Raw genomic sequence first — 72,089 nt, 5'->3', positions numbered from 1 at the left:
AGAACGCAACTTGACGCACAAACCACGTCCATTTAGCAAAACCATAGCTGTAGCTTCCCGTGAGGGCCTTCGACCTCCCCAGCCATGAACTTTTGATCCAGTGTACAGTACCCCACATGAATTCCCTCCTGTGGAGTAGACCCAATCAAAAAGTGGTCAGTTATCCCCATAACATATTTGCCACTATTGTATCAATGTGCTCACTTTGTCTAGCCAGTCAGCGGTATAGTACACTATTGCGGTAAATAAGGATCAGGATAAACAAATAAGCCGAATAGATGTTTATTCAGGGAGAAATAACTTACAACCTAGACAGATGAACACCAGGAAATTCAACCCGATCCTCTCCTAGACAGGAGTGATGCATAAGCTTCAATGCTGATGCAAAGAACAGCTGAAGGAGACTACAGATGACAATTCTCCTCCTGCACACTGTCTTCTGGCACTCCGAGGACCAGCTTCCCATGTAGCTACACTGTTTTCTCTGTGTCCTGGGACTAGAGCTTGTAGTGTCTTCAGCATAGGGTCTTACCATCTAGTTCTGGTGGGCAATGAACAGCAGTGACAATGGTCATGTATTATAAATTACATATATGCACATTCGTATTTAGCTGCTATGAGTTTAAATTCAGTAATTACTCCTGAGGATATATATGACTTTGCAATTGTGCTTTCCTTTTGACTTAAAATAAATAAATAAATAACTACAGACTCACAGAGAGTTGTGCAAATAATTTAGGCTCCAATGTGTCCTTCTCCCAGTGATGATATCCTACATAACTATACAATCTCAAAACCGGAAATTGGCACTGATAGGTTAACTAAACTACAGTTACTCATCCCTTCAGCTTTAACATTCCAATTCACTACGTGTGTGCAGTTGAGACTTTAATGGAAGTCTATTAAACGTACAAACATGACTGAAGCTTACAGGAAGGAAACAGATGCTGTCGCCAAGAGAAGCTGGTGTGGCCAGGGATGCCATAGCTGGTGTCAGAAACCTGGCGTTAATGGAGGGAGTGGAGAAATCCATTACTTCACCTCATTTTGCCCTTTAGTGTTCTGTAAACACTTGTTAAGGCTCAGAGCAGCAGGCAGAGTAGATCTGGGAAGGCAGAGAACTTAGCTAGCACCAAGGTTAACGTCTACTTCAGCCAAACTGTTCCATTTTGCCAAAAGAGCCTAAAGTCACTGTGTTGAAAGTTAATCTGGCCTGGGTTTATATGTTTTCTTGAAATCTGTTCTTTGCATCAGCATTGAAGCTTATGCATCACTCCTGTGACAGCTACTATTAATTCCCCCCCCCTCTCTCAAAAGGAACACTGCCATAGAAATGATTCCTAGCAGAAGGCTCGACTTTCACATTCTCACTCCGCTACTCATGCATTTTCTGCGTGTTAGTCAACCTGGCCTGCTACTGATAATGCAATTCAGCTGTTCCCGAGGGAAATCAGATAATGCTAATTTATTCAAGTAATAGCACAGGGAGACAGCCAGCTCAAAAGAGTCAATGCCCTCTGTTCAAAAAGTCAGTGGATTGCAACTGAATTTCAGAGAATCCAGGCTATGGCAAAACCGTCCCCGAGTACACTGTAGCCTTTAAGTATGACTTAACATGTCAAGCATACATCTGGTTATTTAGAATGTTTGGTCTCCTTCCTGCCTGTACCCAAGTGTTTAGATCAGCAACACTCTAGGGCCTTGAGCTAAGCAAGCCCAGGGACTTTTATATGAAATTTGGCCTTAAACTGAGCATGCTCAGCAATGCACCTCTTAAATGGCAAGCTTGGGGATGCACCAGTCTCCACAGTGCATCCCTATAGAGTGTGCTTAGGCTCCCTGAATAGAATCCCATGCTTCCTTTGTTCACAAAGGGCCTGCTTCCAGAAAAACCCCCGGGAGGTTTCCTCACCTTTTTATCTCCTGGTTGTGCTCACTGGCTTTGCCCTCACCAAATGTTAAACCCATCGTGTTCGGTTACAACTTAAACCTGTGCAGAAGACAAGAATGGCTGTTAGAGTAGCTGAGACCGGAGGAGAGATCCTTCAGTTTCTTAGTTTATTGTCAAACTTTTAGAGTTATGGGCACAAGAAAGCGCTTAGGAGGTCTCAAATGATGTGATGTGTGGGGGTAGAATGGACAGATGTGAGGGGATGTACTAGCAGTAACTATTTGAGCTTAGGGATTTTTCTGGAGAAGTTTGTATTTTTTCCCATAACATCCGATTCTTTGCTTCCTAGGTAAGGAAACCCTGTTAAGAGAGATCACGTGCTTGTGACTATGATAGTGTGATAATAATGATGTTCAGAGAACTAGAGATTGCTACTATGCTCAGCAGAGTTCTTTCCCATTTCGCCTTGCACAAAACACACGGATTAAGGAAATAATGACTGTCTAGGGAAAAAGCAAGCTCGGTCTTGTTTTATAGTGAAAGTTTTTGGTTATGGAAAACAGAACCAAAACAAGACAATGATGATGGCTTACTTACCTTCTAGGTTCTGTCCTAAGCAGTCCTAAGCATTAGTTATCATGTTAAATTCTCATAGTTCCTACATATGCTGTATCTTATTGTTATGGTCAGAATGTAAATTGTCTCCTACAAGTTTCATCTATTGAACATTTGATTCCCACTGGTGGTGCCATTTTTTTTTTCTTCTTCTTCTTCTTTTTTCTTTTCTTTTCCTTGAACCTTTTTTGAGAGGTGGGGCCTAGCTAGAGGAAGAGTAAAGCTTTGAGAGTTATTTCCTGGCCTGGGCCCTTTCTGCACTCTGGTCTACTCAGATGTGGGCAAACAGTGGCCTCACACCATGATGGACTGAATCCCCTCAAACCATGAGCTAAAGTAAATCCTCCTGCTCTTTAATTGTTTCTGTCAAGGATTTGGTCAAAGTGATGATAAAAAATAACCAACACACCCACAGTGCAGACTTTCTGCACATTTTGACATTTCTGAAACTAGGGTGCATCCCTGCACTTCATGGCAGCCACAAAGTACAGAGAGAGACAGGAGTGGATCAGAGTAAGATAAATTCTTACCCATCCCCTTCCCCTTACCATGGCCTACTTACTCCAATCCATCCAGGTCTCATCTTCATGGCTGGACTGCTTACCTCCCAATATTCTATTCAAATTTCAAATCCATCAATGAACCGAATCCTTGATTTAGTCTTATCCCTCATGATCTAACCCTCTCTGCATGCATTCTCAGAGACTCACCTGGAGGTTGATTTTCTAGTCTACGAGGTGTCTCTAGAGTTAACCAAGTTGACAGCCAAGATTAATCATCACATAAGGCTCAGATTGGGACCATATGGTGTTCCCAATGAGAAGATGTCAACAGATGAAACTAAGCATGCCCAGAAGTAGATCTGAGGAAGAATGTCTTTTCAAAATGCCTCCCAACTCCAACTGATAAGCATGTTGATCCATTATAGCAGTAGCAACACCCAAATGTGTGAAAGCAAACAGAGCTGTCTTGTAACATTTCTTTCCGACCCAAAACACAGATTTATATTTGCTTGTCAGGAGCACATGTGTGGTGGCTTTGCTGATGACTGACTACAAACCCAAAGTAGAGCTTTCATTCCTGTCCGACGGTGGTGTGATATGATGCTACCACCTTCGGAGGATATTTCCCTATGTACTCAAAACCTGTTCTGCAACCAAACCGTGTGCACAATTATGAAGGCACTCATGGCTGGGAACTGAAAGAAAGGTTGTAAGAAATATATGAAGTCCTTTAGCAAGAGACTCGTGACATACAAACTAAGCATCTACCACCAAGCACCAGGGGTGACGGTATCAAAGAGTCATCAGAAATGGAGTCCTCCAAAGACACAATCCTGAGATCCTGGGAATCAAAGAGGAATGCTACCATTTATTTCATTAGTATTTAAGAAACACAAAGTGGTCTATTCACTAGCATTTTATATAGTAATGTAATAGTAATAAAATGTATTTTCAAACTTAAAAATGATCGAGACAGACAAGTTCCTTAATATTCTTTCCCATGTGATGGATTTTATTTTTCTTCTACCCTTTTATCCCCTGTGTATAGAAGTCTCTGTTAGATCTCTTTCATGCATAGTTATTATCTTAATATCATACGAAGTAGAGAGGAATATCTTGCAATGAAAAATGTATATAGCTAAATAAAATGTATTAATATTCCCATTTTACAGATTAGGGAATTGAAACACACAGAATTAGTTTACTTGACCAAGTTCCCCATTAAGCATCAAGCTGTGGTCTGTGTTCCCCATAGGCATCATGCTGTGGTGTGGTTGGAACCAAAGACTAGGTTCCCCATAAGGACACACTGAGAAAGCCTAAATGACATCTGCCTACTAGGGACCATCACTCATAAACAGAACTGTCAGAAGCAGGATTGGGCAGAGGAAGAAGACAAGCTGTCGTAGCATGCTAGAACCTCAGCCAACCTGGCAAGGGATGGTGCTTGTCAGAGCCCCTTTAAGAACTGTAGAAGCACAGGATACTGGCTGCCTGGGGATGGTGTCCTTGTAGGCAAAGTGGCTCTCTGTGGTTGAGTCAGACCTAGAGCTTGGACAGCAGGAGTTGCCAGATGATACATTTCTAGTGGTCAGACACCAAGTTATCTCCCGAGGGCGGGGAAACACAGTGTAATACAACGCATGTTTAAAAAAAAAAAAATGGATGGATGATTCAACTCAAGTAGTCTGGTTTCAGAGCTTACACTTTTGTGTGTATGTGGTTTTTTAATGTTTTTTAAAAGTATGTGTTAATTATACAAAGTAATGGGTTTCATTCTGACGTTGTGGAACATGTGTATAATGTATTTTGATTGCATTCACCCACGGCATCCTCTCTTGTCCTCTTCTGCCTCCTGCTAATCCCCTCCGTCTTTTCCCACCCGTTCCTCATCCCACCTGACCCTTGTCTCGACCTAGAAAAGCCCATCAGGGTTACTTCCAGAAATACGGATGATTTAGAAGTGGCTGCATCGTTGAGGATGATGCTGCTCCCTCTACTACCAGTAGCCATTGGCTGTTTGTAAATCTCCAGTTGGGATAGAACCTTAGGAGTCCCTCTATGATGGATTGTCGGTGCGCTCAGTGTTGTGTAATCTTGTGAAGGTAACCACAGCTGCTGGGAGTTCAAGAGGCATCGGGAGCAGGCCCTTCAGTGCCAGGCTGGAAACGGACACAGGGCCATTCTTTCTCCCTCGGGGTCTCACTTTTCTGTAGCACAGACCGACATTCCTCACTATTGATGATGGTTGTGGGGGTCTAAGTGACCCACAAAACTGAATTCCCGCTTTGCTATTTCCTTGACCTGGCTCTTTTTTTAAAAATTTTATTTTCAAGAGAGTTTTCAGATTGACTCATCAGTGGATCGTGGATGTATGACTTGACATGAACATCGCTTAAGAAGAAGTGTCATAATACCTCAGAGCCTGAGTGAGTGGGCATTCATGTTGTGAGTGCCCACTGTCCTCGGGGTAAAGAGACTCACGGAGATAGCAGGCCAAACTCCCAGCAAAGCTTTCCACCCTTAGAGAAAAGCTTTATGGTTTTCTCAAAATGACATTAAATGCGATCTTGTTCCAACCTTGTAGTTTTAATGTGTGGGTTGGTTTGGATCTGGTAGTTGTTGAACAGTCTGTAGTCATGAGGTGTTTAGGTCATGTTTAGGTTCAAGTACTTGATCTTTAAATAACTTTACAGTAGAGACAAATTTTCTGCACTGGGGGCTTCTTTCCTTGGAGAAGGCCGCACTCACTCAAGTTAAAGAGATGTCATGGGCCAAGAACCATGGGCGTAACAACACATGCTCAGGGCCAACACCCGCTCCTGTAGTGTGGTCAGTCGTGGCCTCTGATTTGTGCAGGTCCTTTGCTTCGTAAATGTTTCGTTGTGAGTTCAGATGGAAAGTTGTGGGGCAATGTCCTGTTTCTTAATTCATCGCCAACTTGTAGGGCACGCGGTTCGGAGCAATCCCCTGCTGTCACCTGCTTTCAACACACAGCGTTAGTGGTGCAAGGTCAGGGGTCCCCTACCCCCAGCATCCTTTTTCAGCAGTCCGCGCTGCAGATCCAGAAGAGTAGCTGCCAGCTTCTCCTGGCCAAGAGTGTCATTCCCAAGGCCACAGCCTCACTGGAAGAGCCTACGCCTTACATCTGTGAGTTCGCTGCGCAGATTTCAACCTGTTTCCTTTTATGTGCGTTTGTTCGTTTTTCAAGTCGGGGTCTCCTACAGCCTAGTTTGGCCTTGGAGTGACGGTATTGTCTAGGATTCTCCTGCGCCTAGCTCTCAAGAGCCAGGATTAACAGGATTATGCCATCACGCCCGGTATCGTGGGTGCTGGGGATAGAATTCAGGGTTTCATAAATGCCAGGCAAGCATTCACCATATCACTTTATATCAGCTCCTCATTTGTGGTGCCAACAGCCTGCTCTTTCATTTTCTTCAGAATCACGCGGACACACCTCCAGGCTGTGGTCCACAAATTCACGGGAGCTATAAGCCCTCAGCACAGAAGGGATCTCGCCCCCTGAGGGGTGTGCGAAAGGAAAAAGTAAGATAACTAAACTCACGGGTGGAATGGATGATGGGGAGAAGGAAGAGAAGGAACCAGGATTCAAACCCAAAGCAAGGCTTTCTGAGTAGAAGAGCATCTTTCCTAAACTTGAGGCAGGGCCTCATCTGAGTGAACAAAGGACATGAACGAAAGATGTCTTACCTGTGTGTAAGAATGACACTGACTGAGAATAAACTACTCCCATTCAAAACCCACTTGAGAAAGATCTTGTCTCTTCACTGTTATATTGTGTCCTTTATCAGTCTGTAAGAGCATGGACCTTGGTGTGGACCCTGGACGCCTGGCTTATTCACTACAGCGTGTCTGCATTTTTCTGCTCAAGTTAATTTGCATGGCAATGGGTTTCATTATGACATCTCCATGCATATGTACAGCATGCTTTGATCGGATCCCCCGTCCTGTTTTGCTTTCGTCGGTTCTGAAGAGGATGACAGTGTTGCAAAAGAGGTTTCCAGAAATGAGCATTGACCAACAGTCTCATGAAACACTTCAGCATCTTAGGCAGAGTCACATCTGTGGGAAAGTCCGTTTTTACTATGAGCTGATGAGCAGATATGCCATGATGTCTCTGGGTGAGGATTGTTTAAAACAACATTCTCTTTCACTGAGAACTTTTGATCTGTTTGTCTGCTGGGACAACCAGAACATGTTCAATTTCAGGCATCTTACAATATGCAAAAACACTTAAAATTTTTTCATTTATTGAAGTTTTTTAAAATGAAAATAAAATAATATTATTTCCAGAACTGGCAAGGGTGAAATTTAACCAAAATAACACAGTAAAATCCATAGACTTTGAAAACATAGCCTCAGAAAATCTGGTAAAAATGGATAAATGCCTAACACATAACCTACCAAAATCGAATCAAGAAGATTTAATTAAACAGATCCACAACAATTATTGAGACTAAAGCAGTTCTACAATAAAAGTTCTAACCACAAAAAATAAAGAGAAAAAAGTAAGGAAGAAAGAATGAATGAATCCTAAGACTGATTTAAGAACCATATTTTTTATTCAGCCCATTTTCTTCTCTCCAAAGAGAGGTCTTCCATGTAAAATGTAAGGCGGCCAAGTCTGGAAAATGTCCAAATAAGACAAGGATGCAGATGGCTCCTAGGACCTGGAGATCTATCCTATCCAGTAGCCAAAGAAATTTCTTCACTAAAAGAAAACTCCGGTCTTTATTTCCCAGCACTGTGGGCATGCGTGCTGGCGAGTATCAAGTTCTTGAATGCTAATAACTGATGTACCTGCATGTGGCTATAGGAAGACAGCAGATCTAGAACAGGATAGGGTGGCACTCCCTGAACACACAACTGCTTTCATTAGCCTCATTTCCCTTTTTAACAGTTACTCAGGTCTTTCTTCTTTCAAATAGCATCATGTGCCCTGCCGTGTATCCAGTGAGGAGGACTCAAAGGCTGGCTACTAAAAGAATTACTGTTTGACCAGAGTCTACATCAAAGTGTAGCTTCAAAAGAAATGAAAGCAGGGATTGAAAAGCATGTGTGCGAACCCATGTTCTTAACATCCCTGTCCTTCTCCATCCCCTCCTCCTCCTTCTCATCATCATCACTTTCCAGTGCTTGGATCCAAGGTCTAAAACTCTAGGCAAGTGCTCTTCCACTGATCCGTACTCCCTGGCCAGAGCAACATAATTCATGATAGCTAAAGGGCAGAAGCAACCCAAGGTAGGAAACCATAAGGGAAATCGGGTGTCAGTATACAATTGACTGCTATTCAGATTTAAAGGGAACAGGATTTAGATGTATGCTACAAGATGAATGAACATGGAAGGCATTATGCCAAGTAGAGTAAGCCAGTCACAAAAGGAGAGAGATCTATAGCAATAAAATATGATGGTGGTTGCTGAGGCCTTGGAAAGATGAGAATAGGGAGTTTGTGCTCAATGGGTACAGAGTTTTAGTCGGGAAGATGAAAGTTCTACAATTTCACAACCATTGGGGCTTACATGACAATGTGAATGTACTTGATGCCACTCAACTGTGCATCTTCAAATGGCTGCAGTATAAAGTTTATGTTGTTCCTATTTCATCACAGTTAAGCACACACACACACACACACACACACACACACACACACACACACACACACGTTGTCTTCAAGGAGTTCTAAAATCAGCATGGAAGAGAATGAAAGTTCATGATGACTACCTGGTATACAGAGTTGCCACTTACACAAAGGCTGTAGAGGTGCCCTGTGCAGCTCAGATGGCTGGACCTTCCATCTTTATGCACAAATAGGTCTATGAGCCCATCAGACACAGGAGAAGTGTCTCAGACTCATCTGACCAACTGCCTACTTGACAACTTTGCTATAAATGGAATTCTTAGGCTGAGGAGGTAGCTCAGTTGGTACAGGGGATGCCTAGCATGCCTTGCTGTGGGGTATTCACCAGAGACACCTCAGATATGGGTTTAAGCCAATAGAAAGTCTTTATCAGCCAGCTGGTGACTACACTGGGTGTTCGGGATCTCAGTGTGGCACCCAGCATTTCTCAGGATGAGCTTTTCTACACAAAAACCATGTTCTGGGTTGGTACACTTCAGTAAACAAGAACAGTTAGTCGAAGCAGATCTACAGAAGCCAAAAAGCAAGGTTAGTACACTTAGGGACTTTCCCAGAACTTTGGACTTTAGATTTTTGTTTTAGTTTTGACAGGTGGTGCTGTGTATGTGCTGAGTTTTATAGTCTGAGTGGTACTCCCATCATGGGGTTAGTTTGCTAAAGTCTGGGGGCCTACCAAGGTCTGGGGCCCTGTTACATGCATGAAGCTCTGAGTTTGATTCCCCACATGAAACCGGGCATGATGGTACATGCCTGTAATCTCAACACTCCAGGAAATTTCTCCAGAAAGATCAGAAGTTCAGGGTCATCCTTGCTACACAGAAAGTTTAAGGTTAGTTTGTGTTACATAGACTCTTTCTCTAAAAGTGTGTGTGTTTCAGGGGTGGTTGTCTGTTGGGAACAAAATTTGTGTGGTTTTGTATGGGTGTGTGAATGTGGGAGCTCCTGCACGAAGACAGTGGGTATCTTCCTTCGTTAATTTCTACCTTATTATTTCAGTCTATTGCTGACCATGAAGCTCACCAATTGGCTAGGCTGGCTGTCTGTCAAACTCCAGGGATCTACCTGTCTCCACCTCCCACCCCCACCCCAACTCCTCCATCCTATGCTGGATTTACAGAAGTAAGTCATGGTGCCAACTTTCTTACATAAGTGCTGTACAAATGCAGGTCCTTATGCATTCATGGAAGATATTTTATTGACTAAGTCATCTCTTGAGGGTCTTCCCCCACTACACACACGCGCACACACACCCCAAAATAGACTTTTTACAACCCAGAATAAGAATTCCCACATTCTTACAACTTTTGAGGTCATCTTCCCAACTCTGCAAAAGAGCTCCTTTTCTAGTTGCCCTGAGCAAAATTTTGCCTCATTTTTTATATCCCCCCCATGCCCTACATCTTTTTACTAGTGAGTCCTCTTCTTGTGAACATGGCCAGAACTTGATGGCTTCTCACTTGCTCTACCACCATGGTTTTCTGTAAGTCTGGATTTTCCAGAGAAGCTGAACCAATAGAGCTGTCCTGTACATACGCCTTGTGCATTGTAAGGAATTGGCCCATGCATTTATGTAAGTTCTAAGAGTCCACTCAAAAGACTGGAGACCCAGAAGATGTAACCATACAGTTCCAAGCTGATCCTGAAGGCTAGAGGATCAGGGAAGCCAATAGGAGAGTTCCAGTCTGTGCCTAAGTCCAAAGACAAGAAGACTCCAAGGTCTCATTTCAAAGACAAAGGAATTGACTCTTAGCCTTTTTGCTTAATTCAGGTATAGGGTGCAGTTGCATTGGAGAGAGCAATTTGCTTTACTGAAGTTACCAATTCAGATTTAATCCCATCTAAAAATCCCTCTCATGGTCATACCTAGAATAAAGTCTGGGTACTCTGTGACTCAGTCAAGTTGAGGCTTAAAATTAAATGCCCCTGTTTCCTAACGTATCCATGCACTTCTCTCTTTGTCTTTTAATCTATCCTCAGCAGAACCGTGGAGGGTGGAAAAGCCATGGCATGATACGCTTCTGCTAGAAATTCTTCAGCGTATCACACCTCGGTGGAAGCTGAATGGAGACCATGAAGACCACATGCTCTCTGTCTGTCCTTAGCCCCCCCTCCACCAACCCCCCATTACCCTACCCTTTGCATCCCACCCGCACTGATGGCTCTCCAGAAGGCAAGTATGGTCCAGCTTCAGGGTCTTTATGTCTGCACCTTCCTAGGTCCCAAAGGGCCTCATCAGAGACCACACAGATACTGCTTCATCTCTCAGAACACACAGCACCCATCATCTTTGTCCTAGTTCTGTTTCAAATAATCAGGGTTGTGGGTCAGTGGTAAGACACTTGCCTGCCACGCTTAAGGCCCTCGGTTTGCACACCAGCACACGTTTAAGGACTATTTTTAGAACAGTTTTAGATCTACACACACACACACACACACAACTGATGTTACCCCATACATTCCTGTTCTTCTCTAGGTTTCCCTTCTATCACAACCTTTACATTCACAGATTGACCCTGGCTGATAAGCAGCCTCCCTACTTCATGCTAACTAAAGGTCACATGCTAGTCACAGGACCCCGGCGTTTTGTTTTCGTTTTCAAGGATTTATTTCTCTTTTTTATTTTATGTGCATGAATGTTTTGTCCTCATGTACTGTGTGCCTCGGCAGGCACCCACAGAGGCTAAGAGAGGCACTGGATCTCCTGGAGCTGGAGTTATGGATGGTTGTGAGCCACCATGTTGAGGCAAGAGCATCAACTGTTGGCCTCTTTGCTTGTGTTATCTCCATTTCTCCCCAAAGGGACCTTTTTTAGTCTTCTGGTCCCCCTCTACGGTAGCAGTTTACTTTCCCCCCTTTGTTTGTTTATCACCTTTCGGCAGGCATTTGGTACAGGGTTGCAGATGCCTGGATTTGGATTTGTGCTTGTGGAGGCCAGAGGCAACCTCAGGCTCATGCTCAGCGTGTCATTTACCTCCTTTGAAAGCAGGTTTCCTACTGGTGAGGAACTCACAGATGATTCAAGCCTGGCTGGCCAGGCAGCCTGGGTTCTAGGGAATCTAACTTAGATCCTCAAGCTAAAGGGCAATCACTTAACCCCGGACCCACCTTCCAGGCCATAGCTAAGGAGATGTAAAGGGTTTGATGTGTCCTTCATGGTAAGACTGGGGTGTGGAGGAGAAAGGCCTTAGGAGTCAAAGTCCATCTCCACCCGCATTTTTTTATTTTTTATTTGTATTTATTTTATTTTTTTTTTATTTTTTGAGACAAGATTTCTCCGTGTAGCTTTGTAGACCAGGCTGGCCTCGAACTCACAGAGATCTGCCTGCCTCTGCCTCCCGGGTGCTGGGATTAAAGGTGTATGCCACCTTCGCCTGGCTTCCAGCTGCATTTTAAGAGCACACATCCTCAGTGTTCTTTCTGGCCGTGAACACTGGATGAAGTGCACGCCAGCTCTGTGTTGAAAAAAGCTACACCCCCACCCCACCCCACCTTTTCCTGCTACCGTTTATTGGGGGCAGCCCCTTCTCAGAGCGCAGATACACGCTTGGTTTCCATGAGAATGGAGTTGCGGCCTCAGTTACTTGAAATCGCTCTGCCTGGGAGCTTGTCCTTCTGGCCTCACCATTTGTGGATTCACATTAGCTGGATAACTTCGGGTTACTCTCCAGGGCCAGCTTGTCCCTGGAATCCTTCTGGCTTTGAGCACCCTGACTCTTTCTGTTAGTTTTCTCCACGTTTGTCAAGCCGTTTCCCACCTCCTCACCGAACACCCCCTTTCTGTTTCTGAGTCTCCAGTATGGTGCCAGGAATATTCATTCCTATGGGTGCCCCACTGACAGCAGGCAGGAAAGGGCTGGTGAAAGGCGGGGCTCCGTGTGTGTCAGTGATCGGCAGCCTTCGCTGGGGTCCTTGCTGGCGCAGCCACACCCTCGCCCAGAAACGGTCTCTAGCATCCTAGCCTCGGAAATGTTCTGGACTGCAAATGTCATCTGCACGGGTGGGGTTTCCCCGGGGGAAGTCCGACGGATCCCGCCCTGCCCATCTCAGCATCCCACAGGGATGACGGAGGGAAAACGGAGGAAGGTCCCGGGTGATCCACACCGCACACCCCCCACCACCACCGCAACATCTGGCGGCGCTGGGGCGGGGAAGGTGGCTCGAGCCTAGGTCCCCGGCATCCCGAGGCCAGGCGTGACGCGTGGTGTCGGATCAGGAAGCTGCGCGCCCCGGCCGACGACGTCTCGGGGCGGGGCCCGGCCCCCAGCTGTGCGGCCGGCCTCGGAGCGCCCGGGGGCGGGGACAGCGGAGTCCAGATGCGGTCGGGGCGGCGCAGGGCTCACACCTCCGCCGAGAAGCGCCGGGAGCAGGACCGCGGGGACGCGCGCACCCGGTTTCCTCCGGGCGTCCCGTCGCTGGATCAGCGCCGCGCCGGATCACGGTTCGTTCTGTCGCGGGAGTCCGCTTGACGCTTAACTTTTTCAGCATCCAGGACGCGGGCGCGGGGGCTGGCTGGGTGCAGGGACGGTGCTGGCCCAGGTCTGGGATGCTGAACAGCGGCAGGTGGGTTTGGGGTGTGGTTCTCTCTGGGCCTCTAGGTGCCTTCAAGACGAGACTTTTGGGTTTCTCGCCTAGAGCCGAAAGCTTTTTAAATGTTTGAGAGTGTAACGCTTTGTCAGAGGAGCTTGAGAAATGACGACTACTGACTTTATAAAGCAACCCGGGGCAACTTTTGTTTGCAGTGGAGAGGCTGAGTTTTGTTTTATTCTCTTTCGTTGAATGGAGGCGCTTTTTTTTTTTTTCGGTTTGGTCTCCACTTTCTCAAACACATCAGAATGGGCATTTCTTGACTTGAACTTGACAGTATGACTCAGGAGCCAGGAAAGACAGGAATATCGATACCGCCTTGAAACAGCTTCCACAGAAGACCCTGAGGAGTTGTTTTTAGGAAAGAGACGCGATGGTTTTGCTTAGCAAGCCACGCCACGGAATCCCGTGGGCTTCTTGGCTCCTCGAACACCAGCTGAGACCTGCGTTTTACTTCCTGTGGCCCCCACACTTGTTCGAGCCATTTCTCAGCAGAGGGAGGAGCTGTTGTTTCTACACGGGGATCCAAAAATGAGTCACAAGGCTGCTCTAATTGCGAGACTTTGTTAATAAGCCTTTGAAAAGTGAGGTTGGATCCCTGCACTTATTTAAAAAAAAGACCAACAGTTGAGAAGGTACTATCAAACAGGGATAGGCAGCCTAGGAAGTAACTATTCAAGTTTTCAGTTTCCTAAAGCGTCTGATGGGACAACATGCCAGCCAGGGTCACTAGGCTGATCTGAGATAACCCTTAAAATCATGTGCTTTGCCACAGAAGCTCAACAAAAAATTAATTTCAGTATCCAATAACCACTTGGTTGTTCTTTTCACTGCTTGGTAGGAATAGGACATTTTGAGGAGCAATTGATAGTAAGTCACTCTGAAACTAAAGCTATTTCACATAGTTTACTTCTACCAAATTAGTGCTTTAAGAAACATTTAGATGCTTTCGAAGGAGGTCAATGGCTGTTGGAGCCAGACATTAAGATGGTAAGTCTCATGTGTCTGGATAGTGGCTCTTAGAAGTGGCCACAGGAATAACTGTACCACAGCTGAGATGATGTCAGCCCGAGACAGCAGTTATAAGGCTCCGGTCTGTCCCAGCCTCTTCATCAAGCTCCATGTATAAGACCATGGACACAGTGCCATCCTGGCAGGGCTCTGTAAATCTATACCATACCCAAGGGAGGTGCCCCGCTGTGGGGTGAGTTGAAGCCTTGAGATTCAGAGTGTCCTGGGTCATTGCTGGGACAGCAAGGGAAGGCTTGAGTTCCGGTTGCCTACTTGTCTTTGTAGGCAGCCTATTTTTCATTCAATATGTGGTTTAGAGGCATATTAGTGAGGCATGGTTTTCAAGTGTTCAAATTCACCATGTTTCATGTTACTTAGTAGCCGTGTGAGGGTAAATGCAGCCCTATTATCACTCCTGGGTGGCTGTGGCCACTCTTAGTTATGTGTCCTTTTAAACATGACTAATGAGTGTTTCATAACTGTACATTGACGCCACTTCTGCTTATGGGTGTATACAATTATTGCTCCTCATCTGAGGGGCTTGACTTCCATGGCCTTAGCTACCTGAGTTCTGATACATTACATAGAAAATTCCAGGGATAGTAATAGACTTCGATTTATTTTATTTGAGCCATGGTCTCACTGCGTACCCTGGCTGGCCTGGAATTCACTATGTAGACCAGGCTGACCTAGAACTCACGAATGTTTGCCGGCTTCTACCTCCTCCTGAGTGTGCATTGTTCAAGTGTGTGCCACCTCACAGGCTGGTAAGATACTTCAAGAGAGGGAGTACATCCATACCGAATTAATTACACCTTATTGTTAATTGTTCTCCCATTAATTCTCATTTATATCTCACTGTGAATAATTTATTAATTTAAACATCATCTTAAATATGTGTGTACAGGGAGTAGCATAAATAGGGGTCAAGCGTTCATCAGAGTCTCTTGTGCAGGATCCCTGAGGATTAAGGAGGACCAAACATCCCGGTCCTCTGGGGTATAGCTTGACTAGTAAAGGACAACCGCGCAACTTAAAACAGCTTCAATCTCTACATTTCATCTTTCCCTCCACAGCAGCAGAGTCACGTCTTCTATAAGAAAGAAACGATAGCATGTGTTAGGCATTGCGTTCCTGAGCTCCGGCACGGGTTTGGCTCATGATGGTGTAAAGAAGGTTTTTTTTAAAACAATGAACCTGACTGTAGATGACGGTTGCCCAGGAACTGGAGGGGCGGATGACCCAGCAGAAGGAACAGCAGTATCATGTGGTCAGGGAACTCCAGCTCATTCCCTGGGGGGGAGGGGAGAGAACAGCTGAGGGGAGGGCAGAAAGACACAATGACAGGATCACAAAGGCCCGTGTGGCACATGGGCTCCAGGACGTTATTCTGTGGGGCCTCTGAGAAAACAGCATCATACATGTTTAACACAGAGCAGAAACTAAGGAGATGGTTCAGTCGGTAAAACGCTTGCCACATAGGCATGACGATTGCGGTTTGATCTCCAGCACCCATGTAAAAGGTGGCCCAACAGCTGTCACCTGTTATCTAAGAACTAGATAATTGGAGACAGAAGATTCAGAGACTTGCTGACCTTCTGGTCTACCTGAATCGATAAGTTCCAGGTCCAGTGAGAGAGCTTAGGCAACCATGTCAACCTCTGACCTCCACGGGCATGCCGACACATGTGTACCCACACACACGAGAGATGTACACGCATACACATGAATAGACACAAACACACCCTAACAACAGATTGGCTGAGAGCTGCATGGTCCTAGGGAGAACACTGCAATGTCGGGATGAGAACTCGAACGAGGCTAGAACGAAACAGTGGTGAGGCATGGAAATGAAGGACGGCGCTGATAGAACTCACGTGTGTAACACGCAGAGCGCAACTGCCTCTTGACAAGTGGGTTGTGAGGGAGGGCGGGAAGAGTTAAGATGACGCCTGTAATTCTGGTTAATGACAGGAAGAGGAGCATCCTACCCAGTGGAAAAGTTGCTATAAGCTGAAGGATGGTGAAGCGTGCACTGGTCCATGCATTCCAATGTTTGGTCCCTAGCTGGTGGATCTATTTGGGAAGGATTAGAAGGTACGGCTTTATTGGAGGAGGCGTGTCACTGCGGGCGGGATTTAAGGTTTCAAAGGTCAATGCCACTCCCAGTTATCGCTCTCTCTCTCTCTCTCTCTCTCTCTCTCTCTCTCTCTCTCTCTCTCTCTCTCTCTCTGCCTCATGGTTGTAGATCAAATGTGAGTTCTCAGCTGCTGTTCTATCTAGCACCATGCCTGTCTGGCTGCTGCCACGTTCCTCACCATGGTGATAACGGAGACTCGGGTACCTGAAGAGTCTCAGGGCTCTGACCCACAGAGCTGTTTCTTAAGCACTGGATGTTCAGCATTTCCTCTTTCCTTGATGTGTTTGGTCAGAAGAAAGACTGGCAGGGCCCCGGGTACTAGTCAACAGGTAGTGGGTAACATGGTTAAAGAATCACCAACAAATGCAGTCAGGGACTACATTCCTGGCTTATGATCTGCCAGCTGATGCCTATTTCATCTTGGTTGGACTCTAAAACAGATATTCGAAGACTCTCACGCAGTGAACAAAATCTGCTGTGCCCTTATCCTCTTGGCATTAGCTCGGCAAATGTTACTTTGTGCTGAGATCCTGTTTGTATTTGCTGCATCTGAGCAGATTCCATTGGTCCCGACGAAGTTATTCTCATCCCTGACCAAGTCCAGCCTGAAGTACACCACTCTTATTCTTTGATGATCTTATCTTGGGTAAAGACTTTGGTTTTTGTTCATCACAGTATCGGATGTCTTGACTTTGGGCCCTTTAAAGATATAAACATTGAATTACTGCTATGTGCAAACGTAACCAAATGTTCTGAGTTTAAACCTCTACAATGTCCAGACATATGCAACTTTGTGCCTTTTGGTGTTTTCTTCCTATGTGAATTAAATCTCTTGATGCCTCTTTAGATTTTATCAGGAAATTAATAGCCGCCGGCTGCATGGAGAGCAACACAGAGCCTTCTCAGACAATACGACCCACCTGTCTCTTGGTTTAAATTCCTACAGCTACCTGTGGTTCTCTCAATAGAAAGTGAAAGATTTGCATCGCGGTTTCATGTGGGTCCGCCTTGCTTCCTCAGTTCCGCTGGGAATTCCTTGAAAGAGGAGGACGGCTATGGTTGACTTTGGCAGGTTCCCTGGGAGCCTACCCCTTCATCTCCACCCTCACCCCACCACGGTCCCTGCCCCTGCCCCCATTCTATCCGTTCTGTGGCTTTTTCAGAAAACAAAGCCATCCGTCAGAGTGAGCAGTTGTGGTCCACTCTCTGAGCCTATGGGTCTTGGGCACCAGCATGCGTCACTCAAGTTCTTTGTAAGGGTTACTAATGGTGACTTTTACGTCAAATTGGTTGGGGGGGGGGGGTTGGAACTCTAGTTGAGACAATGAAATGTCTTTAGCATTCTCTGAGGGCGTTCTCCTTCCCAATGACTACTTAGGTACTCTGGATCCAAATCTCCCAATACAGTATTTCTTTTTGTGTACTGGACTGTTCTATGCATCCCTCCGTTCAAAGATGCAAAGCAAAACTCTGCAGAGCTTGTTGGTTAATGATGCGGAGTCCAGCTTTCAGGATTGGTGGAGGAAACAGGACTTGTTCTGGCTCCAGGATCATGTCTGAAGAGCAGCAAGCCTGCCTCTCCTCCCAGCTTTATTCCTCGCTTTCTGCTCACACCCATTGGGCTAGTGGCCCACAGTCAGATTTTGGATAAAGTAGGACAGTTTGTGAGATGAATTCCATAATAGCACTACACTGCCCAGCCGGTGCCCCCTTTCATTTACTACCTCAAACTACATGAAACAAGGTCTTGTCCATATGTCATGGCTCTTCATTATTTACAGGGTCTTTCATATGGCCTAACAACCTGGAAGGACAGAAATGACAAGTTGTATTATTGCTGCTATCCTTGCCTCCCTCTTCCCAACACCTATCTAAAACCATTGAAAAGCCTCAACCAGTCCAAGGAACCTCAGTGTGTAGCCTGTAGGTTACAAATATCAGAATTGCCTAGGATATTTCAAAATAAAACCAAGGGGACGTAAGAGGAGGACCGGATGAAGGAAAGGAAGGAGGGAGGAAGAGAGAAAAGGAAGAAGGGAGAGAAAGGGAGGGAGAGAGGAAAGTTCTTCCCTGACCTTCTCCCATCTCAGATGGAGAGCTATCAAATTGATTGACAAGCGGAACTTATCAAGGGCAGGACAGGAAGTTCCAGGAAGTCGTATGTATGCAGAGCCAGTATTGAGGTGCTGGCTGTAAACCTTAATGGCTATCTAATAGAATGAACGAGATAATGTGGGAAGGAAGATTAAACATTCACAGACTCAGGAAAACACAGCATTTGTCTCACAGAAATGGGTGATGATTTTTCTTGGAAGGGGAAAGCACTTGAGAGCATATTGATTTTGAATCAGATCTTTGCAGGAAACATTAGCCATGTGTAGAATAACCTGGCAAATGAGGGTAAATGAAGCTGCTTTCTTCATTCCCGAGAAGTCCGGCAGTTGTCATTCCTGTGGCCTCCACGCATGCTTCAGACGCCTCCTCAAGTTATTATCTCTGCCTTTGTTTCCTCTCTTTTCCCCTACCAAGATAACTCCTAGTAAGACACGGGGAGGTACCCCAGGCCCTGTGTCCTCTAAGAAGACTTCCTGTTCTCAGAGGGTGACATTCTCTGGGCCCTGCCGGTGCTCATCTTTCTGTTGTCCAGTTTGTTACCACTGTAAAGGCAAGGGCTGCCTCATCCACCTGTGACGCACGGAAGTGACTGAAAAGATGCATTTCAGTGGCCATGTTTATTCGAGAGCTATTTACCAAGGGTCTCCATGTCAGAGGCTCCAGAGAACAAATCAAACACAGCAGGCGCAGACATGGGCACGGCCTCGAACCCCAGGGAGGTTGTGAACCAGCAGAACCCAGGCAGCAAGAGCCTGTGTTGTAAACTGATCAGCAGGGGAACCCGGTATGAGGAAAGAGGAAGCCTGGGAAGTGTTAGTTCACAGGGCCGGCCTGAGGTCACAGTAAAGGTCACATTCTGGAGAAGCCCAATTCACACCAAAACAGAAGCCCAATTCACTCCCAAATCAAAGCTGGGGGGGGGGCACATGTTGGGAGGGTGATGTACTAAAGACAGAAGAAAGCGATTCCTTCATTTGAAGAGTGAACAAGATAGGGAGGCGCAGAGAAGGAAGTTTCCGGGTGTTGCCATCTGCTGTGGTTGGAAGTTGGCTTTCCAACAAAGGGATATCTTCTGCTGTTTCTAGATCAAAACTGAGATTCCTTCACGAGTGTGTGAGCATGCGAGTGCACACACATTTGTACCTGTGTGTGCACTCACACCATACGTGTGCTTGTATGTGTGTATGTGTTCATGACTCTGTGTGTGTGTGTGCATGTGTTCATGACTCTGTGTGTGTGTGTGTGTATGCATGTGTTCATGACTCTGTGTGTGCGTGTGTGCATGTGTTCATGACTCTGTGTGTGCGTGTGTGCATGTGTTCGTGACTCTGTGTGTGTGTGTGTGCATGTGTTCATGACTCTGTGTGTGTGTGTGCATGTGTTCATGACTCTGTATGTGTGTGTATGCATGTGTTCATGACTCTGTGTGTGCGTGTGTGTGTATGCATGTGTTCATGACTCTGTGTGTGTGTGTGTGTGCATGTGTTCATGACTCTGTGTGTGTGTGTGTATGTACGCACGCACATGCATGCAGGAGTGTGTGAGCACAAGTGTGCACATGTTGGGAGGGTGATCTACTAATGACAGAAGAAAGCGATTCCTTCATTTGAAGAGTGAACAAGATAGGGAAGCGCAGAGAAGGAAGTTTCCGGGTGTTGCATGCCATCTGCTGTGGTCGGAAGTTGGTCTTAATATCCCAGTGTGTAATATACAGTAGCAAAAATCAGAATCAAACAAACAAATTTAAAGCTTAGAAATTCATGAATCTGTAAGGTAGATTTTTTAAAAATTACCTCTAAAAATATAGGGCTGCCAAGATGGCTCAGTGAGTAAGGGCATTTGTCACCAAACCTAATGACCTGAGTTTGAAACCCAGGACCCACGTGGTGATGAAAACTGATACCCACAGTATGCACACTTACACACAAGATGGATAAATAAATGTGGGCCCGGTGAGGCAGCTCCTCGGTTACAAGCACTTGCAGAGGATCTGGATTCGGTTTCCAGCGTCCACGTGGCTACTCTCAGCACAGCCATTTGTAATTCCAGTTGCAGGGGATCTGACACCCTCAGGCACCAGGCATGCACATGCATACATGCAAGCAAACACCCACGCACACCAAATAAAAGTCAGCAAATCTTTAAATAAAGAAATGTAATAGAAAGAGCGTTTGAAATAATTGGGGGCCACTATCGTCAGCTAAGAGTAGTTATACGAGCAGTGTCATCCTCAAGGTTTTGTCCTAAATGGCTCAAGGGTTAAAGCACAAGTGCTCAGAGCTGTGTCTGTTCTGATTTCTCATCTGTGAACTTGGTTGCAATACCTGTGTTGCAATTGATTACCTCCACCTAGCTTTGCAGCTCATGCTGGGTCCTTCCTTTTTCTTCTCTTCTGGCCGGTTCTTGACTTTTTCTTTTTATCCGGCTGGTTTATTTTTCCTCATCTGTTACAAGTTAATCTGTGGACAAGAATGATGAATTCTTGATTGTTTTTTAACTATTAAGATTTAATGTTTAAATTGCTAATCGATATGTATTTCTTACTTTTCTGTGGCTGTAATAAAGGTACGACATCAAAGGAAACTTGAGAAAGAGACTATTTTGGCTTGGAGTTCCAGAAGTCTAGAGCACAGGATGGTAGGGAAGCTTGGCAGCGAGGGGCAGGTATGGTGGGCTGGAACAGGAAGCTGAGAGTTCACACCTTGAATCTTGAGCACACAAGGGGAAGTGTAAATCAGTAGGAGGCAGGACTTTTTACTCTCAAAGGCTACTCCGTGATGTACTTCCTCCAGCAAGGCTACACCAACTAAGCCCCCCTGAACAGTGCCACCAGCTGGGGATCAAGTGTTCACACGCCCTAGACCATGGGGGACAGCTCTCGCTCAGACCACCACACGTTATTAGTGTTGCTTTGATTGATAAATTGTGTATGTGTGGTTCCTTGTGACATTTGATATTCATGTGCAATGTGGGTGATTAAATCAAGCTAACTAATATGTCCAGCATTTTGTTTGCTTACCTATATGACATAAAATGTAGACATAAGTTTTGAACTTAATTCTTTACTTTCTATTTATTTCATTCATTTATTTGAATATGCTATGTGGGCCCATTTATGCATACACACACACACACACACAAACACACACACACACACACACACACACATGAGTGTGTGGAGGCCAGAGACAGACACCATGTGTCTTCTACTGTTTATTCTCTACCTTAACTTTCTAATTTATTTTTCATTGTTGGACAGTTTCATACATTTAATATAATACATTTTACCCCCCCACACACACACACAATGAAATTCTTTTTAGGTGATAAAATTTGTTCCCTAAGGAATCAAATTATAGACACATCAACATATCTTCAGAGGTTAACAGCTGACGGTGGGAATGTCCTATTTAGTCAGCACATCTCTGTGGATATCGAACTGGACAATTTCTCAAGTTATCAACTACTCTTAACCGAACTTTGAGTGCCATGGGCATTTGTGTAGCTGGCTCACTGACAATTACCTATCTATGGTCCACCACCATTATCAGCATAAACACAATGAGTATTTCTGTTTTCATGGCTTCAGTAATGAAAGCACAGACAACGCTTGTATTCCTTTTGTTGCCCTCATTTTGGGCCAAGTTGCTAAGTCCAACTAGAATCTTCTCCTGTCGTGCCAAGATTTCCAAGATCATGTCCTTATACTTGGTTTCCTTTTCCTCTGGGGTATCTCTAGGCTGTTGTATTATTCTGTAGCACGATATTTAAGACCCAGAGACAGATATTGGAGTGCAAGCTTCAAGTTGAAGATCAGAAAAGCAAAGCAGCCAGACACTAGCTCTCACCTCTACCTCAGCTCAGACCAAGGGGGCGATCCTGCTCTGACTTCACTGCCTCTCAGATTCACTCAGGCTGCCTCCTCACTCAAGCCTCCTCAGCGTGGCTGGAGACTCCTCAGACTGACTCCTGAAGACTCTACCCTGCTCCTATCTTTTATACCTAGTGCTGGAATCAAAGGCTTGAGCTTTATTACTCTTTTAGACGAGCTCTATTACTCTTTTAGACTGATCAATCTTGTGTGTCCCTGGGTGGCCTTGAACTCAAAGAGATCCATCTGCCTCTGTCTCCTGAGTCCTAGGATTAAAGGTGTGTGCCACCACTGCCTGATCTCTATAGCTTGAGGCTGACTTTGCTTTCTGAATCCTCAGGCAAGCTTTAATAAATCATAAATAATATATCATCACATTATTCTAATGGCCAGATAAAGATTTATGAATTTCTACTATTGGTTCTCTTATTGATATTGCATTTTTTAAATCTATCATTTCTCTGAGACATATTAGAAAGTTTCTGAATTGCCCCAATTTTTTCTTTTCTTATTTTTCTTTTGTTCCTTTTTTTTTTTTTTTTCTAGTTTTGAGACAGGGTCTCTCTACTCTGCCGCTCGGAATGCTACTCCAGCTGTGCTAGAATGTTCTATGTATATCCCACCAAGCTGCCCTTGAACTCACAGAGATTCTCTAGTCTCAGCTGCCAGAGTGCTGGGATTAAAGGTGTGCACCACTATGCCTGGCACTTCTGAAGTCTTAGCCACCCGTACACTAGCCCACATTCATAGCGTTAGCCTTCTGGTTAGTAATTTTAACTTCAGAGACAAGTCATCAATCCTTCACGCCTCCAGCCTCCTTCCCTTTCTTCTCCTTCCCCTTCACTCCCCCTCCCATACTGTCCCTCAAGAAGGACGTTTATTGAGTACCCTTTGAGGGGACAATGAGCTGGTGAGTAGCTAGAATCCCACCAACAACCCGTTTGGGTTTTGGTTTTGTTTGCTTGTTTGTTTGGTTGGTTGGCTGGTTTGGTTTTTTGTTTTTTGTTGTTTGTTTGTTTTCTTCGAGACAGAGTTACTCTGCATTGCTTTGGAGCCTGTCCAGGAACTAGCTCTGTAGACCAGGCTGGCCTCGAACTCACAGAGATCAGCCTGCCTCTGTCTCCCGAGTGCTGGGATTAAAGGCGTGCCTACCAGCTCCAGGCTGTTTGTTTTGTTTTGTTTTTCAGTACTAGGAATGCACGACCCTGCACAGGCTAGAAAACCACTAATGTATACTGCCTCCCCCACTGCCTTTTTGCATTCCATTTTGAGATGGGGTCTCATTAACTTGCCAGTCTGGCCTTGAGCTCAGTCTTTAGCTCAGGCAGGTTTTGAAGTTAGGTTTCTATTGCCTTAGTCACTCCCTGCCACATGGATGAAATTGTTGGTGTGTGTACCTTTCCCACCAGCTCGCCCTTTCTTCCTCCCTTCCTTCCTTCCCTCCTTCCCTTCCTTTCTTTCCTTCCTCCTTCCTTTTTTCCTGTCTCTTTCTCTTTTGCTTCTACTTTTTAATTCTTTAGAGAAAAGCCAATCAATTCCATGAAACATACAATGGAAAAACTCAGTCTTCTTTCTCATTTCCACCAAAGGCAACCACATGCAACCCCGTGATGTGCGTCTTCGGTCTCCGAGTAGCGAGCTTCTGCCATAATATTCTGACATTGATGGTTCTTTAGCTCGTTTCCGCCCCCGTCTAGCCAGACATGCACGCCCATCTCCAGTATTGACTCCACCATAATTTAAGCCAGATCAATATTCAGTGATTAATACTAGGAACACACCAATTGAAGCAGGACGTCGTAGTACATCGTGACGATGTTCGAAAGTTCACTGCCCAGTCTGACAGTGAGTTACTTTTTTCCTTTGTTGTTCTATTCTGGTTAGTGTGGCTTCTTTTCCATTTATACAACTCCAGATTGTCTAAATCTCCTCACAAATTACGATCCATCCAGAGTTCTGTTATCGTCACCTTCCCTCACGAGCCACAGCCACCTCCTTCGTCTAGAAGACATGTTTTTCAGTCAAGTACCCAGCTGACCTTCCCTCTGTCATCCCACTCAGTAGAGTTCTTATGTACCAGCTTGAAGGCCTGACTTCAGATCCCTAAGACCTACCTGGAGAGCCAGGTATGGATGCTGGGGTCTGTAATCCCTACAGTGGACAGGCAGAGACAGGCCAATCCTGGGGGCTTGCTGGCCAGGCAGTCTAGCTGAATCACTCTATGTTCAGTGAGAGACCCTGTCTCAAAAAGAATGAGATGGAAAATGATTGGTTTCCACACGTGCACACACATGGGTACATGCATTTGTATGCAAACATGATCACAGATGTGCACCCCCCCAAACACACACAAATGCAATAAATAATAAAATAGTAAAAATGAAAGCTAAGCCGAGGGCTTTATAAACACTAAGTCATGAGGCAATCAGGCCTCAGGCTGGAGTATGCATTTCGTGATTCTTTCTCAGCCGCTGGAATGTGTGGAACTGGAGGAAGCACCTTGAGATTCTTGACCATAAAAGCACATTTGAACATTCTCTTCCTTTCTAGAATTTTCTCAACTTTTCCAGGTTGCCTTCATCCTTCATTTTACTTAGTTTCACCTATGCAAACTTTTGGCTGATGGAATGTAGCACACGGTTTTCTCGGTGACCCTGTGGGATGTCGCTGCCCAGAAGAAACCTCATAGAATGTTCTGCATCCCCAGAGAAATGTGCTCCACTTTGTAGCTCCAGGGTTAGTGCTCTGACTGTGCTTGCTGGGATACAAGGAACCTGGAAGCAGTTGTTTTGAATTTTTATCATGGGTTATTTTATAGTCGTGACATATGTTTAATAGATGGTAGAAATCTTTATTTTTAAAAATGATTTACTTTTATGTACATTGGTGTTTTGTCTGCATGTATATATGCATGAACAGGAGGTAAAAACAGTTGTGAGCTGCCATGTGGGTGCTGGGAATTGAACCCAGGTCCTCTGGAAGAGTAGCTGATGCTCTCAACTGCTGAGCCATCTCTCCAACCCTGAAAATTTTGATTTGTTTGTTTGGTTTTGGTTTTTTCAGATAGGGTTTCTCTGTGTAACTTTGGAGCCTGGCCTGGAAGTCACTTTATAGACCAGGCTGGCCTCGAACTCACAGAGATCTGTTTGCCTCTGCCTCCCGAGAGCTGGGATTAAAGGTGTGCGCCTCCACTCCCTGTCGAAAATATTTTTATATCAAATAATTCTGTGAGTTTTTGTATTCCTATAAAGAGTTAAATGAGGAGAAAGAGAGAGGGATTTTGGAATATTCAGGAAATAAGTCATTTAAAACCTCAAATAGGGCTGGCAAAATGGCTGTGTCAGTAGAGGACTTGCTGTGAAACTCTGGTGACCGATTTAAAGGTCACCCTGGAGCTGATTTAAAGGTGGAAGGACAGAGCTGTTGCTAGATTGTCCTCTGACCTCCAGATACAGCCCTGAACACCACAGCACACACATCTCCTCTGCCCCCTTCCCTTAAAATATGTTTAAACTCTAATGATACAATAACCCATAGGTGTGACGGTCACCTATGCCGGTAGATGAAATGGGAAGCTAGCTGTGAATAGCACACTGGCTATTAATAGCACTGTTTGCACATGTGGTTACCAGGCCTGCATGATTTATTTGAGTGGATTAAGGCCCCGTGGATCTCATAAACAGATGAAACTGATAGCTAAGACAATGTTCACTCACTCTTCCTTGTGTAAAAGCTCTCATGGACCACCCCACGGAGTCCTCTCGGTCCATGAAGTTGCTTTCATACACGGGAGACGGCAGCGAGGAAAGGTGACAGAGGCGGGCTTGGAAGGCACCAGTCTCTTAGGAGTTGTGTCCCTTTCGGGGAATCAGCCCGTCTTCCCACTGGGACCCTGGCAGGGCGAGGGCTCAGAGCAGCACGTGTGGAAGCAGAATGTGACTTCTCGTAACAGCCAGGGCTGACCCGTAGGCCATTCATACGTCGGTGTGTAGATGTGGGGTTCTAAGTAGACCCTGGCTCTGAGGATAATTTTCCTGTCACCTTCATATGTTGAAGGATGAGTCTGGCCACATCAGCTCCTGACAGTTTTTAGAGACTTAGTTGAAGTCCCACTAATTTCGGTTCTTTTTCATTTTGGTGGCAAGAAACTCCGCTGGTGCAGGTTTCGCTGTGTTGCAGAAGCAAGCCATTTAGAAGGTTGCACAGTGCCAGCCTGCTGCTCTTTATTTGGGTGAGCTGAACGGTAGAATGGAGGTACACTCAAGACTATCCACTTCCGTTCCAAAACTGGCTCTTCGAGTTCTCCAGATCTCTTATCAGACTGAACCCTGACTAAGGTTAAAACTACTAGGTATCCCTGTGCTGTCCTGACCTCAGTTCCCCGGCTCCTGTGCAGCCGGGGCAGTGTGAAGCAGCTCCACCGAGCCTTATTGTCTCCTCACTGTGAGTGCAGTTTTCAACAGGAAAGACAGAACTGATTTGTTAAGAAATGTGTGATTTTGGAAAAAAAATGAATGTGTATGCTTTATATGAAATTTTAGATAACATGTGAATATAATATCATAAATGTAACATGTAATTTGAAAAAAAAAAAGGTCATGCCCATCGAGATATGTGGTAATCTAATAAAGCTTGCCTGAAAATTCGAATGCAAGGCTAGCCATAGCCATAGAGGCCTGGAATATTGCTTCTATTTTCATTCTAAGTTATAACAAATATCCAGTTTGAATGCATGAGGATTTACTTTCCATAAATTATGATTTTTCTGTGATTCCTGTCGGTAAAGCTCCCCCGGATTGCTATTGGTCGTTTCTTATGTTTGTGAAGGTGACACAAGTTGGTCTGTATAAGCCTTCCACTAAGCAAGCTCTGGATGGATCCTCGCCCGGGCGTGTCCAGGCTCCCTCATTCAGCCGCTCTCTTCACATGGTCCCCATTCTCCAGAAGACCAGCGCCAGCTTTCTCACAATGTCCCCAGAAGGAAGAGGGCTTCTGCTATCCAGCCATCTGCTTCTGCCAGCTAGCCGTTCTAATGTCCTCTCATCAAAGCAAGATCCATTGATGAGTCCATATTCAAAGGACAGAGAAAGCAACAGTTTCTCAATGAGAAGAAGTAGCCACTTCTTTTAACCTGTTTTGCTTTCTATGGCTTTAGTCACTTGCGCTCAACTGTTGCTGCCAAAAAAATGGAGTGGAATATTCCAGGAATTATAGACTTTAAGTAACCTTTACTGCACTATTATATGTTTATGTGTAAAAGTATTTTGCCTACATGTATCAGTCCCGTGTCGGGTGCACATGAAGGCCAGAAGAGAGCCTTGGATCCCCTAGGAGGGGAGTTATAAATGCATTTAGCAGCTAGTCATGTCTAGTTCCTGTTGTCAGTGGAATCGAAGAGAAAGCTCAGCCTTCACAGCCATTGCCTGAAAGGAGTAACGGTGTGGGATGAGAAGCTTCTCAGATCAAACCATCACCACACAGTTCAAAGGCGTGGGTGATGACTAGCAGAGTGCTCAGAGCGTGTAGCCAACACAAGGAGACAATGAAGTGTGCCCGTGGACAGTCTCTGACAAAAACGAACCCATACCTTTGGCAGTCGCAGGGAGAGACTTCAGTGATCATGAAAATTGTTTACCTGGCAAACCTCATGTGTTGATGTCACTGGAAAACTCAGATGTTTCTTCATCTGGTGTTTAAAAAAAAAGAGCCAGTCAGAAATCTCATATATACGAAGGTGGTCAGGCTTACACAGCAAGCATTTTAGCCACTGACCTATCTCACTTGCCTGAGAACTAAAAGGGGCATGTATTTAAAGTTTTTACATTTATTTTTCCTTTTTACACATTTTAAACCAGCATAGAATTACATCACTTTCCTCCCTGTACTCACTGCCCCCAGTACCTCCCCTCAACCCCCACTCCAAAATTCATAGCTTCCTTTCCTTTATTATTGGTTTGTGTGTGTGTATGTTTGTGTGTATATATCCATATATATGTATGTGGGTATGTATATATATATACATATGTATGTGTGTGTGTATATACATATATACGTGTGTGTATGTGTGCATGTGTATTGTGTGTATGTATTATGTGTGTGTATGTGTGTGTATATGTATGTGTGTGTATATATACATATGTGTGTATATGTATGTGTGTGTGTATATATACATATGTGTGTGTATATACATATATATAGATGTGTGTATATGTATGTGTGTATATATACGTGTGTGTGTATATATACATATGTGTGTATGTCTGTATGTGTGTGTGTATATATGTGTGTGTATATACATATATATACGTGTGTGTATGTATGTATGTGTGTGTATATCTACATATGTGTGTATGTGTGTGTATATATATGTGTGTATATATACATATGTGTGTATGTGTGTGTATATACATACATATGTGTGTGTATGTATGTATGTGTATACATGTACAGTATATAAATATAACCTGCAGAGTCCACTTGTTTGTGTATATGGTTTCATGGCTGACTACTTTGTACTGGATAACCAGAAAGGGTTGTGGTGCTGGAAGAAGCTAATTCCCCCTCACTCATCAGTAGTTAGTTGCCTATAGTTCCTCATGTGGGGATGGTACCCCATGAAACTGTCCCCTTTCCATGTTAGCATGTCCATTGATATTGCCATTGTTCTGATCCTGTTCATGCAGCCATACCTAACAGAGTTTCACAGCCAGTATTTTTATCATTTCTTCTAGCCCCAATTTTTATAATTATACTCCGTCTCAATGAATAGTTTTTAAACTCTCATATTGTGCTTTGAATGGACCCTATGAAGAGGTTAAATATGTTTGTGGCAAATGGAATTTCAAAAACCAACCCCATTTGGTTTGCGTTTTCTTTTTTAAATTACCTTGCAAACAATGAGGAAGTATTTTAAGCTTATAATCTCTAAAAGATAAAAGAATACTTTTCTGATGGGTGATGGTGGCACATACCTTTAATTCCAGCACCCAAAGGGTAGAGGTGGCTCGATTTCCTACAGAGTTCCAGAACAGCCAAGGCTGCTCAGAGATACCCTGTCTCAACAAAACAGAAAAACACTTTCTTCCCTTTTGATAATGCCACTGTTTTACAACCAAGAGACAGAGCAGAGCATCAATGATTACTCAACTGAGTGAAATGATTATTCATGGATTTGAGTCAGCCTGTTGGGGAAAGAACCTTTGTTGTCTTTTAAGGGTGTGTTCCGACAGGCAAGCTAGAAATCAACTGCAAAACTTACGGTGACATAGTGGAATGTCCTGTTCCCAACCAGATGACTGTGGTGTGGGGGTGGCTGGGCAGGAGGGGCTGGAGCGAGCGGTTGAGCAAGCTCTGTACAGGGTGATGACAGCTGAGCAGGCCATGACCTCATTGAGCGTGGGCAGTGCTGGGAGCTCTGCCTACCAGGCAATGTGCCTTGGTGAGGGATGCACCCACGAGAAAAGGGGTGTTATGGGAGCTTCTTCCGCGGTCTCATATGGTCCAGCAAAGCACCTTTTGATCTGTAGCTATCATCTCCTTTAATAATTTAAAGTTTGCTGTGAAACCCAGGCCTACAAGCTGGATGTTACAAAACCTGAAATAAGAGCTTGGCTACTATACATAAGTGACCATTTACGCTCTCTTGGGAACAAGATCCTTTCTGTTTCATCCATAGCTGTATACTACAGAGAGCCTATGTCTAAATGTGTACTTACGTTCATATTGAGAGGAGAACGCTGTACTTTCTGAACTTACATTGTGGTGTTTTGAATGTAATTGACCCGTCCTAAGCTCATAGGAAGTGACACTATTAGGAGATGTGGTGTTGTTGAAGGAAGTGTGTCACTGTGGGAGCAGGCTTTGAGGTTTCCTATCCTCAAAATCCTGCCCAGTGTCTGAGACCACTTCTTGCTGCCTTCCGATGAGATACAGCCAGCACTGGTGACTGCCTGCGTTCCGCCATGTCCGCCATGATGGTAATAAACTGAAACTCTGAACTGTAAGCCAGTTCCAAGTCATTGTTTCCCTTTATAAGAATTGCCACGGTCATGGTGTCTGTTCACATCGATAGAAACACTAAGACATTCCTGAAAACAAAAACCTGTGTTTATCCTAAGTATAGAAAGGAAGGCCCAGACCCACAGCTAAGCACTGAGCCAAACTCCTGGAATCCAGTTGCAGAGAGGGAAGAGTGATGAGCAAAGGGGTGAAGACCAGGCTGAGGAAACCCACAGAATCTGCTAACCTGAGCAAGTGGGAGCTCACTCACAGACCCCAGTCGTAAAGCTGGGGATCCAGCATAGGATCGAACCAAGGCCCCTGAACATGGGTCAGTTAGGAGGCCTGGGCAGTCTATGGAATGAACCAGTATTTATCCCTAGGCACGAATGGACTTTGGGAGCCCATTCCCCATGGAGGGATACTCTCTCTGCCTAGACACATGGGGGAGGGCCTAGGATCTGCCCCCAAATGATGTGACAGACTTTGATGATCCCCCATGGAAGGCCTCACCCTCCCTGGGGAGTGGGTGGGGGTGGGATGGTGGCTTGTGAGGGGCATGGGAGGATGGGAGGGAAAGGGAACTATGAATGATATGTAAAATAAGTTTCTAATTTAAATACATATGTATGTATGTATGTATGTATGTATGTATGTATGTATGTATGTGAAAAAAGAAAGGACGGCCCCTACGTGCTGTAGAGTTTGCTTCCCTCCCATCTTGTCCCGTTCACCTCCGTAGCAAACTCCCCGCGCTCCACTCTGTGCCTCCCTCTGCAGTCCGCACACCCCTGTCTGATGTCCCTCACTACAAGTCAAGAGACTTGTCACATATTGCTGTGAAACCAGAGGGGTTGTATTTGTTGGCATTAGGCAACATTTCCTTGATGTATAAAGTGGTTTGTCACAGTGAACTATGACAGACTGACTGATGGCTGCTAGGTCCGTCAAGTTTGCTGACCACATTCAACCAAGGGCAGCTATAAATATAGAACCCAATGCAAAAACCCCAAACATATTTAAAACGTTATGAGTTTGTTTGTTTGGTTTTTGTTGTTTCGCTTTGTTTCGGTTCAATCCAGTATGTACCTCTCCGGTGTGAACTTTGTAGATGGAAGCATTATATCACAGTGGCAAAAGGGTGGATGTTTCTCACAGGTTAGGGATTCTGTAAATTCAATGTCAGGGTGTTAGCACGTTTGGTGGCTTGAGATGTCCTCCGGTGTCTGGGGCATTTGAACAAACAGAGCCCCCAGTTGATGGTACTGTTAGGGAGGGTTCGGAAGCATGGCCTTGCTGGAGTGGGTATGTCACGAGAGATGGGCTTTGAGAGTTTGAAGACTCACACAATTTTGAGTTTTCTTTCTCTGTTTTGTACTTGCTGTTCAAGATCTGAGCCCTCAGCTTTCTGTCCCGCCACCATACCTACTGTTTCCTCGCCATGATGGACTCCCATCCCTCTGGAACTGTACGCCTATATAAACTCTTTCTCCTATAAGCTGTGCTGGTCCAGGTGTTTTGTCACAGCCGTAGAAGAAAAATGACTAATTCAATAAGGTTTGTTTCTCCTGAGGTTTGCTTCCTTGGCTTACAGATTAACAGTATCTGTGATTCTTACTTGGTAACTGTTGTGTGATATATTTTGCTATGCTAAGGTTAAAACCCTTCCTTTTATTTTAGACAAAAAAGAGGAGATGATGGGAGATGTCATTCTGTATATGTTTCTCATACTGGTTAATGAATAAAGCACTGTTGGCCAATAGGAAAGGAAGATAGGAGGGACTAGCAGACAAGGAGGAAAGAGGAAGGAGGGAGGAGGAGTCAAGATGGAGAGTCTGGAGAAGGCAAAACCGCCAGCCGCCTCTCCCTGGTAAGACCACGTGAAAATACGTAGAAATGGGTTAATAATTAAGACAGAGCTAGCCGATAAGAAACTAGTACATGGTGCTCACTTCGGCAGCACATATTCTAAAATTGGAACGATACAGAGAAGATTAGCATGGCCCCTTCGCAAGGATGACACGCAAATTCGTGAAGCGTTCCATATTTAAAAAAGAAAAAGAAACTTGTGTATGGCCAACAGCATTGTATCAAATGCAGAGTCTCGGTGTGTTAATTGGGGCTGGCGCGGTGGCGGGACCAGACCGGCGGCGGGCAGAAAAACCTTACTCCTTACAATCTTCTCCTAACCGTTCTCTAGGTATGCACACTTTCTCCCACTGGATTCCTTCTCAGCCATGCTGGTTAGGATCCACCCCCCTCCCCCAACAGCTTTGTTTTAACTTCATTTCTTCATCGGCAGCTCCAACTACAGAGGCATTCTGACATGGACAGGACCTTCACATGTGAATATGAGATGACTCGGTAAAGGTGATATGATCCGCGTGAGATAGTTACTGGCGACCCCTCTGATTAAGAAAATTAAAAGGTGGTTTTGTTTCATTTTAAATCTGCCACCATTCTTATTGGATCGTTTCATACATCTGAAGTATTCTTCAATGACATCCTTGGCCTGAGACTCTTTGCCAGAGTCCTTAACCATCCCACGACTGCCAACACTTCCTGTGGCTTCCCCTCTCAATCAGTTTTACAGATGCCCATCCATTCCCCTAGTTTCTTGTTGTCATCAGCCTCAACCGGGCTGATCTGGTGCTCGGCACAAAGGGCCTCACCAACTTCACATACGTGGGCTCCTCACAGTTGGATGCAAGCACACGGAGATGGGCTTGGCACTTGTTCTAGGCTTTAGCAGCTCCAAGTATGCCACACGCTAGGCCACTGAGGATGAGGGCGGGCTTCAACACCTCTTGCAGAGCAGTATTGACGCCCATTACACCTCCAGCAACAATGCCTTTATCAGCCACGATGGTGGATTATGGGTGAATCTTGAACACACCCGAGCCTGTGCCTCTGCATAAAGCATCAGGGGGAAAGCAAGACAATTACAAGTTTTAAGTTCTTTTTATTGATGGTCAGACCAAAAATGGGTTTGTGCCTCTGAAAAGCTTCTTGGTGTATGCTCAGGCACACAGAGCTTTTAGAGGTAAAACACACACACACACACACACACACACACACACACACACACAAAAAAAACATAATTTATATTAAAGTTAGATGAGGGTCAGTGTAGCCTTGAAACATTCATTTCTGGTGGAGCATAGTAATTATTTTAGACACAACAAGCCAATCATTTTTCTTTTTATATATATATATCTTTTCTAGATATTTTGGTTTACTTTAATTATTTTGGTTAATACATCTGGACCATGGTCAAAGCCATGGAAATCTCAAATGTATTGCCAACACAGACATGGCCATTGGTGGGATTAGGGAAAGAACTGTCTAAGCAAATACAAAATGGAGTCAGGACAAGATGGCATTACCTTTGTCATTTCAGAGGGACATAATTTAGACTATAACAATAATTTTTTTCCTTTTTGTTGCTGCAGAATAAGTGTGCATAAGACTTCTTTATGAGTAGTTACAGCTACACATTGTGCTTATGGGACAGTGACTCTCATGGCTGTACTCTGTAACATCTAGGGTTATGTCGTTACCATCACCATTCATTGACCTTCTTCAGTCATCCTGCCTGACAGGACAGAAAATGTGTGTATGGGAGTACATGTGTGGAGTGCGTGCGGTGTATTCTCATGTGCTCGTGGGTGTGTTCACTCATCTGTGTATACAGACGTTGACACAGTTGTGTACGTGTGCATGTGTCAGCTGGAAGTTAACATTAGATGTCTTCTAAAGTCTCTCTATGCCTTGTTTTTTGAGTGAACATCTCACTGGACTTAGAGCTCCCGGGATTCATCTTTCTCTGCTGTCCTGGGGCTATGACTACAGATTTGCATCGCCGAACCCAGATTTTTACATGGATGCTAGGCAAGTTCAACTCAGGTCCTCATGTTTGGGTGGCAAACACTTTACCAACTAGAAAAAAAAAATCAAGATTTTATGCGCCAAGTCCAATAGTAAGATCCTGGTCCCAATGTGTTCAGCTAACAGTCATGCCATCCTTCATCGTGAGGTCTGTTAGACAACTTATTGATGCACTTCAAGGTGCCGTGAAATAGTGAAGCCCAATCTCACTTTTCAATGACCTTTTGTTAGCGTCTGCCGTATCTGCTCATGTGAGAGCGAAGAGATTCTAGTAAAACCCTGTCATTCTTGCTTCTTGCGTACTCCACCATTACGGCTTCCTGGGTTGTTTTCGTGACATACTAGACTGAAGGTGAGTTCTCAATTGATCTTCATGTCATACGCAGCCCCTCTCCATCCTCAGAAGCCAGAAGGCAGTGATTGTGAAAGGCCCCATCTTTCTGGTAGGGGGAGAGGCCAAGAGCTATCTTTTTCTTGACACTTTCAATCTGTCTTCAACCTGGGGACCATTAAGGTACTCCAGAAGTGCTCAACTTTCATGACCACTAAGTTTCTACAATAGGAATCTGTGGAATGGGCTACAAATTTGAGTGTATACTAAAATCACAAGGAGCTCTTTCTAAAAAGCCCAATCCAGGCAGCTGCTGCACCGGAAACCCTCCAGGTGACGTCATTGCCTACTTAAGGCAGAAATCCACTTAGGCACCTTTGTCTCTTAGTTTCTCTGTGTGCTCAGCAAAAGAAGGGTTAAGCAACCCACCTTCCTTCCCTCCCTCCTTTCCTTCCTTCCAAATTGCAATGAGATCTCTCAGGCCACATTGCATGTGCTCATAAAAGGAAAGTAGAAGACATACGCAGATGTCTGATACTTACAAACCATCTTTGGTACTTGAGTGTGAATTAAAATAGAAGTTACTCTATCAACTTTACAGTTTACCAATATATATCATACTATTTTTTGCCACTGTGAAACTCTGGGTCAGCTGAATTGTCTGATTTGTTTGTCATTTTCAGTTACTATAGTTTTCGTTTTAGGACTTCACGGTACATATCAGCCTACTGACTACAAAGCTGGCTTTGATGTTCTTTTGTGCCCTCCTCTATGTTTTGGTGCGCCTTCAGCAAAGATGCATAGTTCTAATATTTTAAAAACATTCTCAGAGTGGAAACCTCTTGGTACACACACACACACACACACACACACACACACACACACACACACACAGGTCCGGGGTGGGCAGGAAGGTGCCAGCAAGATGCTTGTTTAACACCTGCCTAAGGATGTGAATATTCCTGTTTCCTTACAGGTTAGGGACTTGTGCTTTCCAGTGATTTTAGATCTTTATTGATTGACACCCATGGTGTCAGATCTCAAGAACAAGTCGCTCCTTGAACATTTTCTGATACTATCTCCTAGGTGCTTTGAACCCTGCTCTTCATGCTGAGAATGAGGTGGCCTCCTTTCAGAGTTCTTTCACAGCTCTAGGGGAGCAGTAGAGAGCACAGAATGCATGAACAGAGTTCTAGAAACCTGACAAGTGTCATTCTTTTCCTTTGCCAACAATTATTTTCCATCGTAATGCTTTGCAAGGCTTGGCCAAGACTTAAGGAAAGCATGCATGCTCTATTCTTGCTGTGTCCGTCAGAGTGTATTCATTTTTTTTCACCCACTTCTTAAGCAGATGGATGTGGCTCCCTTTCTATGCTGGTTAGCTAGAGTACTTCCTCAGGAAGCATGGAATGTCACTCTAATCATTATGCGTAGATTATAGAGTTAATTATAAATCTATGTGATCTCATAAAATTATGGAAAATCTAGGATAGCAGAAGAAAGTAATAATGGCAATCACGTTATCCCACGATGCAAAGACTATTATAATTGACATTGTGATGCATCTCGCTCAAGTGTAGTTCAGAGTGTGGGGTGGGATTGCAATTCTTTTCTCCTGAGCTACCTTCTCTGCTTAAGAGAACACATGTGCTTTCCATCTCATTAGATGGCCTTCTGAACTCTGTGACTTATGAAGGAGCCAGTGAGTAGCTCAGCATTTTGGACACTGAAGTCATTTCTGAATATCTGCAAAGATTATGCAGTGATGAACGTATGCATGCCTCCCAGGCTCCGCACATCCTCCCATGTGCCCTGAGATTAGATATATACTTAAAAAGCTTTCAGCATGTTTTTGCTGAGCCATCCTCCCGTATTCTACCAGTGTTTTCTTTAGAAGTCTCAGATCATGTATTACTTTTAAATGATTCCCGGTACCTTGGAGGTGGAAAAAGGAAAAGAAAAAATACAAACGCTGGGGAATTGACTGGGTAATTAAGAGCATGTACAAGGCTGGGTTTCAGCGCCCAGCATCCACACTCGGTGGCTCACAACTGCCTCTGACTCTAGCTCCGGGGGATCTGGCTCCTCTGGATTCCTCAGACACCTGTACTGGAGTACACACACATACCTACACATAATTAAAACTAATAAAGAATTGAAGGGGAAAATGGAAAAAATCCTCACTGATATATTTTATACTCTCTTGTTTAATTTTTGTGTAATTTTGTGACTATACATTTGCTGGAGACAGATTTGTATATAATGCTAGAGTAGAGCTATTCTGCCTGATCTAGACATGATAAATATTTAAGGAAATAGCTGTATCTAACTTGATTTTAACGTAATGCAGTATGTACATATACTGAAACATGACATAGTACCACATTAATAGGAACAGTTTTATGTTTATATGTCGGTTAAAATTAATTAAAAGTAATCAAGCTACAAGCATCTTAGTCCATTATCTACCTCATAATTTCTCAAGTCTCTCCCCAAACTGGGTCTTTTTATTGTCCAGTGGGTCACTCTGCTAGGAGAAGGATATTCACAGTCACTGAGAAAGTCTAGTGTTGACTTTACTCGACAAAAGAAAGAAATGGCATTTTAAGCAGGGAAATGTGTTATATGAAAAATTACCATTACAGAATTAAAAGTGTCTGCTTAGCTTACATAAACAATGATTTTGGCAGCTGGAAGGCTGTGGTCAGTCAGTGTTCAGCATTCTCCATTATCACCAGCTGAGTGGAGGGTACCCGAGGATGTGTAGAGCATTTGGAACACAGAGAAGGGCCTGAGTCTGAGTCATAGTATTTCTTATAAGTAAAATGTAATGGGGTGTTTAGAGGGAAATTTGGAGCACTGAACAGAGCCGTTTCTTTACTCGGAGCTTCAGTCCCTCTGAATACAAAGATCCGACTGTCACTCCAGTATCCTAACTGCTGTCTCTACTTGCAGGCAACATGAAGGACCGGCTTGCAGAGCTCTTGGAGTTATCCAGAAGCTATGACCAGCAATTCCCAGACGGGGACGATGACTTTGACAGTCCCCACGAGGACATCGTGTTCGAGACCGACCACATCCTGGAGTCCTTGTACAGGGTCATCCAGGACATCCAGGACGAAAATCAGTTGCTGATGATCGACGTGAAGCGCCTGGGGAGGCAGAACGTCCGCTTCCTCACGTCCATGCGGCGCCTCAGCAGCATCAAGCGCGACACCAACTCCATCGCCAAAGCCATCAAGAGCCGCGGCGAGGGCATCCACCAGAAGCTGCGCTCCATGAAGGAGATGAGCGAGCAGGCAGAGGTCCGGCACGGCTCGCACTCGGCGGTGGCACGCATCTCGCACGCACAGTACAGCGCGCTGACCCGCGCCTTCCAGCAGGCCATGTATGAGTACAACCAAGCCGAGATGAAACAGCGCGACAACTGCAAGATCCGCATCCAACGGCAGCTGGAGATAATGGGCAAGGACGTGTCGGGAGAGCAGATCGAGGACATGTTCGAGCAGGGCAAGTGGGATGTGTTCTCCGAGAACCTGCTGGCCGACGTGAAGGGCGCGCGGGCCGCGCTCAACGAGATCGAGAGCCGCCACCGAGAGCTGCTGAGGCTGGAGGGTCGCATCCGCGACGTGCACGAGCTCTTCCTGCAGATGGCTGTGCTGGTAGAGAAGCAGGCAGACACGCTGAACGTCATCGAGCTCAACGTGCAGAAGACCCTTGACTACACCGGCGAGGCCAAGGCGCAGGTGCGCAAGGCAGTTCAGTACAAGAAAAAGAACCCCTGCAGGACCATTTGCTGCTTCTGCTGCCCCTGCGTCAACTAGCAGCTGGCTTGGGCCTTCACCACCTGTGCCGTGAAGGAAACGTGTCCAAGATGCCCATCAAAGGCATCCCGCACTGGGCCAAGAGACAGGGTCCCGATGCCTGCAGAATTCAGAGGATAAAGAAAGGTGGGGTTGGTGGGCACGATTTAGAACCCAGCACTTGCCTAGAAGGATGGATGTTAGCATCCCATGGGCCGTTAATGCTGGCAGATTACCACTGGAGGTGTGTGACGTTATTATGAGATACGGAGCACTGAGCATCACAGGGAGGAACTAATGTCGTAGCTAAGGTCAATGTCTTGAAGACTAAAGGAGGAAGTGAAATGAACATATGCTAATAGTATGAGCACATTATCAAAAGTTGTCTTCCTTTACCTTCCCTGGGAAGTTTCTTGGTGCTATTCGATTTTTGAGTGACATTCATTTGGGTATTTCTAGTTCTGTTCCAACTTTGAGTAGCATTGACCTTGGGTAAACTGGATTTCATTCACTTGTGATTATCTATTTATGTTGTGTGAGCCCCTGCCTAAATGGAAACGTTACCTCGGCTCTCTCCCCCCCCCCTTATTAAACCACACTGAACACAGTTTCCTTATCTCTCACCTTTAATAACTTCCACTAGTTGTATATATATACATTCATATACATGAATAATTTTTCCAAGTGTTTTAAGCACCAAATACTGAACACGCACTCAAGTTGAACTTTTTTTTAATCACTCACTTTTTATGTGTTTTTCACAGATAACGTCTATTTAAGATGTGTCTTTGTACTTAATTTCTTATGAATATATGTGTAAATGTAAACTAATATTCACTCACTTGTGTACATAATGGCCAATTGGGTTAGCTCTGCTCTTGTAAATTCTGTATTTAAGTAATAAGAACTTTTTTTTGTGAGTGTCAGTGTTGCCTTGGTTGTACTGACTGGATTTCATCCCCGTCTGGATGGTCCACTTCGGGTCAAACTTTACTTTGAACAACTGTGTACTGTCATTAGTGAAGACACATGACACAATCAGGGCCACTAAAATGATGTCCTTAAATCATAATTTACCTTCCCGTGAACCATTCCTTGTATACATGAAAGCGCAGAGACTTAAAGTGAGATCTTTTTTCCAAATAAGTTTAACATGACACTGTGTCTTTTTGTATATTTGTATCTTGACCCATTGAAGATAGTTGTTTGTTTTTTCAATTATAGTTAAACTCCCCCACCCCCAACTACATACAGTATGTGCATGGAGCTCTCAACAAAAGAATTTCCATCAGGACACCCTGAGTTACCTACCATCTTTAGGTTTTAGAGATTTGCTTTGACTTGAAAACTGAGGTGATGTTCAAAAGAAAAGAGGCCACGATTACACCTCCGGTGTGTCTTCTGAATCGAATCTAAATTCCTTCTACACGTTATTAAATACATGAGTGATTTTAGTTGGGAGTCATCTATCTTGAGTTCATAAGAAGGTCGAGATCTATTTATCTGTTTGTTTGTTTATTTGTTTAATTATTTAGTTTTGAGACAGGGTTTCTCTGTGTAACAGCTCTGGCTATCCTTGAACTTACTTTGTAGAGCAGGCTGGCCTCGAACTTACAGAGACCTGATGCCTCTGCCTCCCAAGTGCTGGGATTAAAGGCCTGCATCACCGCCATCACCACCCATTAAAGGTAGAGTTTTAAAAGAAAAGAAAAATAGGAGCTCTTTGGGGCTCACTGATCTATTCAAGAGCGAGGAAAAACTAGTCCTGTGGACAGTTTTGTTTTCATAGTTCGATATGAGAACTGTACAAACTGAGCCCCAGCTGGCTTTTTCCTAGACTTGCCCAGTTTCTTAATCAGCTAACTGCTGGGATGTTCCCTTCTCTCTAAAGGAGAGGGGGGAGTTTCCACGCAGCCCAAGTGTTTATTGTAGAAGAAAGAGTCTGTCTATGGAGACTAGCTATTTTCTGCAACAGAGGATAGTCCATAAATTAACTTAATTTGAACTCTGGAAGCATTTTCACCATTGTGAAAGTAAACAGTTTTAAGTGTCTGCATAATTATTTTTCTGAGACAGTATATAGCCCCAGCTGGCTTGGTACTTACTATGTAGGCCAGGCTGGTATTAAACTCACAGAGGTATCCTCCTTCCTCTGCCTTTTGAGTGTTGAGATTAAAAGCATGTGCCACCAAACTTGGGTGGAACAATTTTTTCCCTAATTAATCCTAATGATAAAGCTGTTTTCACAATGGTAACTATTGTAATCCTGTTTGCTTCTAGTCAACTTGCTATTCTGTTCTATCCTACCCTAACATACCCTACCCTACCCTACCCTACCCTATCCTGACGGGTCCTGTTCCATTCTATTCCATTCCACTTCCATTCTCTTCTGATCCGTTCTATTCTGGTGGGTTCTGTTCTGTTCTGTTCTATTCTATTCTATTCTATTCTATTCTATTCTATTCTATTCTATAATTTCCACAAAAAAATCAAACACAGTTTGGCCAGAGCTTGTTCCTTAGATTCTTCCCAACACACAAATCTTAGGCTCTGTGAGGAGCTCTGGAAAGTGACTAAGGCAGGAGTACAGACCTCAGGGGAAGGTATCAGTTACGTCTCCCATATCCTCCGTAATCCCCCCATCCCCTCCAGGAACTGACTGTGAAATGCCAGCTTTGTTCTTTGTCCCAAAGGTGACACAGGTTCGTTCTTCCCCTCAGTATTCCCTTGGTAGACTCTGAAAGATGACATTGGACAAGGCCTTGTGGTGATGCTACAGACTTCAAACACTAATGCCATTTTGTGTATGACAAGAAGAAAATAGTCACAATGAAAATTCTTCAGAGCAGAAAGTGTGTGTGTGTGTGTGTGTGTGTGTGTGTGTGTGTTGTGGATGGAATCCAAGGTCTTGAGAATGCAAAGCATACACTGCTACTATACTCTAGCCCCACCCCACCAATTTTTTTGAAAAGAGTTTTATATAGTTGAGTATTAGAACTGCCCAAGCTACCAGTCCACTCCTGTGAATATTTCAGCCTAAGGCATCCCATATAGACTGCTTAGACCCACAAAGCTTTTTAGTGCCAGAATGCCTATCAGGAGCCTAGTGGGTAACCACAATTGCTACCTGCTACCGAGTCAAAGTTCAGTTCCCAGAACTCACATGGTGGAAGGAGAGAGCCAACTCTCACACATTGTTCTCTGTCATCCACATGCCGCCTTGAACATATGCATCACACACACACACACATGCACACGCGCACACGCACGTATTTTTTCATTTACAATCCATACTGTCTGTGAGTTAAATAGCTACAAGGCCATTCCTAGTCTGCAGGACTTAAAAGACCAAGGAGCTGATGCAGGAGGATCCGAAGCTATCCTTGCTAATCAGGAACGCAGCTGGGCTTCTGAGCGGTTGGTTCCTCTGGGTAGCAGGTGTGAAGCAGTCATCAGAGAATCCCCACACGGGAGAGAGAGCACAGTGCAAGGAATGCCACCCCTGACGAAAGGGAGTTATTTGGCTTCCATGTGACAAACCCAGGAATTTTTCTTGCTCTCTCTTGCACATAGGAATGTTTGACTAGTTCATTCTTTGCCTTGCCCTGTGGTTTGCCCTGGTGCAATGCACCCTTAAATGGGCACAGTGACAAGGACTCTTCATAGTCTTCAGCCACACTTTGCAATTTGGTTGATGGTGGTGGGGAACGCCTGTCAAACAAGAAATGTCGCTTTGTGGTAAGGTGTTAGGACATGCATTTAGGAGAAGGGAGCCAATCACCAAGGAAATTTAAGAATCCTCTCCTCTACACCTCATGGAAAGGATTCCTGCACCAGCCATTATCAGTGTTTGAGGTAATTATTCAACAAGTTCTCCCTTCTGGTGGGAAATCAGTATCTGTACTCAAAGAGTGCCGAGCAAGACTTGCAACCCATACAGACCCCTCCTTTTCTCGTGGCTACCAGATAAAAGAACTCAGAGTAAATACCTTTAAGACATAATCCAGTGCAATTGATGAATGCCTAAAATAAAATAAAAATAAAAGGATGAATGTCATGACCAATGCCTATAAACCCAACACTTGAGAGACTCATGCAGGAGGATTACCATGAGTTTAATGTCAACCTGGCCTATATGTGTCAGCCAGGGATCTAGAGGGAAATGAGTCTCAAAACAAATATTTACAAGAGGACAGAAGGAAGGAGAAGAAAGTTGGCAGAAAATAGAATATATATATATATATACATATATATATATATATGTATATATATATATATATACACAAACACAGAGAGTGAGTAAGAATATATACACACATATATGTATATACACATATATATGGGAGATGTAGCTCAGGGGCAGAGTGTTTAGAGAAAACAATGAAAGAAAACAAGTTTTCTATAAAGGCAGGAGAGCCCTAAATTCTCCTAGGTGTACCCCAAGAAGATGAGCTAAAACCTAGAAGAGTGTTGCTAAAGGATAAAACAGAGACACAGACATTCCTGGGAGCAGAGTGTGAAACACTCCTTTTCCTTTTTTTTTTTTTTTCAAATAAAAGTAATTAAATCAATAGAAAGCATAAAGATCCACACAGCTTTGCAAGCCACCAAAGTATCAAAGCCACTGTGACCATCACCTCCTCCCTGTACTGTTCCACCATGGGTAAAACTGGGAGAGAAAAACGGGGTGATCTATTTAGTCTATTGTTTCCGTATTTACCCTACTTTTTAATTTGGAAGAGAAGGAATGTTAAAGACACGCATTGTTCTCAAAGCTTGAAATTGCAAAGCCTTTCAAAGGAAAATGTGGACCAGAGGTCTGCCGCGCGCGTGCACACATCGATGGAGTGACTGAACTCCTCCTTCAAATTTGCAGCAACTGTAAGTATGCACACATTCAAAATTGTGTTAGCGGCCCTTGATTTATCTGTCAAAGGAAAGAGGCATCAAAATGCACGGTGTGTGGACTTGGCTGGCAGGATTTGCCAGGAACTAAGCTGCACACGTACACACATCTTTTACAATAAGTCAGCAGCGACTGAGGAGATGATGAGGGGACATTTATTGCTCACCAGTTCTTGGTAAAACACCTCACTTGTCTTTCACAGCACTGGAGTGGATTTGCCTCCTTATAATGAGTTTGCCTGCTTGTGGACATGGTGGCCCTGGATACCCATCCTTTATTCATTCCTCTTTTTAGGTGATTTTGTTCCATTTCATGCTTTGCTAATTTTTCCTGACCGTTTCCAAGCCCTGGTAGAGAGAAGACAGACCACCTATAACTTCGAACCTCCTTAACATGGATTACAGGAAATCAGCATTCCATCCCAGCATCACACAAGATGCCTTCCGTTTTGCCGGCACAAGTAGGCAGCTGGCACCCAAGCTAGTTTTCCTCTGCTCTCATTTTAACCTTTGTGTGTGTGGGGGGTGTGGGGGTGGGCAATGAGCAGTGAAGGGGTAATCATTCAATTAGCCTTGTAGACTCTTTAACACAGACGCAGCTTTTCTTTTTGTCTCTGGGAACTTCCAATCTCCTTATGGACCCAGAGCTGGACACAGACAGAAGTTGTTGACTTCACATACACTCAGTTATTGGGGCCAGAGGAAGGCCTGAAGCCCAGAAGGGGATGTGGATTTTGACATGGATGCGGCCATGTCAAGGACTTCAAGGCCTCTGACCCAGGGAACAGTTTGGCAAAGCCATTACCCGAATGGCTCAGGCTCCAGAGCAAGGCCCAGATTTTTCTCTGAGGGAGACACTTCTGTGTTAATGTCTGCTCTCTACAGGCATCACCTACCAAGATTACTTAACCCTTTCTCTTCTGCTGTACACTTCAGTTCAGTTAGAAAATCCCACCAGGTCCCAGCTTCCGTGTGTGTGTGTGTGTGTGTGTGTGTGTGTGTGTGTGTGTGTGTGTGTGTGTGTGAGAGAGAGAGAGAGAGAGAGAGAGAGAGAGAGAGTGTGTGTGTGTGTCCGTGGGTCTGTCCTTTCTTTATTCCATCTCCTCTCCCAAGACCCAAGCTTTGAAGATGCACAGAGCTTAGTAGAAGTTACATTCAGGTGGCTCAGGAGGCAGAAGCAGACAGATCTGTGTCAATTCGTAGTCAAAGACAAGTCCCTGTCCCTGTATGGTCAGGGCCTTGGGGGGGGGGGGACACAATGTGGGGTGGACAGTGCAAGGTTCAGCCACCAACTAACTCCCTGTCTGCCCCTCCAGAACGCCTAGCCTGGGCCCTGGGGTATTGGGTGACGGCCACCAGTGTAAAGCATATAAGCTCCTGTCCCCTAAATTGCCCTTTGCTGAGGGTGCCTCATCGCGGCAACAAAAACGAAAGTAGAACGGAGTACAAGGGAAAAGCGAGGGAACAGGGCCCTCTAGGTGAGCTTAGGGCGGCGGGAACCCGGGAGGCCTTCACCCTGCATTTGAGGCTCGCAAAGAGGTCAGTGTCGCCTGCAGCAAGGGGTCAGCGCCTGCAGCAAGGGGTGGGGTCAGGGCCTGCAGCAAGGGGTCAGCGCCTGCACCACCAGGGAGGGAAATTCGGGCCTGGGCACACTGCCTCGCCCACGCAGCTTTCTCCAGGGGCTCCTTCCGTGTGCATGGCCCCAAGGGCGGGAAAGGGAAGCGGCGCACAGGTGCAGGGCCCCGGCGCCCCGTTCGATGAGGAGCAAGCACACCGCAGCTTGGCCCGCGGATCGGTCCCCACGCCACCCGAGGGGCTGGGTCACACGTCCGCTCCGGAGCGCAGAAGTCAGCTGTGGGGTTTGTGTGCGGCGCCCGCGCACCTCCAAAGTGCGAGCAGAGCCGACGGGGCCGCCCGCCCCGCGCGCCTGCTCCTGCGGTTGCAGTTCCTTCGTCGCCGCCAGGAGCTCGGGGCGACAGAGAGCGGCTGCGGTGACGCAGAACCCGGGCGGCAGCCATCGAGCTTCGGGAGCCGCGCCGGGAGCGCCGGGAGCGCCGTCCGGCCCGCGCTGGAGCATCCAGTAAAAAAATAAGCGAAAAAGGAGGGAAGAGAACGGGAGTGTACGCTTTGTAGGAAGAGCAGAAGCCATAGTGCACGCCGGCACCAGGATGGCCGAGTGGTTAAGGCGTTGGACTTAAGATCCAATGGACGTATGTCTGCGTGGGTTCGAACCCCACTCCTGGTATAAGTGCTGTTTTTGTTTCCTCCCTCAAGGTATCCGTTTATTTTCGGTCCAGGTCCCTTGAAAAATTAGAATTCTGATTTCCAGTCGGAAAAAGTGTAGTTAAAGCCTCGTTAGTGAGGCGGCCGAGGCTCCGGGGATCGCAGGGGACTGCAGACCTCCGCCAGCATCCTCTGCCAGGCCGGAGGACGCCCGGCCGGTGGGCTGCTATCAACCAACCGTTTGCAAAAATTACTTTTCCACAGAAGGAAAAAGCAAGTTCGCCTCTGACTGTCTCTGCCTCTGTCACCACCCTCCGCTTCCTTCTTTTCTTCTTCTTCTTTTTTCTCGTTCCTTCCTTTTCTCTCGTTCCTTCCTTTTTTCTCGTTCCTTTTTTTTTTCTCTTTCCTTCCCCTCCCCCCTTTTGTTCCCTCCAAAGTTTAACTTATTCACAGGCAGCCCTTCCGTTAACTCCACGAAGGTTCCAGAATTGGAAATATTTTCGGGTTTTTTTTTTTATTTTCTTCAAAAGCATTTTAATCAAAACAATCCAAGATCTAAAACAGAATTTGTAGGTGCAGCTCAAGGAACTCCCCAGTCTTTTGAATACATTGATACTAAGACGGTTATTAAATTCCTCAACACAATCATAAAACTTGGGAAACACTGATCATTAATTTCCATCTGATCCTCGGGCCCCATTCAATTATCTGGAATTCTTTATATCGAAAGTTCCGGTTCAAAATGAAGTGTCTTGTTTACCAGTCCTGGCTCAGAACTCTGTGGGAAATGTTATCAGTATATTTAAACTGTGCCACCTACTGGTGAATTTAAAATATATTTATTTTTGAATAACTGTATTTAGGAGACTAAGGCAATGTCAACCACAGTCAGAAAGTTAGCTCTCCCCCCCTTTAAATCTTCCATAAATAATCTTCCATTAAACAGACAGTAATCACGGAGGTAACTTTTCATGAGCTTATAAGCCTTCTCTGGCTTCGTTGATCTTTGTTTCAATTAAATGTTTTCAAACTTTGAAGATGCTTATGAAAGGAGATATAGATAGATAGATAGATAGATAGATAGATAGATAGATAGATAGAAATAGACAGACATACATAATCAAGCATTAAGAGACAGACATCATGGTCACTTCAAAGACTCCTACACAAGATTTTCTTAATCCTCCTCAGTAGTAAGTTGGCACCTGGGAACTTTGATTAGCTTCTTTTGTTTTCCACTTTTATTAATTTATTTTATGTCTATTCATGCTTGTGTGGATGCATGTAAGCACCCTGCCTGGGTCCCTGGTGCCAGCCCAGGAGGAAGCCATGAATCCCTCGGAACTGGAGGTGTAGTTTATGAACTGTCACAAGGGCACTGGAAACCAAACCCAGGTCTACTGTGACAGCAACATGTGAGCTTCGCTGCTGCTGGTCCATCTCCAGCTCTATGCAGCCTGGTTTTCATGTTTAGGTACAGCTTCGATTAGTCAGTGAGCAAATCAGGTGCCTGCTATGCACCTCGAGCATGGGCTAATTATTCAAGTGAAGTAAATGTTAATGCCTCAAACTCTAACATTTTTTAGTAGCATATTCACAGCACAAAATGATGTGTATCATAATGACATTTTCAAAATTGTGTATCACCTCGTTTTTTTGTATCCAGTCTTGTTACTCTGCCTTACCCTACTCCACCACACTCCCTTCCTCTTCCTTTATCCTTCCCCTTCCGCTTTTAGATCATATATACATATATATATATATATACATTGATATATTATATGTATATATCATATATACATATATCAATGTAATTCCACCGAGAGAACCTGTGATATCTGTCTTTCTGAACTGTCTTATTCCAGTTCACATGATCTCCAGTTTCATCTTTTTTCCTGCAAATGGCATAATTTTGTTTAGATATGGTTACATAAAACTCCACTGCGCATGTATACTGAATTTTCTATAACCGCTCATCTGCCGTTAAATGCCTAGGCTGGCCCCTCTCCTAGCTGCTGGGGGAAATGCACCAGTAAACATGTCTGCAATGTGTCTGTGCAGTTGCTGATTTAGACTTCTCTGGTAAATACCCAGAAGGAGTACACTATATGATAATTCTATTTTTAGGGGTGTGTGTGTGTGTGTGTGTGTGTGTGTGTGTAGCTTCTACTGTTTATTTCCATCGTACCTGTGACTAACTTACATTCCCACCAGTAATATATTAGTTCTGTCACCTCTGCTCTGGCCAGTGTTTGTTTGATTGTGTGTGTGTGTGTGTGTGTGTGTGTGTGTGTGTGTGTGCGTTTGAGACAGGCTCTTTCTATGTAGTTCTGGCTATTCCTGAAACTACTATGTAGACTAGGCTAGCCTTGAACTCTGTGGCCTCCCTGTCTTTGCCTCCTGAGTGCTGGAAGCAAAGGTATGGGCCACCATACACAGCTTTTGTTTTGTTTTGTTTTGTTTGTGATTTCTTAATGGCAGCCTTTCTCGCTGGAGTGAAATGGAATAGTTTAGTTGTAGAGGCAGAGAGCATACACCCATTAATTTTCAATAATTGGACACAAGACTGTTGTGAACCAATCTGGCCTACACTGACTTTCCATTAACATACATTTCAGTATGCTTAGACTTTCTATCAGAGTACCTGGCAGGGAATGATTGTTGTTTACACCATTATAAAAAATGATATAAGTAAATAGGCATAGAGGCACACACAGAGTTTCATCTCTACACTTGAGAGACAGAGGCTAGTAGACTTCTGTGAGTTTGAGACTAGCCTTGTGTACATATTGAATTTTAGGCCAGCCAGGATTAGTTTAGTGGGACCCTAGTGAAAGAGAAAGAGAGAGAGAGAGAGAGAGAGAGAGAGAGAGAGAGAGGGAGGGAGGGAGGGGGAGAGGGAGATAGGAAGAGAGGGGAGGGAGGAAAGGAAGGAGAGAGGGAGGGAGGGTAAAGTCTTCAGTGTGGAACCCTGAGAACTAGCAAGCTGGTCAGGCATTGGTAGAGCACGTCTTTAATCCCAGATCTCAGGAGGCAGAGGCAGGCGGATCTCTGAGTTCCAGGCCAGCCTGGTCTACAGAGTGAGTTCCAGGACAGGCTCCAAAGCTACACAGAGAAACCCTGTCTTGATAAACAACTACAAAAGGATTATCAGACTCTGGAGAGACACCCTGCTCTATGGCGGAAGCCCCAGGCTCCAGAGCAGCACAAAGAAGAATAAAATAGGACGTCACACAGTGTGGGTCAGGCTTTCTGCTATTGCTTCTGTAACCCCTTTCTTCCTTCTAAACTAGCTAGTGCCAATATTCAGAGTCCCAAAGGGAAAACCTTCAAGTCACTCTTGGAAGATTTTACCATGCGCTTGAGCAATTCCAATCTCAAATTTATCTTCGGGGTTAGGCTGTGCTTCTGGCCATTTCATTCATTGCTATCTACAGTGTAGTAAAGTTGGCAGCTATCTGAAAAGGTACTTTTTTTTTTCCTCCCCAGACAAGGTCTCACGGCTTAGCCCTGGATAGCCTGGGACTTACTTTGTAGACCAGGCTGGCCTGGAATTCAATGGAGACTTCCTTTGCTTCTGCCTCTCAAGTGCTTGAACTAAAAGTTCCACCACACCCGACAAAAGGTTAACTTTTGTTTTTTGAGACAGAGTTTCTCTGTGTTATGGCCCTACCTTACCTGTCCCGGAGCTCGCTCTGTAGACCAGGTTGGGCTCAAATTCATGGAGGTCCATCGGCCTCTGCCTCCTGAGTGCTGGGATTAAAGGCGTGCACCACCACTGCCTGGTAAAAGGTAACTTTTAAAGTTATATTTAAAAATAGATATTAAGAAAAATGAGGGCCAGGAGAGATGGCTCGGTGGTTAAGAGCACTGGTTAAGGGCATGGGTTCATTTCCCAGCACTCACTTGGTGGCTGGCTCACAAGCACTCACAAGTTTGCACACAACCGGCCACAACTCCAGTTCCAGGTACCTGACACCTGTGTACCTGCACTCATGTGCGCATACCCACATGCAGATAAGCATAATTTAAAACAAATTAAAAACAATAACATTTGTCTCAAGCTCTCGAATCGGCCGCCTACAGAAGTACACACAGAAGTCTTGCTTTTAACTTCAATGCCATGGCTGTACCTTAATCTACTGCTGTCTCAGCCAGCAATTGCAACTCTGCAGTTACTGGCTTGCTTCTCTAGCAGTGGCCTGGCAAGAATTCTACTCCCGCAGGGACCGGCCCTGTCGCTGCTGATAACAGTAGCGTTACCTAAATCTCTATTAGGACTAAGACCCTAGATTCAAAGGCTGTCGTGAAAACCGGCCAGCTCAGACCAGACAGGCTGAGTACTAATTAGCTAACCCTCTCTCGCCTAGCTGGCGTCCATGAAGACAGGTGCTTCCTATTTGCCAAACCAGAAAAACCTGAGACACTCCCACCCACCCCCCCATTTCCAGTGTCTCTCTATCTCTCCCGGATGCCCTCTGAGACTCTATGGTTACTTTCTGTCAACTAGTTGCTGATGTAGCCTCCTGACCCAAGGTTAATTTAACTTGATTAATGTAAACGCAGACTTAGGGGTCACGGTGTGAGCGAATATCCCCCAACACAGAAGTAAGCTTGTAAAATCCACGGTGTAGTACATGCCCCATGAGGCAATGTAGAACTGGCATTAGGAATCACACGGTACAAGAATTTTCTGGAGAAGTGGGTGATTTTTATTTGGTGTTTTTTGGTTGCTTGCTTGGTTTTAGATAAGGTCTCGATATTTAGCCAAGGATAGCCTCAAACTCACTATGTAGCCCAAGCTGGTCTTGAACTCAAGGTATTCCTCTTCCCGCTCTCCAGTACTGAGAGTCAGAAAGGACCAGAGCCAGCACAGGACACACCAAGACCAAGTTCTCAGCCCAGAGGAGATTTACTTGCCACAGAGGGACAGAGAGCAGAGGCGGGAGACAGAAGATGAGGGAGAAGGGAAAAGAAACAAGAGAGAGGGGAGGGAGGGGGGAGGGAGGGGGCAGGGTTATTTGCCCCAGAGGGGGGAAAAAGGAGTGGCACTAGATAGAGAGGGGGCAGACATGGCCCACAGGCAAACTGTGGTTTATAAAGGGGAGGGGGGAACCCTGTGTCAGGAGAAATTGGTTTGTTTTGATTGAGCATGTTAGTTAATTGCGTGAGCCAAAAGGGGGCTTTTGATTGCTGGACTTGGATTACTTTGGTAGCTGGACCATGTTGTCAGGAGGAGGAAGAGGCCAAATGAGGGAATGGGCCTTGGGGGATAGCTTTAGGATGTAATCTAAGGGTTTTTAGCAAGGTGGAGAAAGGTAAAAGACAAAACCTGTAGGCACCATGCTTTCCAACCCTCGGGCCTGTTAGAGCCCTTCACTGAGAATCCAGCCTCCCTGCTTCAGGCCCGGCTCAGTTCCAGTTTTCACCTTGCATCCACCCCTTGCTTATTAGCCAGGCTTTTTAGCTCTCCAACTCTTTGCAACATCGCCTATAAGTTCTTTATAACAATGGATCCTAAGGGGCCAATCGGACGCTGCTGTAATGTTTAGCAAGGGCTTGGCATGAAGAAAAGGCCACAGATTAAGATAGCATCGCCAGGTCAGTTTTTATGCAATGCCAAGGCTGGTCATGACATCCATTACTTTCATCTTGCATTCCTGTATCGAGTGCAGGGCAAAAAAAACTAAGACTTGATTTCGAAGGCAGGGATTTTGGAGGAAGGCATGGGTTGCATTTTTCTGATTTGTTTGTTGAACTTCTTGTGTCATTTAGCAGCCTTTAAATGCCCAGTTCCCCATCAACAGCAGCTTGTTCAACAAAGGAATTTTGGGTAAGTCCTTAAATTAGGCCTTGTCTAAAAAGAACTGCAATGCTCTGAAGTCTAACTTGAAAAGGAAAGAAAAACAAACTCTTTGAGTCTTCAGATACACAGTGAGTGAGTTTATTGTTTTCCCCTGGGTGACACACCCACTGGTTAGTCACACGTCACTATATTAAGAATGCTGTTCGCATTTTTTAAACACTAGCAATCCTGACTCACCAGTTCAGCCATTTAAAATGTAACCCGGCTTTAAGATTGTTATTCTACATAGGAAAAAATAAGAAGTTTCTATCACTGAGAAGATGTAAAAAAATATATATATAAATCATATTATTTTTACATTATCATGTAAAAATTATCACATCATAATCATAAAAATTATCAAAAGCCTTCACTTTCAGGTGTGGCAAGGCAATTTATGCGTGACTGCCATTCAGGTCTGTTACTATACAGGCTGTCTCTTTCACTGTGACGAGGTGACATAAAGTTAGTCCTCTTGGGGCAGGACAAAGAACAGACTACACAACTGTCCCCTCTTAGTCTGAAATAACAAGTAAAAATGTTGAAGAGGACCTAATGATCCTCCCAAATGACCCCCCTGTTCTGTGGGATTGGATCAGTTAGTCAGCTTCTTTGGTCTGGATTTGTAGTCTCCTGTGAGTAATCTCAGGCCAAAATTGAGAACAGACGTTCCCTGTTCTGGCTGGAGAAGAGTGAAGGGTAGGGTATGTCTGGACACAGAGGTCCCCTCCCCTTGGGGTTCCCTTCCTCTCTACTCATCAGTCCAGCCTTCCACTGTCCCTGCAACACACACTTACCCCCGTCTTTTTAGTTTGTGTTCTGTGATTTTGCTTGTTTTTGTTTTGAAACGGGATCTTGCGATATAGCCCAGGCTGGCCTTAAACACGCAATCCTCTGGGTTTAGCCTCCTGGGTGGGATGATTATGAGTAGTGTGCGATATCATACTCAATTTATCATCAACCTGTCTTTTCAAATGCTTAGGAATGTCCTTTGTTGTTCTTTGTTTGCTTGTTTTTCAAGACTTGGTTTCTTTGTGTAGGCCTGGCTCTACTGGAATGAGCTGGCTTTGAACTCACAGAGAATGGCCTGTCTTCTTTGCGTCCTGAGGGTTAAAGCTGTGCACCACCACTGTCCAGCATTTAGGAAAGTCATACATAGAGAAACCAGCACCCTGGAAACCACTACACTCTAGTTCCACCATTATCCAGTTGGTATTTTTAAAAGATTTATTTATTTTTATTATGTAAACAGTGTTCTGCCTGCACGCATGCCTCCAGGCCAGAAGAGGGCACCAGATCTCATTACGGATGGTTGCTGGGAATTGAACTCAGGGCCTCTGGAAGGGCAGCCTTCTCTCCAGCTCCCAGTTAGTATTTTTTAAGTGCCCAAAGTCTACACTGCTATGCTGGGTGCCAAACTATGCCAACAAATAAGAGACAATTGCTGCGTTAACGTGGATAAAAGCTCTGTGTTTGAGTCCCCCAACACCACAGAAAACTTGGTGTGGCGATGCTCACCAGTGATCCCAGCTTTTTAGAGGAGACAAGAAAATGGAGAATTTAAGGTCAGGTAGTTAGAGAGCTTGACAGCACCCTGAGATGCACGAGGCCCTGCCCAGGTCAGCATGGAGAGGGGAGACAAGGTCCCATCCTCTTCTGTTAGATAACTAATAGCAATAATTATTTCCTCCTGCTTGCTTCATACAGCTCTCCCTGAACTGTAGCCAGTGACCATCAGCCTCTTTGGGGGGAGGCTATATTCATACACTGGGACTGGGGTGGTGGGTGAGAGGCACATCTAACCACATTACCCTCCTGTGTAACTGACTTAACGCCTCCACCCTGAGCTGTCCCCGTACCTCAAGTAGTCGTGAATTCCAATGCTCATCCCAACGCTGAATTCAACTCTCTTCTTTCCACTGACTTTCACCATTTGGGGTGTGTGTGTGTGTGTGTGTGTGTGTGTGATTAAGATTCTTTGAATTTCCATCATTGCTAAGGTTCTCCTGTAACCCAGGCTTGCCTGGAATCTACTGTCTCTGTTGATATCTTAGTGAAGATATTCTCTCCTGTGGAATTGACGAACTGAATCATACTCTTTGTGAATATGAATGCTCTTTATTTTTTTTTAACCTGCTCCAAACTGACTTTTGATGACTACTTGGTTCGCATTTATTTGCTGAGATCACAAAACTTTCTGGAGATTGCACACTATCCAAATTCAGATATATCTTGTCCTTGGGGAGTGGTGTCTCACACCTTTAATCCTAGCACTCAGGAGGCAGCGGCAGACAGATCCCTGAGTTCCAGGCCATTTGGTCTATAGAGTGAGTTAGTTCCAGGGTAGCCAGGGCTGTTACACAGAGAAACTCTGTCTCAAAAACCCAAAGAGGGGGAAAAAAAAAATAAAAAAGTATCTTGCCTTGTTTGAATCTTGTCTCCTAGGCATTTTCAAGGGCATGACAGCTTAATGCGGCTGGGACAGAGTTCCAGGGACAACTCCTCTTCCTCATCCCCCTTCTCCTGAGCTTTGCCACCCTCTTCCCCATGCCCCCCCCCATCTTTCCTCCAACTCCTGCTGACAAGTTCTCATTTATCTTAGGTGATCAAAACTCACGCTTCGAAAATGACCTTGAACTTCTGATGTTCTTGTCCCCACCCGCCAAGTACTAGGGTTCCAGCCCGTGCTTGTTTTGTGGGCTGCTAGGGATCAACCCAGGCTTTTATGTGTGCTACATACTTAGCGATCAACTACATACATGCTACACAAACATGCTAAAGCCCCACTCCCATAGCCAGCCATTTGTAATTAAAGTGTTTTATTTTACATACCTGTTTCCCCTCCCTCCTCTCCTCCTGTGCTTCTCCCCCAACCCCCCTGTTTCCATCTAACACACACACACACACACACACACACACACACACCGGCCCACTCTTCCTTCATCCCCACTCAGAAAGGGACAGGCCTCCCATGGGTTTGAAAATAGCATGGTGCATCAAGTTGAGTCAGGACTGAGGACCCGTCCCCCAAAGGCTGGGCCAGGTAATCCAGCATGGGGAACAGGTTCTCCAAGCCAGCTAAGCACCAGGGACAGGTTCTGATCTCACTGCTAGGAGCCTTACAAACAGACCAAGCTGTACAACTAGACAGCCATTTTTAACAGTGTCTTGAGTCCCTATCTAGATGTCCTACTGAATTGCCACTTGCTGTAGAGATTAAAACCTAATTCAGAAAGGCAAGCACGCTCCTCTTTCAGAGCAAACTGTGCCTAATACACAGTTATGAATTTAAACTACTTGTAAATAGAACGTCGCCATCCCAAATGCAGATCTCAGGGCACCTTTTTAGTTCAATGGAAGTTGAGAATTTTTTTGTCATTTTTTAAAAATACCTTTGTTTGTATGATTGGTTGGGTAGGGTGCTGGGTGGTTGTTTCCTTTTGAGACAAGATCTTGTCCTGCGCTCGGGCTGACTTCCAAATCATAGTTTTCTTGTCCCAGACTCCTGAGTGCTGGGATTATAAATATGTTGCACCACACCCAGCTTAAATACCTTTAATCTAGGCTCCCTGACGTTTAGAGCCGTGATGAAAGTCGCATGAGAAAAACCTGTCTACCTGATCCAGTAGTTTTGCTAGCGAAGAGGAGCAGGGGGAGGAGGGAGAGCGGAGGGAAAAGCAGCAAGCAAAACCTCTCCTTAAGCAAGTACAGGAGCCGCCGCCCCTTGAAGCCCTCTTGCTGGATAGTGTCGTGTGCAAAAATCACATTCTTGAGGCTGTGGTTGCGTGGAAAGGGCAAGGACAGAGGGAGAGGGAAGATTCTTTCTAAACAAAGGGAGGTTTGAGCCCACAAGCAGAGAGAGCCTCCCCACAGAGGCGTCTGAACTTGAGAAGGGGAGGCAGCCCTCGGAAGGGTACTTGGAGTCCAACAGCACAGACTAACAGAGACACGTCTGTTAGGGACGTTGGCAAGCTGGCAGCTGCTCAGAAAAGTCTGCCGACTGCAACTGCCTCTTCTGACTGGTTCTCTGGGCTCCTGGAGTAGGGATGCTCCGCCCGGCCTGCCCATCTCTGGGGAAAAGTGGACTAAGATGAGTCTGAAAGGACCATGCTTTCACGGAATTCAGACAAGCACATCAGCCCTCCACAAAACCTCCCGCACGAAAGTAGTAGCTTCGTCCCCTGTCATCGTCAATTAAATATAGACATTTTGATCTGGATTTTTGTTTATTTATTTAGCTCCCAATTGTCTCTAAGATACCAGGGCCCAAGCCGTTGGCTGCCTCCGCCTCTCCATTTCTTCTTTGCAAATCTAAGCACCGTGTTTGGACACAAAGTGAAGGAAGAAAACCGTTTCTCCCCAGAGGCCATGAAGATCCTGGTCAGTGACCAAGGAGAAAGTGTTGCTGGACAGCTTCCAGGGAGACGTCCTGAAAAGACCCTTGGAGAGGGCTCTTGGCCTGTTCCCACAAACATAGATAGGATGGCTGATGTGTTAACATCACATCACACCATGAAGACGGAAGGCACAGGGCAAGTGAGCAAGGAGAAGCTCCTTCCAGAGCCTTCACCAGCGCCCAAAGCCACTCAGCCCCCATGCACCCATGAGCACACACACACACACACACACACACACACACACACACACACACACACACACAAATGGCTTCAGAGATTCTTGCAGCTGTTGCTAACTCTACATGATGGAACGAAAATATTACTATAAGCAATCCAAAGACTCACTACCTGCCCACCCATGCTAGCCTGAAAGCTCTTCCCCTGCCCCCCACCCCCACTCCCACCCCGGGGTTTGATCCCAACCGGAAACCCTGTGCATGCTAAACACTACCACGGAGCTACATGCAGCCCTAAGCCTTTTCTTTTTATCACAGGTCCTCTGAATTCTGCTCTGAAATACTGACATGAAATTTAAGGGAATGATCAGCTCTTCAACCCAACTACCTGAATATCGACCTTGAAGAACTTGTATCAGTCTGAAAATACAGCCAATAGCGCCAGCATTGAGGCATCAGGCAAAACAGAAAGGGCCCAGGCTGTGTGTTGATTTCTGTCTCTTAGGGCACCTCAGGGACAAAGGCTTGTGAAACTAGGATCTGGTCCCAGTAATGTAGCACTGAGTGGCTTTTCCCATCCTCCGCCTTCCTCAACAATTAAATATGCAAGAGAGAGGCTAGAGAGACAGGGTAAGAGGCAAGAACGTCCACATGGCAATGAGATTTAAAAAGATGCTGGACATGTAGCTCAGTTGGCACGTACTTTCCCAGCATGCACCAAGCCCTAGGACACACACACACACACATTTTTTTAATGCATGTCTACAATCTGAGCACATAGGAGGTGGAAACGGGAGGGTCAGAAGTTGAAGATTATCTTCTGCTACATAGGGCATTTGAAGTCAACACAGACTCTGTGAGACCCAATCTCAGAAGACAAACGTGAAGAACACAAGAAGCAAACCTCCGAGTGTCACACAAGGCTTTGCCCCCTCCCGTTCCCCCCAAAGACAGGGTTTCATGAGTGGAACTCTCTCTGTAGACCAAGCTGGCCTTGAACGCTGAGATCCTCCTGCCTCTGTCTCCTGAGTGCTGGGCTTAAAGGTGTGTGCCACCAGCACCTGACTCATACAAAGGATACTTCACTCAACAACTGTCCACAGACATCCACCTGGGGTTCCATACAAATATGATGGGCATAAAAGACTCTCATCACCTAGCGTTGTAGCTGTGATGTAACATAATATATTTCTAGGTAGAAATTAACCCACTAGCTGCCCATCATTCAGAACTATAGGGTATCAACTGTGCGTAGCACCTGATGACATTATATGTTAGGTGTCCGATGTTTTTCATCTTTGTTATAGAGTATGCTGCTCCTAATTTTTCAACTGCATCCTTTTCTCTTATTCTTTTTTAAAATTTATTAATCTATTTTTATATTCCAATCCCAATTCCTCTTCCCTCCTCTCCTCCCATCTGCTCCTCAGAGAGGGTAAGGACTCCCCTAGGGAAGTCTACTAAGTCTGTCCCATCATCTTGTTGAGGCAGAACCAAGGCACCTCCCCCACCCCCCATATCTAGGCCGGGCAAGGTATCTCTCCATATAAAATGGGCTCCACTAAGTCAGTTTGTGCATTAGTGTTAGACCTTGAACCCACTTGCCAGTGACCTTTTTTTTTTTTTTTTATGGTTCTAGAGCAACAGAGCTGTATTTAAGTATATGAACATATATGTACATGCGCTCTGTGTGTGTGTGTACTCTCAGACTGACAGACAGATTAAAAACGCATGGTAGCCTAGAGAATCAGGTGTGTGGACATTCTGTTGTGTAGCGATTTCCCCTGAATTGGAGCATCCTACTCTGGAGAGAGATTCCTTTAAGACCCGCAAAGTTCTGAACTGAGAGTATTGGTGTGTACACGTCTTCCATCCCAGCAGTCAGGAGGCAGAGGCAGGAGGATCTCTGAGTTTGAGATCAGCCCTGATCTACTACATCGTGAGTTCCAGACTGGCTAGGGCTACAACCTGAGACCCAGTCTGAAATAAAATAAAACACCCAGGAGGTTCTGAAGGGAGGCTTCTTTGGACTCTGGAGGTCAACACCCCCCTCGCCTCAGGAAGAGCCAGGAACTGACCTTATGCTCTCTGCTCTTCCCTCCCGAAGCAGTAAGAATTGCCAAGAGGAGGAGAGTCTCCAGTCTGTCAGGTGCCTGCACACTGTAGAAGGAGCTCCTGAAGTGTAGCTTTCCTTTGTCATCCCCTGCGGGGAGCTGATTTTTGGTGGTGCAGGTCCATGTTACTGTAAGGAAGGCCTTGCCCACACTCCTGTCAGTAACCCCAATGACTTAATTGGCTCACTAAACTGGACTGTCATGATGCTGTCACCTTGGTGTGCTGTCTGTCCCCTAGCTAGAAGTGAGTAGACTAGATATTTGCTCTCGTTCTCCCAGGAATTATGTTAAACATACATCACCACCAAGCTGGCTACTTTTTTGAAAGTCATTTGTTTGAATTCGGGTGCAGTTGTGCTCACCTGTCATATCAAGATGGGAAAGTATAAACCGGAGGATCGGAAGCTCAAGGTCATCCCTGACTACACAGAGAGTTAGAGGGCAAAGCACAACAACAAGCAAAAATAAACCGTGTATTTGGTCTGGAAATGTAACTCAGTTGCATGAGTACTTGCTTAGCAAACTCTAGGTTTGATCCCCAGCACCGGCAACTGGTTTGTAAGTTGGTTCCCAGTCTGTACTATTGATCAAAGTCAAAATACCAAGAAGTAATTGAATACCAATCTGCGTGGGAAGAAAGAAAACGCTGGAAGGTGGCAGTCTTACCAAGGGTCCTGATAGCCATCTAAGGAAGGGATCACAAATGGCTACCACTAGCTTGACCTCTCACGTTGGCCTTGAGACCATAGCAATCTAAGCCCATGTTCAGCTGAGCTCTGACCACATGGAGATAATCTAGAAAATGGGGCAGCCATGAGTACTTGAGAAACTGACTTGTGTTGTGGAATATTTGTTTAGCCAGGCAAAGATGCGTTGCATCTGTTCATGCTGCATTGGCTAACTACGCAAAGACGTATGCCTTGCATTTACGTTCATTAAATAAAATTAACCTGGGCTCAGAGAAGCTGGTTAGCAACTGTTTGGGACTGTGTGGAAGGGAGTAACTTCTGGGAGGCCAGCAAAGAGAGAAAGTGATGGGAGATGTCATTCTGCAAATATGTTTCTCATACTGGTTAATGAATAAGGCACTGTTGGCCAATAGGAAAGCAAGATAGGCAGGATTAGGAGACAAGGAGGAGAGAGGAAGTAATAGGGAGGAGTCAGCATGTAGAGACTGGGGAGAGCAGATGCCGGCCCCACTCTCCGGTAAGATGAGACCACGTGAAAATACTTGGATTAATAGAAATGGGTTAATACTTAAGACAGAGTAGCCGATAAGAAACAAGTAACTAGCCAACAGCATTATATCAAATACAGAGTCTCTGTGTGTTATTTGGGGCAGGCATGGCGGTGGGACCAGCGGTGGGACCAGCGGTGGGGAAAGACCTACTCGCAACAAGAAAGTTAGCCAGTCACTATTCTAACTCTCTGAGCAGGTAGGTTTTCATCCTAGCCTTTCAATCTGTAGTTGTACTAGAATGATAAAGATTTAGATAGAACTACCTTTAGCGGCAGCAACAGAACCATTTCTGGGGACAGAATTCCCCTTAACCACTGGGCTGCTAGTAGTTTAAAGTGCAGCCACTGTAAGGAAGGTAAAATGACAGACCTGCCCTGGGGCAGGGTAGTGGTGAGCTTAGGATCAAGGTGGACATTTAGGACTTGGAAGACGTACTGTCCCCATCCCTCCTTCCCATTTATAGTGTCTACAATTATTTCCCTTTTTCTAGAACTTGGTGCTTGTATAGCTCTTTAATCATGAAGAGATCTTTTCTTCTGTTATCTCTCTGCTGGTCCCTGGGTGATCACTTGCTAAATATATTTCATCATTTTATTTACTTCAGGCACTGTTGTGTTGGTTCCTCCACACCAAACCCCAAGCTGCACATTCCAAAGATAATTCACTGTAATTATTTATTCTCTTGAAAAGGACAGGAGGTATGCATGTCAGACTAATATGCCCCTAACCCACTCGAATGACACTTTGGAGAATGGGTGCTGTTAACTTGGGCTTCATAGTTCCAAGAGGATCAGAAGTTCAAGGTTATCAGCTATATATTTGACTTGTCTCAAAAAAATAACACCAGTAGCCAGGTGTTGGTGGTGCACGCCTTTAATCCCAGCAGTCAGGCAGATCTCTGTGAGTTCGAGGCCAGCCTGGTCTACAGACAGGCTTCAAAGCTACACAGAAAAACCCTGTCTCAACAACAGTGACCAATTTTTTTTTTTTTTTTTTTACCTTTAGAACTTCAAAACACAGCCACATAGGAAATTTTTTAAGTCAGACAATACTGAACACTGGCGTGAAGATAACACCGTCTTTAAACACTGCCGATATGAATATGGAATGAGACAGCTGGCTATAAAGAGTCTGCTAGTTTCCTAGAAGTCAAACAAAAACGCACCTCAGTGTACAGCAGTTCACTCCCAGACATCTACAGAGAGGAAATCACAACCTTTGATCACAAAGACTCACACACAAATGTCTGTTTACCGCATTGTTCACAATCTTCAAGAAGTCGTAACTGTCTCGTCTTCTATTACAAGTCAAACGAATGGGCAAAATGGGATATATTCATATGGCAGAAGAGTATCCTACGATAAAAGGGGGTGGTGAGAAATTACTAATATGTGTGTCTCATCCACGAGACCCACTGGGAGAAAGAAGCAGTCACAAAAAGTCAAATATTGTTTGATTAAATTTAAATGTGATGCCTGGGAGAGGCTAGTCCGTGTAGATGGGAAGTGGATCAGTGTTTGCCTGGAGCTACAGGCAAGAGAAAGCATGAGGATCGATTTGTATTGATGGAGATGTCCTAGTACTGGATTGTGGACATGTTTACACAGCTCTGTATATTTAGCAACAGCCACTTAAAATGGATGGGTCCTACAGTCTGTAAATTCACCCAGCCCCTTCTTAAGGACTATTCAAGCCACAACCATCCCAAGACAAACATTGCTCCCTTTATGGGCCTTGGTTCTACCAGCTGGGTTGAAGGACACACCTAGAGGCTAACTCTGTAAATAAAGGAAATGCAGTTATGATCCAACTACAATTATCAACGACTTTTATATTTTTCCCTACATTTAAAAGCATGATTATTTATTTATTTATTTATTTATTTATTTATTTATTTATTTATTATGTACACAGTGTCCTGCCTGCATGTATCCTACTCACCAGAAGAGGGCACCAGATCTCATTATAGATGGTTGTGAGACACCATATGGTTGCTGGGAACTGAACTCAGGACCTCCGGGAGCCATCTCTCCAGCCCATTCCCCGCATTTTAAAATCAGTAATAACTGGGTTTGGTGGCACATACTTGTTATCCCTGGTACTGAGGGAGCTGAAATCATTAATTCAAGACTTGCATTGGCTACAGAATGGGTTCAAAGCCACCTAGACAACTTACACACACAGAGAGTAAAAAGAGAGCTGGGGATAAGGTAGTAGTTGGGGTAGAGGTGCATGCCATGCCTTTAACCCCAGCAATTGTAAGGCAGGGACAGGTGGAAGCCAGTCTGCTCTACAGAGTGAGTTCCAGGACAGCCAGGGCCACACAGAGAAACCCTGACTCAGGAAACAAAACACTGAGGTCAGTGGTAGAACACTTGCTTAGCACGTGCAGGGCTAAAATTAATAAATGCTTTTTTTAAATCTGAAGAAAATGAAACTTATACTTTCCCCAGTGCCCCCTGGGAGCTGGCGATGAGCTTATAGGTAGGGTGCTGGATGGAGTGTGTATGGAGCCTTGGGTTTGGTACCCAACTGGCATCAGCTAAGGATGATGGCACATATAGCAAGTCCAGTGTAGCAGGCTTTTTCTATTGGGCCACCAACCAGCTCCCAAATGATGACACAACACTTATTAGCTTTGAATGCTCAGCCTAGGCTCATTTCTGTCAAGCTCTTTTAACTTAAACTAACCTGTTTCTCTTTCCCTTCTGCCCCGGCTTTTGACTTTTATACCCTCCCTTTGCTGTTTCTCTACTACCTGGTGGCTGCCTGGCTTCTTGCCCCAGGAATCTCATCTCTTTCTCCTTCTCTTCTCTTCTCTTGAGTCTAGATTCCTCCTTCTAGTTATCCTCTCTGCCTGTCAACCCCACCCATTTCTCTCCTCCCTCACTATTGGACATTGAGCTTTTCATTAGACCAATCAGGTGCCTTGGGCAGGCAAGGTGAAGCAAACGCAACACATCTTTACATAGTTAAACAAATGGAACGTACCTCCACATGGTTTAAGTAATATGCCACAGCATAAACAAATGGAACACATCTATGCATAGTTAAATATTCCACAACAGTCCAGCACTCCTGGTGTGGAAGTAGGAAGACTTGGTGTTTAAGGCCATCGTTGGCTACATAGGCAATTTGAGACCAGCCTGGGCTATATGAAACTCTGTCACAAGAGGGAAAAAAAGAAGTTAAAGATATAAAAGATATATATATACATATATATATATGTATATATATATGTACATATATATATAAGATATATAAAGATATAACAACATCAAATGGACCTTATGTTATATATCTATATCTACCTATAGATACAGATATAGATAGTCCCAGAAGGATTGCAACTGAATGAAAAGGAAAATTACCCTGTTGTTGTTGATGCTGATGCTGTTAATGGAGACAGGGCCTCTCTATGTAGCTCTGATTGTCCTGGAACTTGCTATGCAAACCAGGCTGACCTTGAACTCACAGAGATCTGTGTGCTTCTACCTCCTGACCACTGGGATTAAAGGCCTACACCACCATGCCTACTTGATATCGTTTTTTAATTTGGAAAGTACATTTGCTTATTTGTTTAGGAGCTAAGTGTGCCATGGTACAAGTGTATGGGTCAGAAGAAAACGTGCTGAGGAGCAGGGTTCTTTTTCACTGTGTGGACCACAGGGGTTGAACTCTGGTCAATGGGTTTGGTGGCAAGCACCTTTACCAGATGAGGACCTCACTGGTCCTCCCAGTCAACTTTTACAGCCTATGCAAAGCTACAACCATGTGCTCACACAATCGGGAGGCCCACCAGCAGTTCATAAATCAGCCCATGGAGAATGGCTCCCAGAAGATAGGTAAACTAAGCACTTGTTCACCAAGTGGCCCTACTAGCCTAGAGGACCTGTTTCCAGCCCAGGCAAAGGAGGCAAAGGGGGTGAATATATCAGAATATTAGAGACTCACATTTAACATCTATTTCAAGTCCTCTCTGTGAGTCAACTACAACTGCTTCAAGTTTCTGGAAACACATTCATCTTGAGATAGCTACTCTTCAGAGATAGTCCTGAGAGTTTGTAGACTGCACCTTCACTATCTATATCTTCTGGAAAATTCTCTTTTGGGGTACTTAGCCTCGGCACGTATGACCAACAAACATCCCTGAGATGGCGTTGCTATGTTACAGGGGACTCGCTGACCGCCAAGAGAAACCTAAGAAGTCCCTGACTCTCTTCTCAAGCCATACTTTGGAAAGTCTGACTCTACCCTGGAAAGTGTGGTGAGTGTGCCTGTGTGCATGTCATGTTCTTACTGAAGCCATAGGCACAATCCTTCTAAGCTAACCAGTGTGAATACTGTTTCATTCTGAAAACAATTGGTTCATTCTAAGCCAAAATTGCCTTTAAGAGCAGTGGCCAGGCTCCCCAGTTGGTAGATATTGGATGTTGCTGGGTCTCTCCAGGGCTAATGAATGTCTGATGCCATGAGCCCTTATCCCATTAAGAATCCTTAGGCTTAGTCACACTGCCATTTCATCTGCTGTCTTTATCCTAAAATTTTTCCCACAAGCACACTTGAGTATTTTTTTCTGAATGGACAGATTATTCCTTGGAGCTTGTGTATGTTTTTCAACACCATCTTTTTTTTTTTTTTTCTAATTATAGAGAGTTAAGCCCCGGTGGTGGGAATTTTGAGTTCCTTTCTTGGGTTGGAGATAAATTTTGGTTTCAGATTAGAATGTCCTAGAATAACCACCGTTGAAAAAGTCTCCCTGTGTTGATGTTTTCAGGGCCTCTCTTGACCGAGGCTGTGCTCCCACGACAGAGACCAAGCAGAAGAGAGGGTTGTATGACCCAGCTTCTGTTCAAGGATTCCCGTTACTACAAATCACTGTGAACCCTGGCCAGGAGAGATGGCCCAGTGCCGGTCCAGTGGCTCCAGTGACTTGTCCATACGTCCCTGAGAAGGGGGGTGAAGACTGAGGAAAGAAATAGACAAGAGACAGAAGATAGCATCAGGAGGGCTCTCAGTGAGTACTGCAGATGCCCCAAGTTGCTTACTCATTGCCCTTATATACCCCAAGCAAAAGGGGAGGGCAAAGGACTTCTCATAATTGCCTTCCCAAGACCCTAAAACATTCGGTAATCACACCCTAAGTCACACATCCTGTAATTTGGTTTTGAGGATCAAGACAGCCAGTAGTCACACGTTAAGTCAAACATACTGTAGTGTAACCTTGAGGAACAGGAATAGGTTTGAACTCTCTGACCTTAAATCAAAATGGAACAGAATCGGTAGCAATAGGCCCGGACAGCCCAGCAGGTAAGAGTGCTTGCTGTTCTCCAGAGGACCTGAATACATGAATACACACACACACACACACACACACACACACACACACACACACGCACACGCGCGCACACACACACACACACACACACACACGCACACGCGCGCACACACACACACACACACACACACACGCACACGCGCGCACACACACACACACACACACACACACACACACGTTCTACAGCACACTTTAGTGTTTTGAATAAGAATGACCCTCCTAGGCTCATACAATTGAATGTTGCTTAGTACCCAGTGCTAGACAGAGAAACCCTGTCTTGAAAAGCCCAAAACAAAATAAGGAAGCTGAATTTTCTGTATAAACCTGTTAGGAGCCCGGCGCTGGGCAGAATTTGAAGACATAATGGCCAGAGACAGGGACAAGGCTTTTCAGACTCAGCAGGTCCCCGATGCCACTGGTGACATTCTTGAAGGACTGGAGAGACTGAAGGGCTGGGGCTAAGGTATTTTTCCAAATCTGCCTAGAAGGCAAGACCTCCCTGCTATATTCATACCTACTGGATCTTTCCGTTAACAACCACATGTGGAGGTCTGCCAGGATCACAACCTGTCAGTCCCAGAGCACCCTCATGCTCCAGTTCCTAGACACCTTCCCAGCTGCTCCAACTGCCTTCCTCCACTCCATTTACTCATTTTCTTCTCTCCTAACAAATGTGCCGTGAACATAGCCAGTGCTCAAGGCTGGTGTACGACTCTAAATAAGAGAATCAGGAAGTAAACAGGAGAATTAAGGTTTTCAATACATGGGGACAGGAAAAACCCAACCCCCACCCCCAATCCAGTGGTATGAAGAAGGGAGTGGGAAGTCATTTGTGCCAAAGTAATCAGGGTTGCTTTCTAAGGAAAAAGGCTCGGTTGAAATTCACAGCCACCCCTCCAGCCTAGGCTATAGTATTCTTCATTGGGGTGGGGAATATACCACCAATGATCAGGCAGCTTCTTTCGATACAGTACTGAGTGGTCAACTTCAATGATGAGCTCGATAGAATCTAGAATCACCCTAGGGATGAGCTTTGAGACACGGTGGGGTCTTATTAGTTAGTTAGTGTGGGGACGTCCATCTTAATCGCAGGCAGGGCCTGGGCTGCGTCAATGGAGAAAGAGAGCTGGGCACCAGGCATGCCTTCACCCGTCTGTTCTGGATGTCCACATTACGGGCCACCTGTTTCAGCTCCTCCTTACACTTTGCCTTCATGGCCATACTTGATCCAGGGAGTTTACCCATAAGTTGCCCTTATCAGAGCGTTTTACCCCAGCAACAGAAACAAAACAAACGTGTTCACCTTCCCACCAACCCCATCTGTCAGTTGTCTACAAAACCAACCTCACCATCACTTCGACCTCCATTCCCTCAGCCAAATGTGGAGGCTATACTCCATGGACCTCCTTCTTAGTCATAGCATCCTGCCTTAAATTTCCCTGCTACGCGGTAATAATGATCACATTAGTGAGCACAGATGATTCATTTGTAAACAGCACCTCTAATTTGGTAGCACCACTGGCAAATGATGTTATTATCTCTACATTATTGATAAAGAAAGTGAAATGTGGGGGAAGATTTGTACCTGCTCAAAGTTACTCATCTAGCAGGGTACTGCTGAGATTCAAGATATCACCTCCAGGAAATTCATTTTATTGCTCACAACAGATACTAATGTGAGGCAAATGACTGTTTTATCATTGCGTCCTGAAGTTTAAAAACAAACAAAACACTTCAATTACCTTTGTGTAACAAAGCATCAAAAATCTAGAACTCCCCACCCCACCCACGCACCCCCCTAGCATGAGACTGCTATTGCTGATGCTGTGATGAACTTCAACGCAGCTTTGTGATGGAAATGCCTCATCTCCCAGTTCTGAAAGCTGGATCACGGCACAGATGCTAGCCCTGGTCCCCGAAGTACTGGAGAAGTATCCGGCTGCCTCTCTCTCCAGCTTTTGAAAGTTCCAGGTGTCTGTGGCAGTTCAAATACCATCTTCACAGCTGTGTGCTGATCTCCAAATTCCCTCTGCTTATAAAGACATGGGTCACATTTGATAATACTTACAATACAACAGAATTCAGCCTGAACTGTGCTAAGTTTCACTTTCATGGCAAAGTGGAAATGAAATTACATTATCAAGTAAGGGTCAGGAGATTCAGGCATAGCGGACCTCTCATGGGTTCCCAGGATAACAGGAGATTGAAGCAAGAAGATTGAAGTGAGGTTGAGGCCAGCCTGGGCTACATAGTGAGTTTCTGGCCTGATTGGGTATCTCAGTTAGGATTTCTATTGCTGTGAAGAGACACCATGACCACGGCAACTGTTCTAAAGGAAAACATTTCACTGGGGCTGTCTTACAGTTTCTGAGGTTTAGTCCATTATCTTCATGGTGAGAAGCACGCTACCATGCAGGCAGACACGGTGCTGGAGGTAATAGAAAATAAACATCACACCACTTGAGACCTAAGACTCCACCCCCTAGTGATGTACTTCCTCCAGGAAAGCCACACCTACTCCACACCCCCTAATAGTTCAACTCCCTGTGAGTGGGCATTTTTTATTGGAAACACCACACTGGGTGGGAACAAGACCCTGTCGGTCAGGCAGGTGGGGGTGGGGGGGGATGCACGCCTTTAACTCCAGCACTCAGGAGGCAGAGGCAGGTGGGTGTCTGTGAGTTTGAGGCCAGCCTGGGCTAGAGAGCAAGTTCCAGGACAGGTTCCAAAGAAAAAAAAAGAGCAAAAATAGTTACAAATGCCAGGCATGGCAACATGTCTTTAATCCCAGGACTCAGGAGGCAAAGTCAGCCTCTCCTACATAGTAAGTTCCGTGCTAGCCAGGCTACCTACTAAGACCTTATTTAAAAAACAAGACAAGAATATAACATATTTTTTAAAAAAAGGAAGGGGGGGGAAATTTGGTAAAAGAGAGACCGCTTTCATAACCTAGCAATGAGGGTATTCTGTTTGGAGTTAAGGATAGACTCCAGTGCTTTGGGCATGGTGAGCAAGGACTCTACCTGCTGAGCTTGGCATCAAGAACCTTTACCAGCCGAGCATCTGCTGCCTTGGAGACACCATTCTTAGCAACAGGCATGCTTCCAGTAGCCACTGACTGGGAAAGGCCAGGTATTTATAGCCAACGTCTAGATGGCTACAGTTGTCCCCTAAGCTACCCTAACATGGAGGGATAATTAGAAACTGTCCTAAGAAGTAAATAATAATAATAATAAAAAGATTCTCCCAGAGTGGTGGCACAAGTCTATAATTCCAGCACCTTTGATGCTGAGGCAGGAGGATCAAGAGTTTAAGGTCAATCTGTACTACATAGCAAAACTAAAATGAAAACACAAGAACTAAAATGAAGACACACACACACACAGTCAATTTATTTAATCATCCAGGCAGGTATTAGAATTATAATTTCATTTTGTGACTATTTTGAAGATTTTTTTTTTGAGGGGGGTGGATCTTCCCATTTCTTCAAGTAGTTTGGAGTCGACTGGGGAAAGACTAACTAGTATTTAACATCAACAGCACGGAAACATTTTTATTAGGAAAACCATTCTGGGAAATCTCCAGGAAAGGCTCAGCTTGTCAAAGAATGAGGAAATGAACAATTTAGGAATCTTCCAAAAGCCAGCCTCAACAATAAAGTCAACAGCATCAAAACAGCTGAAAGAGAAGATTATACCTTCTTTAAATACCAGAGATTGAGAAAAAGGGGGGGGGGCTTTCCAAAGGAATCGGCTAGGTTTGTCTTTCAAGTGACTGAGATGGACAGAAGACAGATTACCACAGAAAGAAACCTAGTGCTCAGGTCTATGTTCATTTATATGACTTGGTTTTGTTTGTTTGTTTGTTTGTTTTTCTTTTTGTTTTTTTGTCCCCTAGCTCACAGTAGAGGGGACAGGGGCTTTGGCACCTGTTTCTATCCCCATCTCTAGCTACTTAGTGTTCAAGGAGAGACCTGAACTAATTCAGCATTTCTATCGAGTCTACAATCTTTTTGACTGACAAGCTCAAGCAAACCAACACGGAAATCACCCTAGCAATGGAGCCAGAGTAATCAGGTCATCTTTGGGGTTAATTTTCTTATTTAGACACGGTCTCATAAAGCCCAATCTGGCCTGGAATTCTCTATAAAGGCAAGCATGACCTTTAACCCCTGGTCCTCCTGCCTCTACCTTCCAAGTGCTGGTATGACAGGCGTGGACCGCCATACTTGTCTTCAGTCCACGGATGTGAATGAGTTGTGGCAAAGTCACTCAACTTCTCTGGGTCTCCTGTGTCATTTTAAGATGGACTAGAATGCAGGGCAAAATAGCTTCGCGTCACTCGGAACACATTTTAAGAGCAGAGGTTGAGGCCCAGGCCTGCCTATTATAAGTTGTGGTCTGGCACGGAGATTGGAAATGGGGCTGGAGAAAGAGTGACTCTGAGATGAACTTTCTGGAAGTTTTGCCAAGTAATCATACAAGCTCTCCTATAAAATCCCTGAGGTGCCTGCAGGAAATTGATGGGTATTCCATAAGAAATGCACTAGTCACGAAGTCATAGCCTGTACCAAAAACATTGTTAGTAGCTCTTTAGTCCCAACCCCTAAGGAATAATTTGAGTTGGCCTCAGGGTTATAATTATAAAGGGAATAATACTAAATTTTATTGCTGGGAACGCACTATCCACTGTTTTTGTTTTTGTTATTGTTTTGCTTGGTTTTGGCTCCTGCAAGCCCTGTGTCAATAAGTTACCTCCCGTCTCAGTTCTTCACACTTCCAGGCTGATAATATATCAGCCTGGTTCACAGCTTGCCTGGTGTGAAGCCTAATTTAATCCCCAGAATTTCAGGGTGGGAGGAAGCACATAAAATGTCTTCCTATTGTTCTTGTCAAGGTCAAAGATGTAGAAATGAGGTACAAATAAGAGAAAACAAAACATAGTAGCTGGATACAGGCTGGCTAAGATGGAGATTTTACCCGGAGAGATTTAAATTGCTTCCAGATTGGGGTGGGAGTGTGATGTAGTGTGCTTGGGGGAGGGTCTACGTGCTGGCATCACACCCTTCTTTAAGTTCTGGCACAGCCTCTAACTAGCTATGTGAATTTGGGTGACTCTTCTTAGCCTTGCTAAGTGCCTGTCAGCTGAGACTGTTGTGACAAAGTACCATCGGTTGGATGACTGAAACAATGCGCATGTCCTTTCCATAGTGCCAGAGTCTGGAAGGTCCACGATGGGGGTGGCTATACTGACAGGCACCTCGGCTGGTTTGTGTAGTGAGATATTCACTTTGTGCACACCTGTGGCATAGACCCCGCCCATTGGGGGGTGGGGACAGGGGCGGACTTTACCTGAGGGAACTAAGTCTGAGGAGCCTGAACAGGAGAGCATCCCAGGCATCCTTGGGACCAGAACCCTGCTGGTGTTCATCTGTCCAGGTTGTAAGTTATTTCTCCCTGGATAACCCTCATTAGGCTTGTGTCTTAGGAGGGGTCTGTTGCTGTGAAGAGACACCATGACCACAGCAACTCTTATAAAGGAACACATTTAACCGGGGCTGGCTCACTTAACAGTTTCAGAGGTTCCCGCTTCTATCATCACGGTGGGTGCATGATGGTGTGCAGGCAGACAGTAGCTGAGAGCCCTACATTTTGCAGGCCACAGGAAGTTGACTGAGACAATGGGTGGTACCCTGAGCACAGGAAACCTCACAGTCCACCGCACAGTGACACGATTCATCCAACAAGACCATAACCTCTCCCAAAGAAGCCACATCTCCTGATAGAGCCACTTTCTATGAGACTGTGGGGGCCGATTACAGTCAAACTATGACAGCCGCCTTCTTGCTGTGTTCCAGGGTGGCATGGGGGTATGAACCTCCCCACGAGGGATTTAGGGCTTCCCCATCCGAGTTCTGGGGGGGATAAGTCATTCAAATGTGTAACCTAGGTTTCATTTTCTTGTATCACACTCTTTGTAAGGTTTGAGAACAAAATGTTTATAAGCTCAGGCCCATAGGAAAGCCAAAAGAAAGTGTCCTGGCTGGTTTTGTGTGTCAACTTGACCCAAGCTAGAGTCATCAGAGAGGAAGGAGCCTCAGCTGAGGAAATGCCTCCATGACATCCAGCTGTAAGGCATTTTCTCAATAAGTGATCAACGAAGGGGGGGGGGGGGGGCCCAGCCATGGTGGGTGGTGCCATCCCTGGGCTCTGTAAGAAAGCAAACTGTAAATAAATAAATAAATAAAGCTGGGGGAGGGGTGGTGGCTCATCCCTTTAATCCTAGCACTAGGGAGGCAGAGGCACTCAGATCTATGTGAGTTCCAGGCTAGCCTAGTCTACAAAGTGAGTTTCAGGACAGCCAGGACTATTATACAGAGAAACCCTGTCTCAAAAAACCAAAACAAATAAACAAAACAAAAACAAAAGAAAGGAAGCCAACTGTCCAAGCCATGCAAAAGAAGCCAGTAAGCAGCATCCCTCCACGGCCTGTGCATCCGCTTCTGCTCCAGGATCCCTCCCTGTCTGAGTTCCTGCCCTGACTTCCTTCAGTGATGCCCTGCAATGTGGAAGTGAAAGCCTAATTAACCCTTTCCTCCCCAACTTGCTTTTTGGTCATGGTGTTGCCTTGCAGCAATAGAAACACTAACTGAGACAGAAAGCATTCAAAAAATGTTAATTACCAGGCACTTTTGCAAAACTTCGGAGGGTTGAAAACTGTTTCTTGAATCCCAGTGTTAGTGTTCTCAGGGCTATGCTGAGCATGTTCAAGCATGGTAGCTTTGGAATCCTTCACCCTCACTCTTAGGAGGCCAGGCATATCCGGGCTCTTTTACAGACAAGGGACCTGAGAAGTCTTAAGTCATGCAGAGGAGCGAATGACAGAGCTGAGATGGGGACCAGAGCATGTGTCTCTCAGGGACACATTGCCTTCTGCTACTTAGAAAAGACATGAAATTAATTGTTTAAAGGTGGCCAAGGAATAAACCTGGAATGGGTATTTTGCTAAGAGTTCTGAGGTTACAGGAAGTGCTGACGGTAAGCTCTGAAGGAGAAAACTCAGACCTTGTTCCTTACAGAGTAAAATGGAGAAAACTTGACCTCATCAGGAGACAGAAGCGGGAAAAGAGCCTAGGTGTCCAGTCGGCATCCATGAGGTGCTCGGAGGGTGTAATCCCATCTACCTTGGGTCCCTGAGGAGAACACTGACCCCTGCATGTTGCCCTCTGACCTCTATCTGGCGGCATGCATATACCATACCCATAATACAACATAAATAAACATGACAGAAAAAAAATAATAATAATAAAAAGAAAGAGCCAAGGCGTTACATTTTTTTCCTAATCTCCTTCATCTCCCCTTCCTCCCATCTTCCATTCTTGATGTCTGCCCAGCTCTGACACTACAAAGGCCGACTGCCAGTGCAGAAATGCAGCGTCC

General features: G+C 45.0%; 1 protein-coding gene and 2 non-coding genes across 4 annotated transcripts; all 3 read left to right on the top strand.

Moving 5' to 3' along the window:
- Positions 1–12,958: 12,958 nt before the first annotated feature.
- On the top strand, positions 12,959–39,338 carry Stx11 (syntaxin 11). Of its 2 annotated transcripts, none has more exons than XM_051206180.1 (2): positions 12,959–13,109; positions 37,565–39,338. In XM_051206180.1, exon 2 carries the CDS (start codon positions 37,570–37,572, stop codon positions 38,431–38,433), a length of 864 nt encoding a protein of 287 aa, XP_051062137.1. In that variant the 5' UTR covers positions 12,959–13,109; positions 37,565–37,569; the 3' UTR covers positions 38,434–39,338. The 2 variants fall into 2 exon arrangements, with proteins under 2 accessions (XP_051062137.1, XP_051062138.1); XM_051206181.1 differs by lacking the exon at positions 12,959–13,109 and adding an exon at positions 13,157–13,231.
- On the top strand, positions 32,335–32,441 carry LOC127237804 (U6 spliceosomal RNA). The gene has a single exon (XR_007835879.1). It is a non-coding gene; the product is annotated as a U6 spliceosomal RNA (small nuclear RNA).
- A 6,141-nt stretch (positions 39,339–45,479) lies between the features above and the next one.
- Positions 45,480–45,562, top strand: Trnal-uaa (transfer RNA leucine (anticodon UAA)). The gene has a single exon. It is a non-coding gene; the product is annotated as a tRNA-Leu (tRNA).
- Positions 45,563–72,089: the final 26,527 nt, after the last annotated feature.

Source organism: Phodopus roborovskii, unplaced genomic scaffold (genome assembly GCF_943737965.1).
Source record: "Phodopus roborovskii unplaced genomic scaffold, PHOROB, whole genome shotgun sequence".
Classification (NCBI taxonomy): Eukaryota; Metazoa; Chordata; class Mammalia; order Rodentia; family Cricetidae; genus Phodopus; species Phodopus roborovskii.
The sequence above is the reverse complement of the archived record's forward strand: the minus strand, read 5'-3'. Positions and strand labels throughout refer to the sequence as shown.

Coding starts and splice junctions, on each gene's coding strand:
- Stx11 (XM_051206180.1), top strand. CDS start 37,570: ATGAAGGACCGGCTTGCAGAGCTCTTGGAGTTATCCAGAAGCTATGAC.